Genomic DNA, 72,089 nt, shown 5'->3' on the forward strand with positions numbered 1-72,089 from the left:
TAGATTAAAATAATAATCATGCTGCTGATGGGCCCGGCAACTGTACTTGCTGTGCGCGCATCCCTAACCAAACCTGGGATTGCAAGTTCCAAGTGTAGTAGGGTTTACTAGGTTATCTAAACCTAGGGACGACTGTGGGAGCCCAACCCAATGGATATCTAATCCAGTACAGTGCCACTGCTGAAAATAAAATACTGATTTCATAGCTAATTTCTTTTGCTTTAACTAGGTTGTCTGAACCTAGAACTAGGTTATCTGAACCTAGAGGCGATCGTGGAGCCCACCCATTGGACCGTAGTCCCATATAAGTCAAGCAAGACTAAATAAGTTTTTTCAAATTCTACTGCATTTACTGAGCTATTAAAATGCCTACTGTAGCATTATATTGAGCTAAGCATTTTATCAAGCACTTGGTGTGCACTAGAACACACCCTACGTACTGAAAATTTGTATAAAAAGCTTAACATAAATCTGCATGCAAAGCCTAACAAAAATCTGCATATTATGCTAATAAAAAATTCTGTACTATAAGCTTAATAAAAATCTATTCTAAAACTGAAATTCTGCATGCAATACTTATCAAAATCTGCAAGCCATACTAAACTGAAGTGCCTAAAAATAACATGGTACAACACTTAAAACCTCATACCAAAACTGAAAACACATATAACAGAACTTAATGGATCTACTCATGTTGATTTGTTTCTAACCGAGCATAGCCTAAAGGAAAATTACTACTGCTATCAAAGTTAACACAAGTTACACTAAAGCATGCTCTCAACAGGTTTGCAAATTCTGACTCGTTTCCAGTTAATTGCATATAAACTAAAATCTGTAAAGCTTACATAAAATGAACCACTTAAACACATGTTGTTCATGTCATTCTAATGGTAAAGAGGACTGGTAATGCTTATTAAATGGCACAGAAAAATCTAGAACTACATGCTCAAGATGAAGAGTTGTTTAGGTTCATGAAAGCAGCCTAAATTCAGAAATTGCATGCTCTAAAATAAAACTGCTCATACACATTGGATAGCATGGAATTAATTAAGTCTGCATACTAAGCTTGACACTATAAAAACAATCTGCACTTAATAAAAAAAAACTGTGTAAAACCTGTTCAAAGCTATACTTTTACATAGCAATTGGGATCTTTAAGCATGCTACAGCAGAAACAAACTAAGGAACGAGTAATTTGGATTCCTTAAACATGCTTCAACATAAATAAGTCAAAGAAACAAGAAATCTGGATTCCTTAAACATGCTTTAACAGAAATAAGGCAAAGAAACAAGAAATCTGGATTCCTTAAACATGCTTCAACAGAAATAAGGCAGAGGAAACAATTCTTGGGAATTACTCTTAATCTTCCAGTCATCAATTCCTAAAGCATGCTACTGCCACATTAAAAAGAAATAAGCGAATCTCATATAGAACTCTCTAAGCATGCTATAGAATGCTACGGCAGAAATAACAGGGAGAAGACAAATCTCGGAAATTTCCCTTAATCCCTAAAATTCTGCACACATGATCCAAACAAAAGAAACTATATCCCTAGCACAATAATTTCGGCACAACACAATCCGAAACAAAAAGACATGCTGTGGATGATAAGGAATGAAATCAAATTCCGAAATCAAAAGGAAAAGAAGATCAATGTCGCGGAACTACTCCTACTGCAGGTGAGAAGCAACTCACCTAGCGTTCTTGGACTTACAACCAAACGCAAGGAGGACTTCTAGGTCTCGGAGCTCTAATCGGAAGACTCGAAATCGCGGCTCCTCCTCGTGCTCCAGATTTCTCCTCGTCAAGAGGAGCTCGGCGGTGTGAAGAATCCATAGAACCTTGCCTTGGCCGGCCGCCGGAGTGAAGCCCTAAGCCCTCTTTTGTGTTTTCGTTCGAGCAGAGAACGGCGTCAGGAGAGAAAGAAGAGATAGGGTTTTTTGGTCCCGAGTAATCAAGCCCTAAGTTCTCACTTTATAACTCCAATATTTCTATTAACTACTATTGCTTATATATTTTTCGCTTCCCTTCTTATTAATAAAGCTCGCTGGCCCAGTTGGTTGGTTGCATTCTGCTTCGGGCGCGACTCGCGGGTTCGAATCCCAGCTGCAACCATTTTATTTCCTATTATTCTCTGTTTCCTAACTACTGCTTAAATAGAATTTTTCTCCATCTATAATAACAAATGACTGCTAGCACACTTGGTTAACTCAGTTTTAACCAAATCCCAGGTCGCAGCTTCGATTCCTCATCCGCGCACTTTTATTTTCAATTTATTTAAACATTCCTAAATACTGCTTATATATATTTCGCTCCATATAAGGTTAACAAAAATCGTGTAGCTCAGCTGGTCGGCTGCATCCGGTTAAAACCTGGTTTGGGTCCGAGGTCTTGGGTTCAAAACCCGACTTTAACATATATATATTTTTTATTATTATTATTTTTTTTAAACTTCTTCCTCTTGGTAAAAATATCAAACGAACTCCAAAAATAGCATAAAAATACTCTAAAAATTTCTAAAAATCTCTAGAATTTTTCTATAGCATTTCTAAATATTTTTGAATTATTTTTGGGGCTCAAAATGAGGAAATTTGGGTCGTTACAAATTGATCTTGACCAAATATTTTTGTGATTCTTAGGATTTAAATGTTTGTCAATTCCCTAGTTGTTATACTATAGAAAAGACTTAGTAGTCCAAATTGTAATGATTGGAAATAGGACTTGGACATTAAGGTAGTCTGTCTTCTTAGAACTAAGAACAATATAGGTGTATTTAATTCATTAGTTGAAACATGTTTAGTGGTGTTATCTACCAGAACCTGAAGTGTAGATACAGATGCCATTAATCATGTCCGCAATTCATTGCACAGGAAACCCGACAACTAAATGAAAATAAAAACACCGTCCACATGGGCATTGCTATAAAAATGGCAACTGTTGCAGTGGGAGATGTTTATCCTTTGATAAGAATAAAATATGGATTTTTAAGTAATTGTCTTTACATACTAAGTTTATAAAGAACTAGTTTTCAGTTTCTAAACTATTCAAATAACTTGATATTCTGTCTCTTTTAATAACAAAGTTGTTATTAAGAAAAAGAGGGAAGTTATTTGTTCTGGGACGTTGGTTGACAATTTATAAATTCAATAACTCCCACGATGCAACAAATGGAAATTAGTAACACATCTTCTAACTTTAAGAGTAAGCAACCTTCATAAATGAACCATTTATATCTTTGGCATCTAAGGCTAGGTTATATTAACTTGAGTAGGATTCATTGGTAGCTGATGAACTTTTGGGTTCATTGGTAGTGGAAATCTTTCCAACCTACGAGTCTTACTTGGAAGGAAAAATAACCAAGAAACTTTTAAGTCTAAGGGGTATGAAGCCAAAGATATGTTGGAATTGGTTCATTCTGATTTGTGTGATCCTATGACTATCCAGACAAGAGGTAATATCGAATATTTCATCTATTTTATAGACAACTATTCAAGATACAAATACATTTACTTAATGTGCCGCAAGACTAAGTGCTTTGATTAGTTCAAATAGTACAAGGCTGTTGCGGAGAAACGTCAAAGTAAAAGTATCAAGACACTACGGTGAGATCGTAGTGGCAAGTACCTCTTGGGAGAATTTAGGAGTCACTTATCAAAAGTAGGGATTCAATCCCAACTAACTGCACCTTGTACACCCCTACAGAATAGTGTAGAAAAAGGAAGGTATAGGACTCTTATGAAAATAAGTAGATTGATGATGAGTTATTTTGAAAATTACCAAATTCATTTTAAGGATATACTCTGGAAACGGAAGTGAACATAGTACCTTCCAAAGTCAGAACTCTCTACTCATATAGAATTTCTAAATAGGCATAAACCTATTTTGAAGCATATTCGGATTCGGGTAGTCCAGCACATATGCTGAAGAGAGACAATGATAAGTTGGATAGGAATTCACTTGTTTGTAAGTTATCCTAGAGAAATGAAAGTAGGTTTATAGTCTTAAAAATCATAAGGTCATTGTTAGCATCAATGATCGATTTTTAGAAAAGGACTATGTAATAAATCACAAGCCCATAAGTAAATTTGTTCTTAAAGAAATTATAAAGGACATGTCTAATCTAGTACCTACTGTACAAGATGAAATATCACAAGAAACTGCAACACGTATCACAATTGATACACAATAGACAGTACATCATCGTAGTGGGAGGGTTATCAAGCAAACCTAAAAGATTCATGTTTTGGGAGAGTTTTTGGACTTGTTACCAAATGAACATGAGTCTGATCCCGAACATATGATGAAGCACTCCAAGATAAAGATGCAGGATCTTGGCAAAGAGCAATGAATACAGAATTAGAATATATGTATTCTAATAAAATCTGGAAGCTTGTAGAACCACCAGATGGTGTAAAAGCCATTAGGTAAAAATAGGTCTACAATAGGAAAAGATGGATAGACAGGAAGGTGGAAACTTTCAAAGCGAGGCTTAATGAAAAAGAAAACTTTTTCACTGGTAGTCATGCTTAAGTCTATCTGGATTCTTTTATCTATTTGGCAAGTGGATGTCAAGACAACATTCCTTAATGGAAGTCTTGAAGAAAGCATCCATATAAAGTTACTAGAAGAGTTCATTGCAAAGGGCAAAGAGCATCTTGTGTGCAAGCTCAATCAGTCTATGGACTGAGGTAAAACATCCGGTTTATCAAAATAATCCAGACCTATGGATTTATTTAGTAACCGGATAAGTCTTGTGTATACAAAAAGTGTGATGGAAACGTGGTGGTATTTCTTGTACTATACGTAGATAACATTTTTGGTAGTTGGAAACAATATCAAAATGTTGTCAGAAGTAAGGGTATGGTTGTCCAAACAATTTGATATGAAGGACTTGAGAGAATGTATATATTCTTGGGATCAAAGTAATAAGGGATCGCAAGAAAAAAATATTTTACTTATCTCAAGCTTCATATATCGAAAAAATCCTTGCTCGTTTTAAGCATGCAATACTCCAAGAAAGGTTTCTTACCTTTTTAGCATGGAGTAACTTTATCTAAAGAAATGTCTCTATAGACATCAAAGGAGATAGAGGAAATGAAGGCGGTTCTTTATGCTTCGGCTGTTGGAAGCCTAATGTATGCTATGCACGAGATCAGAAATCTGTTTTGCCAAGGGCATAGTTAGCAGATATCAAAGTAACCCTGGACAAGGACATTGGACTACAGTAAAGCATATATTGAAGTACCTTAGAGGCACTAGAGATTATATGCTAGCTTACAAGGCAGTTAATTTGGACCCTATGGGTTGCACGGATTTTGACTTCCAGTCGAATAGGGACAATAGTAAGTCAACCTTGGAGTTTTGTGTTTACTTTAGGAGGTAAAGTCATAACTATGGAAGAGTGATAAGCATAGGTGTTTTTCTGGACTCCACCATAGAAGCTGAGTATATAGCAAACCTCTGAGGTAGCCATAAAAGCTGAATGACTCAATAACCTCAAGATAGACTTAGATATGATTTCTGGTTTGTCCAAAGATTATTACAATTTATTGTAATAATATTGGTGCAGTAGCAAACTCGAAGAAACCATAAGTCTATAAGGCAAGTAAACACAATAGAGTGCAAGTACCACCCAATACGAGAAATCGTATAAACGAGGAGAAGTTGTTGCTGCCTAGATTACATTAGATGATAACCTATAGATCTTTTCACTGAGGCCTTTAAGGCAAGAGCTTTTGATGGGCATGTTGAAGAGTTGAGAATCAGATGTATGGCAGCAGATATAACAGCTTAGTCTTTTAGTATAAGTGGGAGATTGTTAAGATGTATACTAAAAGCCTAGCTTTTGGTATAAACATTTATCTAGAAATTAGAATCATATTGGTCAAATGTCTACATTTATAATAAATGTAATTGTTCAATTAATTTATATTGTAAATAACATGGTGTGTGGTGTCACACACAGAAGATCATGTTATCGGTTCCTTATAAATTATAAACAGTAGCTCATGACCAAGATGGAAAGGAACAAACCATTGGAAGGTCGTAGTGTAATTAGGTATTAGTTTATCTTAACTATATAATTACACTAGTACACTTAGAGTGTATTGAGTAGGATCATTTGAGGTCGTTTCTTTTATACTGACTTTATAAAGGAACAAAGAGCTCAGTTATTATGGAAGTGTGTGCTCTTAATCCTAATATAATAACAAGCACATATATTTGATATTTATTTCTTTAATTTATCAATGGGTGAGATTTAGTTCGATAAATCATTAAGCCTGATAAGTTGGGAAATGATATCACTTATAGTGTGTGTTGTTGATTATAGAAGGAAACTGTGTCCTGGTAATCTAGGTTGAGAATGTCCTCAAGAGGAACTCATAAGGATTGTCATGTTAAACCCTGCAGGTGGACTTAGTCCGACATGACGATGAAGTTGAGTGGTACTACTCTTGGAGCTAGATATTAATTAAATGAGTTGTCAGTAACTTACTTAATTAGTGGACATTTGTTATCTTAAACACAGGGAGACTAACACACTCATAATAAGAAGGAGCCCAAAATGTAATTTGGAATTGGTGCGGTAGTTTAATAATAGTTCTCTAGTGGAATGAATTATTATTGATAAAATTAGGTTATGTGTTCGGGGCGAACACGAAATGCTTAATTTTATCGGGAGACCAAAACCAATTCCTCCTCTCGGTCCCTATCGTAGCCTATTAATTATAGAGTACTATACCCACCTATACCCACCTTCTTACCCATCCCATAGGAGCCGGCCAAGCTAGCTTGGAGACCAAGCTTGGGCCGGCCAAAGTTTGGTTCATGGGTGCTTCAAGGTGGCCGGCTCTAGCTTGGGTTCAAGCTTGGTGTGGCCGGCCCAAATTAAAATAAAAGGATTTTTATTTTTAAAATTTTTCTTATGTGGATAACATGATATAAAATAGAGTTTAAAAATTTAAATTTTTCCTTTTATAAGATTCTACAAAAGATTAAGAGAAGAGCTAAATCTATTTCCTTATTGGTAGATTAAAAGGTTGATTTTGATTTTGGTAAAAACTTTCCTTTTAACCATGTTCATGATTTAAAAGAAAGTTTAAAAATTAATAATTCTCTTTTATTAGTTTCTACAAAAGATTAAGAAAAGATTTGATATCTTTCCTTATTTGTAGATTGAAAGGAGATTTTAATTTTTGAGATAACTTTCCGGAAATTATCCACATGTTTAAAGAAAGATTTATTTTATAAAAATTTCCTTTTAACCAATCATGAAGGGATAAAATTATTGGAGAAATTTTTTATAAAATTTCCGGAAGCAAATAAGGAAGTTTTAATTTGTGTTTAAAATTTTTATTTGCTTGGATATTTGGTGTGGCCGGCCATTATAATAATGAGAAGAAAAATTATTTTTAATTAAATAAAATTTTCCTTTTCATGGAAAAGGAATTAAGAACGTTTTTATTAAAATTTCCTTATTTGCCAAGACCAAGAATTATAAAAGAGGAGGTCGAGAAGCCTTCATGGGTGAACAACCTCTATTCTTTTCCTCCCTCTCTTCCTTGGTTTTGGTGGCCGGCCCTATGTCTCTCCTCTTCTCTTGTTGGTCGAAACCTATCTTCTTGGTGGAGCTCTTGTTTGCGGCCGGATCAAGGAAGGAGAAGAAGAAGAGAAAGCAAGCCTCATCTCTAGAATCCCTTGGAGCATTGGTGGTGGCCGAAATTCTTCATCCTTGAAGAAATTTATTGTGGCCGAAATCTAGAAGAAAGAAGGAAGGTGGAAAGGTGGTTCTCATCTCGGAAGATCGTTGTCCACACAACGTCCGAGGTTAGAAGAGGAATACGGTAGAAGATCAAGAGGTCTTTGTCTTCAAAAGAAAGGTATAACTAGTAATGTTTTTCCACATCATGCTAGTTTTATTTCTTTGTAAAAATACCAAATACAAGAGGCATGCGATTCTAGTATTTCAAATTTATTTTCGATGTTGTGTTCTTTTGTTTTTCTTTTTCCTTGTGATTTGATTGTTCTTTTCGGTTGACCTAAAGTTATTTAAGGAAATTAAATATTAGTTTTCCTTAAAAGGCTTTGTCTAGTCGGTGGTGGTTGCTCCCATATCCAAGAAGGCCATGTGCCTCACCACGTCAGTACTAGAAGCTAATTTTGGAAATTAATATTTAATAGAATTAATAACCTAGGTGATTTGGATCGAAAGTGTTAAGTTCCGCAAGAGATCCAAGTCTAAACCTAAAAGAACAAATAAATTAAACTTTGGATCAAACGTGTTAAGTTCCGCAGACGATCCAAGTTTAATTTAAAAGAACACATGGTAGCTAGGAAAAGGTTCAGACCTTTGTACAAAATTTTTGTACAGTGGAACAATTAGGCTTTCCGAGTAGCAACAAACAATTAGTATCAGAGCTAGGGTTTTGCCTCTGTGTATTTGGTATTAGTTTAATTATGCACATACCATACATAATTTAGGCAGGTTAATAGTAGGATGTGCTAACTTTGTGGATGTAGGATCCAACTATTATGGCTTATAGTTATTATGTGTGTGATTGGACCCTTGGACATGTCAAGGGCATTTTATTGTGTGTGCATGATTGTATTATAAAATATAGCAGAAGCTGTATTTAGTTTTATTAGGATTTTATTTTTTTAATCTAGTTACATGTACATTCCTTTTATGGAATATAGGATCGATGGATGTAAATTTTATTTTATGTTCGATCTAATTTACATGTACATTCCTTTGAGGAATATAGGATCGAAAAATGTAAAATTCTATTTATGTCACGGATCGAATCTTGCAAGGCGTGGAACCTTTTGAGGACCAGAGGCGCAGCGGAACAAGGAGCAAGATAGATGCGACAACAAGACCCAGTGACGGTGGCCAAAAATGACAGCAGCTAGGGTTGGCGACACACGGAGTACAGCAATAGATAAAAGCCATAATAGTTGAAAATTAGTTTTTCTATTTATTGCCTTTTATGTTGTGTTGTGTGTGCTTGTTAGTATGCATGTTAAGTAGGCTAGCATAGTCAAAATTCCTCACTTTAAATAACGAAGTGGGAGAGGGATTTATTTTTAAATAAATTCCACGGTCTCCATTACTGGTTTATAAGTGATGCAACAAGCTTGCGCGTTGGCTCTGAGTGCCTTCCTCCATATCGGATGAGCTTGTTTGCGGATCACTAGATTAAACTTCCATTTTGGATGACTATAGGAAGTTAATTAAGAGCGTGTGATTTTCCCCATCGGAAGGGGCACAATCTTATTAATGGACTTAGTGTCAAGTAATGGTATACACTTAGGCACGTCTAATAGTATCCTCCCCATCGGAGTCACTGCTATTATTTGTGTGACCGAAGAAAACCAACTATTAATTTGTCAAATAAATAGGTTGACAAGATAATAAAATAAAAAACCCCTCTTACAAATGTTTGATTTTGTATACGTCCACACTATCGTGGCATACAAAATTCACGGTGTTTGAGGTAATTTTATTTGTCATAAAGATCTATTGACAAGATAATTAATGGGTAAACCCCTCCTCTTACAAATGTTTAATTTTGTATACATCCACACTATCGTGGCATGCAAAATTCACGGTGTTTGAGGTGTTGATAAATTTAATTAATATTGTTTGAGGAATCAATGTTATTTTAAATTCAAAAGTTTTGACCAAATATTTGATCAAAGAAAGATCAACTATTAATTTTATTCGTCATAAAGTAAAGTTGACGAGATAATAAAATTAATGGATAAAATCTCTTCTTTGATTTTGTATACGTCCACACTATCGTGGCATACAAAATTCATGGGGATTTTAAGGAATTTATCTTGACAAAATATTTTTGTGATTCTTAGGATTTAAAATGTTTGTCAATTCCCTAGTTGTTATACTATAGAAAAGACTTAGTAGTCCAAATTGTAATGATTGGAAATAGGACTTGGACATTAAGGTAGTCTGTCTTCTTAGTACTAAGAACAATATAGGTGTATTTAATTCATTAGTTGAAACATGTTTAGTGGTGTTATCTACTAGAACCTGGAGTGTAGATACAGATGCCATTAATCATGTCCACAATTCATTGCACAAGAAACCCGACAACTAAATGAAAATAAAAACACCGTCCACATGGGCATTGCTATAAAAATGGCAGCTGTTGCAATGGGAGATGTTTATCCTTTGATAAGAATAAAATATGGATTTTAAGTAATTATCTTTACGTACCAAGTTTAGAAAGAACTAGTTTTCAGTTTCTAAACTATTCAAAGAACTTGATATTCTGCCTCTTTTAATAACAAAGTTGTTATTAAGAAAAAGAGGGAAGTTATTTGTTCTGGCACGTTGGTTGGCAATTTATAAATCCAATAACTCCCACGATGTAACAAATGGAAATTAGTAACACATCTTCTAACTTTAAGAGAAAGCAACCTTCGGAAATGAATCAATTATATCTTTGGCATCTAAGACTAGGTTATATTAACTTGAGTAGGATTCATTGGTAGCTGATGAACTTTTGGGTTCATTGGTAGTGGAAATCTTTCCAACCTGCGAGTCTTACTTGGAAGAAAAAATAACCAAGAAGCTTTTAAGTCTAAGGGGTATGGAGCCAAAGATATGTTGGAATTGGTTCATTCTGATTTGTGTGATCCTATGACTATCCAGACAAGAGGTAGTATCGAATATTTCATCTATTTTATAGATAACTATTCAAGATACAAATACATTTACTTAATGTTCCACAAGACTAAGTGCTTTGATTAGTTCAAAGAGTACAAGGCTGATACGGAGAAACGTCAAAGTAAAAGTATCAAGACACTACGGTGAGATCGTAGTGGTAAGTACCTCTTGGGAGAATTTAGGAGTCACTTATCAAAAGTGAATGGTGTAGAAAAAGGAAGGTATAGGACTCTTATGGAAATAAGTAGATTGATGATGAGTTATTTGGAAAATTACCAAATTCATTTTAAGGATATACTTTGGAAACGGAAGTGAACATAGTACCTTCCAAAGTCAGAATTCTCTACTCATATAGAATTGCTAAATAGGCATAAGCCTATTTTGAAGCATATTCGGATTCGGGTAGTCCAGCACATATGCTGAAGAGAGACAATGATAAGTTGGACAGGAATTCACTTGTTTGTAAGTTATCCTAGAGAAATGAAAGTAGGTTTATAGTCTTAAAAATCAGAAGGTCATTGTTAGCATCAATGATCGATTTTTAGAAAAGGACTATGTAATAAACCACAAGCCCATAAATAAATTTGTTCTTAAAGAAATTATAAAGGACATGTCTAATCTAGTACCAACTGTACAAGATGAAATATCACAAGAAACTGCAACACATATCACAGTTGATACACAATAGACAATACATCATCGTAATGGGAGGGTTGTCAAGCAAACCTAAAAGATTCATGTTTTGGGAGAGTTTTTGGACTTGTTCCCAAATGAACATGAGTCTGATCCCGGACATATGATGAAGCACTCCAAGATAAAGATGCAGGATCTTGGCAAAGAGCAATGAATACAGAATTAGAATATATGTATTCTAATAAAATCTGGAAGCTTGTAGAACCACCAGATGGTGTAAAAGCCATTAGGTAAAAATAGGTCTACAATAGGAAAAGATGGATAGACAGGAAGGTGGAAACTTTCAAAGCGAGGCTTAATGAAAATGGAAACTTTTTCACTGGTAGTCATGCTTAAGTCTATCTGGATTCTTTTATCTATTTGACAAGTGGATGTCAAGACAACATTCCTTAATGGAAGTCTTGAAGAAAGCATCCATATAAAGTTACTAGAAGAGTTCATTGCAAAGGGCAAAGAGCATCTTGTGTGCAAGCTCAATCAGTCTATGGACTGAGTAAAAGCTTCAAACATCCGGTTTATCAAAATAATCCAGACCTATGGATTTATTTAGTAACCGGATAAGTCTTGTGTATACAAAAAGTGTGATGGAAACGTGGTGGTATTTCTTGTACTATACGTAGATAACATTTTTGGTAGTTGGAAACAATATCAAAATATTGTCAGAAGTAAGGGTATGGTTGTCCAAACAATTCGATATGAAGGACTTGGGAGAATGTATATATTCTTGGGATCAAAGTAATAAGGGATCGCAAAAAAAGAATATTTTACTTATCTCAAGCTTCATATATCGAAAAAATCTTTGCTCGTTTTAAGCATGCAACACTCCAAGAAAGGTTTCTTACCTTTTTAGCATGGAGTAACTTTATCTAAAGAAATGTCTCTGTAGACATCAAAGGAGATAGAGGAAATGAAGGCGGTTCTTTATACTTCGGCTGTTGGAAGCCTAATGTATGCTATGAACGAGATCAGAAATCTGTTTTGCAAAGGGCATAGTTAGCAGATATCAAAGTAACCCTGGACAAGGACATTGGACTGCAGTAAAGCATATATTGAAGTACCTTAGAGGCACTAGAGATTATATGCTAGCTTACAAGGCAGTTAATTTGGACCCTATGGGTTGCACGGATTTTGACTTCCAGTCGAATAGGGACAATAGTAAGTCAACCTTGGGGATTTGTGTTTACTTTAGGAGGTAAAGTCATAACTATGGAAGAGTGATAAGCATAGGTGTTTTTCTGGACTCCACCATAGAAGTTGAGTATACGGCAAACCTCTGAGGTAGCCATAAAAGCTGAATGACTCAATAACCTCAAGATAGACTTAGATATGATTTCTGGTTTGTCCAAAGATAATTACAATTTATTGTAATAATATTGGTGCAGTAGCAAACTCGAAGAAACCATAAGTCTATAAGGCAAGTAAACACAATAGAGCGCAAGTACCACCCAATACGAAAAATCGTATAAACGAGGAGAAGTTGTTGCTGCCTAGATTACATTAGATGATAACCTATAGATCTTTTCACTGAGGCCTTTAAGACAAGAGCTTTTGATGGGCATGTTGAAGAGTTGGGAATCAGATGTATGGCAGCAGATATAGCAGCTTAGTCTTTTAGTATAAGTGGGAGATTGTTAGGATGTATACTAAAAGCCTAGCTTTTGGTATAAACATTTATCTAGAAATTAGAATCACATTGGTCAAATGTCTACATTTATAATAAATGTAATTGTTCAATTAATTTATATTGTAAATAACATGGTGTGTGGTGTCACACACAGAAGATCATGTTATCGGTTCCTTATAAATTATAAACAGTAGCTCACGACCAAGATGGAAAGGAACAAACCATTAGAAGGTCGTAGTGTAATTAGGTATTAGTTTATCTTAACTATATAATTACACTAGTACACTTAGAGTGTATTGAGTAGGATCATTTGAGGTCGTTTCTTTTATACTGACTTTATAAAGGAACAAAGAGCTCAGTTATTATGGAAGTGTGTGCCCTAGCTTGGGTTCAAGCTTGGTGTGGCCGGCCCAAATTAAAATAAAAGGATTTTTATTTTTAAAATTTTTCTTATGTGGATAACATGATTTAAAATAGAGTTTAAAAATTTAAAATTTTCCTTTTATAAGATTCTACAAAAGATTAAGAGAAGAGCTAAATCTCTTTCCTTTTTTGTAGATTAAAATATTGATTTTAATTTTGGTAAAAACTTTCCTTTTAACCATGTTCATGATTTATAAGAAAGTTTAAAAATTAATAATTCTCTTTTATTAGTTTCTACAAAAGATTAAGAAAAGATTTGATATCTTTCCTTATTTGTAAATTGAAAGGAGATTTTAATTTTTGAGATAACTTTCCGGAAATTATCCACATGTTTAAAGAAAGATTTAATTTATAAAAATTTCCTTTTAACCAATCATGAAGGGATAAAATTATTGGAGAAATTTTTTATAAAATTTCCGGAAGCAAATAAGGAAGTTTTAATTTGTGTTTAAAATTTTTATTTGCTTGGAGATTTGGTGTGACCGGCCATTATAATAATGAGAAGAAAAATTATTTTTAATTAAATAAAATTTTCTTTTTCATGGCAAAGGAATTAAGGAAGTTTTTATTAAAATTTCCTTATTTGTCAAGACCAAGGATTATAAAAGAGGAGGTAGAGAAGCCTTCATGGGTGAACAACCTCTATTCTTTTCCTCCCTCTCTTCCTTGGTTTTGGTGGCCGGCCCTATTTCTCTCCTCTCCTCTTGTTGGCTGAAACCTATCTTCTTGGTGGAGCTCTTGTTTGTGGCCGGATCAAGGAAGGAGAAGAAGAAGAGAAAGCAAGCCTCGTCTCTAGCATCCCTTGGAGCATTGGTGGTGGCCGAAATTCTTCATCCTTGAAGAAATTTATTGTGGCCGAAATCTAGAAGAAAGAAGGAAGGTGGAAAGGTGGTTCTCATCTCGGAAGATCGTTGCCCACACAACGTCCGAGGTTAGAAGAGGAATACGGTAGAAGATCAAGAGGTCTTTGTCTTCAAAAGAAATGTATAACTAGTAATGTTTTTCCGCATCATGCTAGTTTTATTTCTTTGTAAAAATACCAAATACAAGAGGCATGCGATTCTAGTATTTCAAATTTATTTTCGATGTTGTGTTCTTTTGTTTTTCTTTTTCCTTGTGATTTGATTGTTCTTTTCGGTTGACCTAAAGTTATTTAAGGAAATTAAATATTAGTTTTCCTTAAAAGGCTTTGTCTAGTCGGTGGTGGTTGCTCCCATATCCAAGAAGGTCATGTGCCTCGCCACGTCAGTACTGGAAGCCAATTTTGGAAATTAATATTTAATAGAATTAATAACCTAGGTGATTTGGATCGAAAGTGTTAAGTTCCGCAAGAGATCCAAGTCTAAACCTAAAAGAACAAATAAATTAAACTTTGGATCAAACGTGTTAAGTTCCACAGACGATCCAAGTTTAACTTAAAAGAACACATGGTAGCTAGGAAAAGGTTCAGACCTTTGTACAAAATTTTTGTACAGTGGAACCATTAGGCTTTCCGAGTAGCAACCAATACTATTGTGGTTCTTGACTAGGCATCGTATTAGTGTTTATTGGAGTCTCTTAAACTTCATTAAGTTTGACCATACTTCCACTTTCTTCCTGCAAGATAAATTCTTTCTCTAGGAAGGTAGCATGCCTTGAAATAAGTACCTTTTGTTCAAGGGGTGACAACATTGGTAACCTTTAGTTTCCTTTGGGTATCCAATAAATAAACATTTATCAAACTTAGTGTCTAACTTATCTAATATAGTCCTCTTCACATAAGCATGATATCATCATATCTTCAAATAAGATATGAGAGATTTCTTGCTAGTCCATACCTCATATGGACTAGTTGAGATTGCCTTCGTCTGGACTATGTTTAGCAAGTAAACAATTATCATGAGTGCATAACCCCAAAAGTTTTTTGGAAAATTTACACGATCCAGCATTGACCTAACCATGTCTAACAAGGTTCAGTTATACCTCTCAAATACACCATTATGTTGTAGCGTATAAGGCGGAGTCCATTGAGACAATATATCATTTTCTCTTAGATAGTCTTGAAACTCTTTGCTTAAATATTCTTCACCTTGATCGGATTGAAGTATCTTAATACTTGTATTAAGTTGTTTCTCTACTTCATTTTTGAATTCTCTAAACTTTTCAAAGTCTTCAAACTTATATTTCATTAAATACACATGCCCATAACGAGAGTGATCATTAATGAAAGTAATGAAGTAGTTGTAACCTCCTAGTGCATGAGTTGACATTGGTCCACATACATCAGTATGTATGAGCCCAAGTAACAAAAATTATTACTAAAAGTCAAATGAAAACCTTTTCTATTTAAGTAAGAAATAGAAACAATGTTCTTTATTAATGCAGAAACGAAATAACAATTATCTAGTTCTAAGACAAGTCCACTAGGAAGCTTTAACAAGTATGTTCCGATGGCGACTGCAACAACCATTGCTCCATTCCCAACCCGCAGACTTGATTCTCCCTTGATCAGTCTTCTACTATTCCTTAGCCCTGTACATCATTACATATATGTGAGCCATACCCAGTATCGAATATCCATGTGTCTGAGGAAATAGCATGATAATCAATAACGAAAATACTTGAAGAGGATGGGGCATCTGATGCCTTATTCTTCTTCACAGACTCAAAATAGATCTTGCAGTTTCTTCACCAGTGTCCCATCTTGCCATAATGATGGCATGAGCCCTTTTGTGTCGGTTCTACTATCTTGGCCTTTTTGTTCTTCCCCTTAGTCTAATTTATTTGCTTCCTTTTAGAACCTTTCTTGGAGGAGTCTACTAATATCACAGTTTTCTATTCACCTTTAATAGAAGGCTCCACAATCTTAAGTATGTTTATCATCTCGGGGATGGTCGATTCCAAATTGTTCATCCAATAGTTTATCACAAATCATGAATGACTTTCAGTAAACTATGTAGAATTAATGCAATACTTAACTCATGATCCATCGTAAAATTGAGTGACGCTAAATGTTCTATGTAGTCGTTTATCTTTAGTACATATTGTACTACAGACAAACCCTCCTATATCTTTGAGAAAAATAAAAGCTTAGAGACCTCAAACCTTTCGGATCTAGCTTGCTCATCAAACAACTCACGAAGATGATAGATAATATCATAAGCATCCAAATACTCATGTTGTTTTTGTAATTTAGGAGTTATAGCAACTAACATGAAGAAACTAGCAAGTATATAATCATCGTTATATTTTTGATAGGTCAACAGTTGGTCCGTAGTTGCATCGGCATCAAGACTTGTGGAAAGAGGCTATTCAAGGACATAAGCTAGCTTCTCAACTTTGAGAACAATTCTCAAACTTTGAAACCAGTCTAAGAAATTCAGCCCAATCAGTTTGTTCGAGTCCAAAATAAAATGTAGATTAATCGAAGTCATAATTAAATGATTAACCTAGAAATATAAAAATGAGAATATATGAGAGACATAATTTTATTTATGTAAATACTTTACATGTAATAAAAGCTCGTTTATTTATCAAATTCAAATACTCTTATTTTGAATTCGAGAGATGGTAGGTTTTCTTCAAGTGGGTTGATATCAACCATAGATAAGAATAACTTAACTTTGGCCAACAAGTCATTTTTAGCTATAGCGGTAGGTAACAAGTTTATCGATTACATATCATTTATATGCAACTATCATATTATGCTAGCAACTAATTGATTTTCGCATAAACATCGGGTTGTTGGCACATTAATAAGTATACATTAAATGCATATCACCCAACTTCACCTCTATCCACATTGATCATGATTTTGGCACAACAAACTACATAACATTACACACATGACATAAATGATGACATGACACGTCGCACGTATGACATAGTATGACACATCACATGTATGACATAATCTAATCACATCACATGCATAGTAAAAATGCAATTATATAACATATAATTGACATTAGATAAATACCTAATTTTATTTCTATCATTATTTTATTTAAATATATAAAATATGTGTAAAGATTTAATTTCATAAATCATGATCCATTAATTACAGATTTTTATAAAACATATCTTTTAAAGATTTAATTTAATAAATAAAAAAACTTTAATTATAAATTATAAAATTTTTATAAAAGATTTGATTTTATAAAATAAAATCTTTTAATTTTAGATTTGGAAATAAATTTTTAAAACTAATCACATATTTTCTTTTAGAGAAATAATTCCTAATTAAACAAGTCTAAATTAGGAAATAAATTTCCAAATCATAATTTTAGGAAATAAATTCTATAAATATAATTTTAGGAATAAATTCCCTAATTATAATTTCCTAATAGATTTGGAAATAATTAGAATTATTTTAATTAACTCGAAATTACCAAAATTAGAATTTCCCAATTTACTATTTCGGAAACAATAGCTAGATCGATCGGCTGATCGATCCAAGGCATCTAGATCAATCGACTAATCGATCCAGAAGCTCTCTATTGAAAAATTACAGCCTGAATCGATTGGCTGATTTATTCAGAGCATCTAGATTAATCGACTGATCAATCTAGAAGCAAACAAAGATGGAGAATATTTTCTCCAACATTGGATCGATTCATCCTCCTTCAATCGATCGGTCGATCGATCCAGCTCATTTTTATTTGCAAATTTACTTTTTAAATCGATCAGTGAATCAATTCAAGGTGGGAAATTTGACTCGATTCAAGCTGAATCGATCAGTGATCAATCAAAACAATTTTGATCGATCGATTGAAATTGGTTCTGTTCTGTTTTCCAATTTCATACCAGAAAATAATTTTTTCAATCCATTTTTTCCTAATCATCCAAAACAAATAAAACTATTACTACAAATATTCATAAACTATTTAAATTTATGATCATGTCGAAGCACGATCAGACTCTGATACCACTGTTAGGACATGTCTGATGAAGTGTGTGCTAAAACACATTTCGTAAACATACACAAGGAAATACTGAAATGTAAATAAATCTAATTTATTACAACACACACACCATAGCATGCAATGCAGGATATAATCACACTGGACAAGATCATAAAATAAAATAAAAATGAATAATAATTATTCTAGGTATACCTTATGGATGACCTGTAACGAGAAGGACATCAACCTTAGAGACGTCGTCGAACCTCACATCTATTCGTATCTACGCCGAGCTCATTAAGACAACTCTGTGAGTACAAGTCTCTCATTTGAAAGTTACTAGCCACAAGCGGAGAAGAGGGATCAAGAGGAGGAGGAAGTAAAACAAGGAAGAAGCCTTGTCCTTCCTTGGTGGTCACGACAACAAGGAGAGATTTCTCCTTATTGGCAGCGGCGACAACAAAGAGAGGGGAGAGAGAGAGAAGAAAAATTGGGTTAAGATTTTCAAAACTTTATCAAGCCAATTAATGATCTCTTGTGTATATTTCTCTCTTAACCATATCTTTATCTAGCTCTTATTAATGAGTTGGATTAGAAAGTCCAAATCCAACCCATTATCCCTTAACAAAAAAATTAGTCTATTAACCTCTTGGTTTGGTTCACAACTAAAGCAAGTTGGTTCATGACTAATCCAAATAGGGTCTAACTCTTCCATAAGAGATGTGACCTATTCGTGCTTCTGATTTGATAAATATTTCCATATTTGTCTTATGTATGGTCTAATCAAATATTTATCTCTTGATCTAAGAATCCTATTATTTAACTTGTTTTATGTCTTTTAGAGACTTGTAGTATGTGTGATCCAATAGATTTATGGTTTATCTTGGTCCTCCATAATTTACTACTCAATTATAGAATGATCATGAGTGACACATAATAGTGCATCATGATCCTCAATTAGCCAGAAAATCATAGTTGATTTAAGAACTAATTCCAAACCCTTCAGCAGCTATAATGGGTCGTGCATCATTCCTTTCACTCGTCTTATACCCACTTGATTCAGGACATGATCTATGTGTCAGTCCCCACTAGGCTAACTACGTCACACCTAGCCCAATTAATACTTTCTTATTATGCGGATTAAAATTACTCGTTCATGTGTATAAGAGTCTCATACTCTTAACATGTGATACTTTGGCCAAAGACTATGAGTAATAATCCTAACGAGTGGTCATAGGATATACATCTCCTCGCAAGGAACAGTGAATCCTCTGTGGGTTATCCAAACACCTTCGAGCACTTCAACTTATACCCAATCATCTCGGGTCCACACCTCGATGAGATGCTTGCTTAAGATGTCAAAGTATAAGTCTCTATGACCAAGATGACTTGTATATCTCAAGTCGAAGGAAACTTGCACTCGAGTTGCAGTAAGAGCTTCACAGACATATCTATATATATAAATAATCATATGAAGTCTTACAATAAGTCACTCCAATGAACCAGTTACCATGACTAGCATCCACGTTTAACTCTCAACATCCCAATATCTCCGGCTAGTGATAAAACAGCAACTTGGCAAACTAAGGAGTATAACCCGTGCTAATCTTATAGAATTAATGATGTTTGAATGCATCAATTCGATGACTAGGAAAATTCTAATACGTTCATAATTGCACATGTAAACATAATCACAAGTTGTGATTCAATCACAAATTCTCTTATGCTATGAATTATATTACGGACATTCAATAAATGAGTTTAAGACTATCTAACATATAATATGCACTCAAATATATATATTTATCAAATAAATAGTAAAAATCATAAGGCGATTATCTTAGGACATCCCTCAAAATCTAACAATGAAGAGGGGAAGAGGGATAGGTTGGCAACAGGATGAAGAGAGGGGGAAATCGAGAATGGTCGGTAATGAAGAGGGGAGAAGGGTGAGGTTGGGTGAGGAAATTAAGGGTTGGAGAAGCTTTTATACCGATTTAATTTGATTAAACCCTAGTTAATTCTTCAATCAACTCCGACTTAAATGGTTATTCCAAATAGACCTTCTTTTAGCCTAATTAATCCATCCCTTAAAACATCTCATTCAAGCTCGGAATAAATCCATTTTTTTAAAAAAAAATCTATTAAATTATATAAGGTTATTTCTCAAATAACACATATCATTTAATTGTTGTATCTCATATACCCATGTCTCTTGCCTAAATCCTGAACTGATCAAGTGTGTTGTGGCAGCTACGAAACCATAGCTTTTACAATATGGGAAAAAAATTTAAGACTAAAATTGTTCGGAGCCCGAAAAAGGATTTAAATAATATTTTTTGAGCCTATTGGGCCATTATGAAGTCCACCTCATAAGCAGTTATAGATTTCTAAATGAGTTTTGATTTGCTATACTATACGTCTCATGGTTCAAACTAAGTCAAAAGCTATGATTTCTCAAAGTTTAGGATTTAACATTCATGTTATAGTAACTATGAAAATGTAGTTATTATAACTGTGTGGTAGTAGCTCGAGATCGTAATTGTTACAACTGCATAATAGCTCAGTTGTAGTAGCTACGAAACTATAGTTGCTGCACAGTTGTAGCAGCTTTGGTTTCGTAGTTGCTGTTAAATGATAAACTTTGAGAGACCATATCTTTTGACTCAGTTTGAACCACGAGATACATAATATATCAAATCGAAGGTCATTTAGAGATCTATAACTGGTTATGAGGTGAAACTCATAATAGTCCAATTTTAGGCTAAAAAATGTCATTTTCATCATTTTTGAAGGCTTCGAATAATTTTAGTCTTAAATGTTTTTCATGTTGTAGCAACTATGAAACTGTAACTGTTTAACAACTATGAAATTGTAACTGCTATAACTATGTGACAACTTAGTTATAGTAACTACAAAATCGTAGCTGCTCCAATTGGGTAACGACTACAGCTTCGTAGATGTTACAACGTAACAAACTCGACCAGTTTAGAATTTAGGTAGGAGAGGAACAGTATTAAAGGATAGTTATGTCATTGTATAAGGATGTCCTTTTGATAAAAAATAAAAATAGGACGCCTTTTAACGATTTAAAAAAAATGCCATTTTGACTTTTGCCCATATTTTTATTTATATTCACTACTAATTTGTTTTGAAACCTTGCTGGGATCGTAGCCAAAGGAAAGAAAATTTGTTATCTAGAGACATGCTATTCACAACTTCCCCTCTAACACTCACATTCACCTCCTCACAATCACCATTTGGATCGGACCAACAGGAGACTCCTTGAGATTCACAATCTCACAATCTTCGTTTGAGTAAACGAGGATAGGATCACATAGGTTTGGTATGCTGACCTAGAGTAGAATAAGTCCTTTAGGGTATCAGCCCTTATGCATCGACCTAATTATGATTTAGTTCAGTTTACATCAAGTTCAATTATGCATCTAAATTTTCGCATGAATTCTCGATAAAGATGAATTATTTTTTATTGTATTAATTAATATTTTATTTAGTCTCTTTTTCTCCCATAAATAGTTCAACTCTTAGAAAATTATTAATCCACTTTGAAATTTATTGGTCTGCGTTGAACATCACATTATAATATATGCCCTCATAAAAAAATTACACACTTATAAAATAATATCTATAATAGTGGCTGCAGAACTTTACCATGCCATATTAAGATGATATTTTGTTACATAATTGAAAAAAATATTGTAATATTTCACCTGTTCATGATACTCATGTTATATTAATGCAAATTATTGCTAGCATGAAATTGTTAAATAATTTGATTATGTTATTTCTTTCATTTTTTCTATACTCTGGAAAATGTTTCATCTTTCATGGTGATTACTCTTATAGAATCTCAATTTAATGATCACAGAGCTATATTTAAAATAAAAGAAGGTTGTTTGAATAGAAAAGATACGGATTGCTGCCCGTTCAATGTTGTTTGGACAAGCAAACACATAGCTTGATAACCTCCCGATAACTACGCTCAACCGGCAGGCAGTAATCTTGCAACAAAACCAACCTTGTGGATTGCTAATATATATTACTCTCAAGATGATGAGAGGAAAGCCTTTTTCTTCCTTTTCCCATCAGTGACCATTTCATCAGCCTCAAGCCATTCTTTGTCTAAGTTCATGTGTGTTTATGTTCAACATTGGAGAAGCATAAGCTTCTTTATGACAAAAGAAGCCTATACTGAGAAGGAAAGTGACCACAATATTAGAAAGGGATACTCAAGATAATGCTTAATCGATCATCAACCCTGCAAAGGAAGAGATCAAATAGCACCAACGTCCTTAGAAGGACCTTCTCCATGAGAAGGTCCGCCTCTATAAGGGATGCCAGATATATGAGGATCGAACATGACATTGCTCGGGACAATGAAGATCAGATAGAAATGGATCATTATGATGATGATGATCATGACCGAGATGAAGAGCAACACCCAGACATATCTAAGAAGAAGAAGGGAAAGTTTAAAAAGGCATGCAAAAAGCTCTTTGGACTCTCATAATATGCTTCATATATAAATTTTAGTTTTTATAGAAATTTAAAATTTTAATGCACCCGAGTGGAATATGATGTTCGGGTCTTCATATTTCAGTTGTTGTGCATACACAATGCATTTCAAGGGATTGGTAATATTTTCTCACTACGCATTGTTAAATTATCTAATATCTCCATAATATTTTTTTATTATAATAAATTCAGTTTCATTAAAATTTCATGATTTTTTTTTAGTTTGAAAGACAAGACCTTTAAACAAAAAAAGAGGATCAATCCAAAAACTATACAAAATGCAAATTCAGATTCAAAATAAAAATTAATATTTTAAAAGTTCCAACAATTAACATGGGAATCAGAATTTAGATGTGTGGCACTCATCAATAAGAGAATTAAAATCCAATTTGATCAATGAATTCACCTATGGAGTAGTGATGTAATAGTTAGATCTTCTAATGAAAAATTAAGAAATTTAAAATTATCATAAGCAGGACAAACTACACCAAGAGTAACATCAACAATAGGAATAACAATAACATCCAAAGATAACTAAATTTGTTTCTTCAAATGCTTTCTTCATGACTTCATTCAGTTTGTTTTGAGTTGTAATAAAATTTTCACACTTGATTTGTAAGTTGTATATCCCATTGCTTCACACATCTCACAATATGATTGTTGTGACCTTTGAAAGTAATTAGGAAGGATTTTCTATTTTTACTGGTATATTCCATATGGATCAAAAATCATTGGGCAATCATTTTTATCATACCAATCTACACCACAAAGCTGATAATAGAGATTAGGAAATTTTACCGTATTAAATTGATTGAACCATTGATTTTGAATATCTATTTTGCTTAATCAGAGAAAGAAAATAAAATGCAGCAAAAGAAAATATGAAAAAGAAATATAAATTAACTAAATTGCTATCCAACTAATATTGATTGACATAGTCCCCAATAACAGTATCAAAAACTTGATGTGTGCAAATTCACAAGTGTATGAAAAATATCATCAATTAATAAAAGATCGAATCCACATAGACTGTGAATCAATTACTACTTAGAATGAAAAAATAGATTATCTAAAGAATTAAGAATACTTAAAATTATGAAGAAAATAGGGAGAACTGAGAGAGAAAGAAGGATGTGGCCAACTAGATGGAAAGAAATTAGAGAGAAGTAATGAGTTGTGAGGAGACTTAATGTTAATCAACAAAAGTGTAAAGGTAAGCATGAGAAGATCTTCTCATGCAGATACAAGCTAGCAACATCCATGGTCAATCACCTAATGTAGATTGACCATGCTAAAGAAGCGGGTGAACCTGTGCTGCAGTGCCGCCAGCACAAAAATGGCCGGAGAGGGATCCTTGTCGTGCATCCTTGCAGCGTGGCAGGGGCGCGTAGCATGGCCATCCCTGCCACGTCGTGTGGCCAAGCGCGACAGGTCGGTGTTGCACGACCATCCCTGCAACGCGGCCGGCGGGGAGATTGGGACAGTCAAGGCAGATGGGAAAGATTGGAAACATTATATTAGGGCAGAAGGGAAAGATTGCAACAAAGGAATGGAGAAATTGCAGTGAGCGAAGTGAAAGAAAAATAAAATAATTTTACAATCGAACAATAAAATCAGCTACTAATATTAACTTAACGGTCGATTTTTTAATTATTTATTAATTTATGGTAAAAAGTTTAATCGATGGCTAATTTAAAATTTAAAATTAGTAGTTAGTTTTGTTTCATCGTTAATGGTTGACAAAAAGTTTTGTAATTCAGTATTATTTAATGACCAAATTTTAATCCGATGGTAGAGTTTTCTTGTCGTGAAATGACCCGTTTGGGTTTTTTTCTTATCAACTAAATGTTTGATCCATTTAGCCATTTGGACTTTTTATTACCAATCCATTTTTCTATTTTCTCCTACAACTCCTGCTGGCTGCTGCTCTTTCCAATTGCTCATGTAATATTCATGTCAAGTTTATTTTTGTACCCCCATACTTTACACATATTTTAGATTACAAAATAATTAACTTTAAAACCTTTGTAATATATTAAAATACTGATTTAATCACTTACTGTCTATTTGCACTAATAATATTATTGATTTCAAATTTGGAGTCTTAATATAAAATAAAACCTAATTATAAAATTATAAAATATTTTTGTTTTCTATTTTAATAGCTTCGAACTGCTTTGTCCAAGGTTATTTATTTAACTTTCTATTTTTTAAATTTTTTTTCTTTCCATTAACTATTATTTTTTTTAAAATTTTTTATTAAGATTCTCTTCTTATATATATATATTTTATTAAAAATCTAAATTTTAAAATAAAAATATGTATATATTTAGAAGATTTATTTTTTAAGACCACTAATAAATTACTTATTTTTTAAAAAATATGGAAAGATTATCAAGGTCCCAATAATATTAATTTAATATAACTTTCAAGTTTTTTTTCTTTCTTATTTTTTTTCTTAATTTTAATTAGCTAATAAAATATAAAATTAAAAATTAAATAAATAAATTTAGGTTTTTTTTATGGATAAATTATCCTAAACTCCATGTATGCAAACTCGAATTTATGCTTAGTCTCTACCTTAAAAAAAAATATATTCTCACCTTAGATTTTTCTTTGCTTCAACTCCCTTTCAATTCCTTGATGCACACTAATTTAACTAATTATCTTTAATTTGTTAGGTAAAAAAAATTTAAATTAGATATAATTATTTTAAATTCAGCATATTTAAATTAGAATTTAATATATTTTACATTAAATTGAGCATGACTCTTTTTCGGTCTAACAATCAATTGATATATTCGATTCTAGTTAAATGATATTGAATTTAGGTAAAAAGTGGTATAATTCTTTTTAAATTAAATACTATTTAACTAGAATTGAGTATATCAATCGATTAGTCAAGTAAAAAAAGAGTCATATTCAATTTGATAGAAATTATATTAAATTCTAATTTAAATATGTTATATTTAAGAGGAATTATACTTCATTTGAATTTTTTTATAAAAAAATAACAATAATTGGATAAATCGATGTGTGGAGTTGGAAGGGAGTTAAAGTAAAGAAAGTTTTTCTAAAATAGAAATCGAACCCAAAGTTAAATTTGTTATTAGAGATTTTAGGATAATTTATAGTTTTTTTTTATTGATATTAACATCGCTTAGAAGTATAATGATATAAATTTAAAATATGTTTAAGCTCTTCAAGATTTTGGTTAAGACTTGTTAATTTTAAAAATTTTAAAATTTTAAAAAATAAATAGATTTAGGGATGGTTCAATTTAATTCGGTTGACGTCACAAAAATTTATTTTTTACTTTATTTTGGAGCTGGAATGGACAGAATGGTATGTTGAGGTTTTTTTAAAAATAAAATATTTAATTTATTTTTTTTAAAAAGATTTAAGTGTGCGTTTTGGTAAATTACAAATTCAAAAATTCTAGAAAAAGTTTCACCTAGTTAGGGTTTTACAAGGAGATCGGAGATGGAAGTGGAGGTATGTTGATGGCGGCCAAGAGCAAGCAGGAGCTGGGGTTGGAGGGGCAGAGGCACCTCGAAGAGACTATCAATGCTGCGTTTCAAATCCTTTCCTCCATGAACGATGAGCTCTGCAACCCCGCCCTCTGGTCTGCGAACTCTAACGGCCACTCTACCGCCGCATTGGATGGTACTGGAGACGCATCGGTCGATTCCTCATCGCACTCGTCAGAAGGAGCTGGAGGCGGAAGCGGCGGTGGTGCCCTTGACGAGGCACGGCTGCGTTACAGGTCTGCTGTCGCTTCCCTTCGTGCTTGTATCGCTGCTATTCCCAGCTCCACCCAGGTATAGATCGTGCTTAACTAAATCTTCTGCTTTTTTACTATACAGAAGTTCGGTTCCTGTATTTGCTATAATATTATCCATATGTGAGATTGATGGTAGTTTTTGGGAATGAACGAGTAGTTTGGGATAATATTGAAGTGCCTGATTTCATACCTTAGTTTAAACTATTTTCCTGAGTGTTCGTACCGTTGAAGATTGCGATTGATTGTTCTCACTTTCTGTTAACTTCTAGTATTGATCTTGACCTGTTCTCTGAATGGATTATCTAGGTAACTACTCTGTCTATTATCATTTCATATTCTCAAAAAGATCTACCTAAGGATCTTGTTGGATCACTGCATTGCTTAAACGCCGCGCCATCTTTGGCAGAGGAAGGCAAGCACTGGAACATAAACAATAACACTACCAAGTTTTAGTTACCGTATTCACAATGATATATTGCCTCTTGGCCTCCAAAGCAATATGCTATACACAATCTTATTGTTTGTATGCATTTTCTATGCTGAGGATACACAGTTAGAGCTACTTACCAACTACTTGGTTGCTTGTACAGGAGGCAAGTGTGTTAGATGTGAAAATGGATGAAGATGAAATTGAGAGATTGGAAGAGCAGGCCTCTTCTCTGAGAAAGGTACCATTATGTTAATTTATGTTGATTTTAGTAAAAGTTCTATGTTGCAAATAGCTGCAATTTTAAGTATTCTATATGGTTCCTCTACTAATTTAATTTTTATGCTCTTTACCAGTTAGTGTTTCTTTTCTATTTACTTTTTTTCTGTCTCTTGCTCATTTTCCGTCTTATCTGAAACTATTAGGTAGGTTGGTATTATTTGAAGATTGTCGAGTTATTCAATGTATGTTTGTGTGTGTGTTTTTCTTCTGATGATACAAAAAGATTTTACTTTTTAACTATTTAGTTGGCCTATATTTCTTTGTAATTAAAGTGTTTTTTGGAGATTCCTCTTGCAACATGTTTATCTACAAAGCTGATTCATTTTAGGGGATTGGAATTTGCAAGCAAACTGACTGGGCAAGTTGTGCTTTTCATAGTCAAATTTACAAGCTCTTTTTCTCTTTGCCTTACCTTATTCATTTCTCTCATCCTCTTTGTGGGTTTCAAAACATCATGAACTGGAGAAAGTTTGTCAAATCAGTTCAAGTTTGACCAATTCTACTTCAGTCAAAGTTTCTTCTATCTGTAAAGCTAATTACTCAATTGAAATAACTTATTTAGGGGAAACATTTATAATTATACAATTTGTCTATAGATGTATAATGAGGTTTCTATTCGATTTTCTCATGTACATGCTTGAAAAAATTTCAAACAGGGTCTTAGAAATTGGTAAAACATGTCAACTAGTGATCTACTTCCCAACCTAAGATTTCATAGATTTTATCAAAAGTCAGTTAGAACCTTTGGGTCGGGAAATTCATTCTGGTCATTGAGAAAGTCAGAATCATTCTGGCCAGACACTCACATTTTAAAGTATTCCTGTTTAAACTTATAACCATTCAAGATTTCAAATCTAGTTATGCACTTTTCCTTTGCTGAAATTCAATTTAAAATGTCACAAGCAAACAAGTGGGCATCCCTATAAGTTCTAGGGAAAATTGGAACTAAATGTGTATCATACATAATAATTCTTTCTTTCAATAATTCCATTAGATTATAGGGAATAATACTTGATGAACTATCTCATGCTTTTCATAGAATAGAAAAAAAATTGTTCAAGATATAATTTATCAAATTTAAAGATATTTATCTTTCTTGAAGTTGATTTTCAAGTTTCATCTTGAGCTTTAAATGTTTTAGATCATCGATAGATTTTAAAAGACAGGTATAACAATACTTGGAGTGATCATACATCACAAAGTATTTCTATGTACTCTTGTGGTGTTTTATTAAAATCACTGACATCTGTATTAATCTTAATAGTTGTGTCCTTAAAAGGAAAGCGTTCAAAAGGGTTTTATGTTGTCTTGATCATGTACAAAGTTTACATTTTCAATCAAAATCATATAAGAGTTTAGTGATCAAATCAAGATTGGTCATTCTCAACATAGATTTATATTAATGTGTCCTATTCTACTATGCTTGACATTATAATTTAAAATTCTACTAGACATTAGTATCAAAAGAATCTCCATAGATGATGATTTAAAATATCGAGAAGAAACAGCTTGCATAATTGAATTTTATTATTTCGCCAACCAATTGGCATGCGAAACCTTGCAATTCTCATGATCCTAAATCTATATGAAGTGAAGGGGAAAATTAAAATCACATAAATATTGAAAAAGTATAATATACCATTAATTTTAAAAGTTAAATATTACATAAACATGATACATATTTGATAGACTTGGTCCTATACAAATTAGAAAATAAATAATCCAAATTAGGAAAACACACTAAATCATAGTAGGAATACAATTATCTTGATTATACAAAAGAGAAAATTTGACAACCCTAAATTACCAAATGATAAATATTAAATTTAAAATTGAATTGCAAATGTTTCAATTTTGAATTATTTCCTAATTGTTTCTCTAATTCAAGATGTGCCAAGTTTTAATTGTTTTCTAATTTAATTATAGGTAAGTGTTGTGTTGGGCGCGTGAGAGTACATGGGGTGCCCCATGTGCACTTAGGCACCCACACTGGGCACCCACGAGGGTGTGCAATGTATCACCCTCCTTTAATTATAATTTATTTTTTTATTTGCATTATTCTATCCTATTGAGAGAAAACTCCGAAAGACACGTTTAAGATAATAGAGACATGTACTTAGACAACTAATAAATGCTCCAGTTAGGTGATGTGAAACTATTAGAAATACGCCCATCAAACGTGGAAGAGGTAGATAAAAAAAAGACTTGGTTAGCAACAATAAAACAAGATAAAATTTATTTATGTATAGATGATATAGTAAGGGATATAATCCAATGGCGTAAAAGGATTCATATAGCCGACCCTATCTAGTGGGATAAGACTTAGTTGTTGTTGTTGTATTATTCTATCCTATTGAGGAGAACTTGACTCTAGGCGAATTATTAGCTTCTCTTAGAGAACAATTGTTTCACTAGCTTTTGTTAGCTATATTTTTTATTATTCTTTTCCTTTAAATTTCCGTTCAATAAGGAAGAGATTGACACACCTTGCTCCGTTGTTTGCACATTAACTTTGTTTTGTTCCTTTTCACTCGCTCTTTCCAACGATAAGGTGAAAAATGTTGTCCAAACCTTTATGGAATTCATGGGTCATGAAGGGTGTAATGGTGAGAATGAATCTGCATATTTGTGATAAACTCAACATGCAAATAGAGACACTTGAGTTTTTCATGCAAATTAGCATATTCCCTGATTTAAAAATTAAACTTGTGTTAAGTGAATTGGAAAGGTAAATAAAGAAGAATTAATTAGTCTCTTTCCCAATATAGTCAAATAAAGCAAATATAAATTCACAAAGTAGTCAAATAAAGTAAATATAAAGGATATTAATACTCCTAAAGTAGATGTTATGAGAAAATTCATATTTGAAATTGAAAGTCATAAATAACTAGGATGGAATTTGATTTGCAAATTTAAAGTTGTTGTCTTGCATTACTAGTTCATGTTGGTTCCTCTAACATGAATGAGCTATAATGCGATATGATAAAGAGGGCAAGTCTATAGGAGGATCTCTTGAGATTGTATCATTAAAGGGCCAAATCCAATTTAAGTTGTTATTGAAGGTTTTCTCTAAAATATTGATAGAGAACTTTCTTAGGATTAAGTTATTGTTGGTTTTTTCTTTGTACAACTCATTCGTTAGCTAAAAGTTCATAGATTGTAGGAGAACTAGGATCTGTGCAAGAATTGTGCATGTTTTTTTTAGTTTACTAAAGAAACATTGTTTCATGTTTACATACCTTTTAGATAGACCTTTAAAATTTAATGAGATATATTTTTTTTGTCAATTGCCTTTTCATTTTGTTGATTCCATGCTGATTGATCCTTGTTCATCTTAGTCTCTAATAGTCTAGGCAAATTATCTGTAAGGAATCAATTGTGTGAATTTAGTAAATTGTACTCATCTAGTGGACATGTTATCTTGGTTCTTAGATTTATTCTTCAACTAATAAATATTTTTTCCTTGCAAGATCATTGGGTGAGTCTTAATTAAGTGAAATTTAGCACAAGAATTGAGTAGTTTAGCACAAAAGTTAAATACACCAAAGGAAAATCTTGACTTTCAAATCTGACCAAGATGTCTATAGTAAAAACAGCGAGTTTGCTTGAATAATCATAATTAAGATGTTGGTAGTTCATAGTAAAACCAAGCTTTGAGTTATTAGGCATGTCTATATTCCAACAACATACCTAAGATCCTGAATGGAGATTAAGGATGGGCATTGCCTCTTGAGACCCTTAACTTTGATAGTCGTCTCACAGAAGCATTCATTGAGTGGGTCATTGAGCTAAAATATTATTTCAACCAATAGTGTATGACCCATGCTAAATGAGCGTGATTTGCAAAAATCAAAATCATGGTTAAAGAGTGTTTATTTGTTGTTATAAAAGCTGAACCTGTCTTAAATTAGATAGAAATGAAGAGAAAGTCAATAGAAAAGTACGTTTAAATGCATTTTAAGAATCAACAGTACACACCATATGGATCATCTAGAAACAATCGTTCCTAAATGTAATTAAATATCAAAATAAGAGTATTTGCACATATGTTGAAATCTTAAATTATACTCTAGGAAGGTCTTTTCCACTTTGACTTCTGCTTGAAATTTCAATAATGGATCTTGTTGTTCCAAATTTCAATAATGGATCTTGTTGTTCCCTAACATAGTATCAATAGAAAGAAAATATATACAATTCCTAGAATTAAATGATGAAAGTTAAAGGATGGGAAGCAAAATATATTTAAGGAGAAGGTAGAAGTACAAGCATTAGGTGAAATATACGATGACTCCAATACAACATGGGATAAGATGATATCAAAGTTGAAAATAGTAGCTAAGAGTATACTCGGTGAGTCAAAGGGACATGCACCACTAAGTAAGGAATCTTGATGGTGGAATGAGAAAGTACCAGAGAAAGTGAAGGAAAAACGAATAGCTTATAAGGAATTATATATTTGTAAGAATGAGGAAAACTTAGCCAAGAAAGAAGCTAAGAAAGTAGTGAGTGAAGCAAAAAATAAAACTTTTGAACGATTTTATCAAAAATTGGATACAAAAGAAGAGGAAAGAGATATTATAGAATAGCTAAAGTGAGAGAAAGGAAAACAAGAGATCTTAGTCAAATAAAATGTATTAAAGATGAAAATAATAGGGTATTAGTAAACGATGGAGAAATAAAAGAGCAGTGGAAGAGGTATTTTCATCAACTTTTTAATGAAGGTTTAGGTGACCAATTTAACTTAGGTAATTTTAGTAGGTCAAATGAGCATAGAAATTTTAATTTTTATCATAGGATTCAAACTTCAGAAGTAAAACAAACTTTAAATGAGATGCATAATGGAAAAGCCGTTGGACCAGATGATATTCTGATAGAGGTATGGAGGTGCCTTGGGAAATAAGGTATTGAATGACTTAAAAAATTATTTAACACGATATTGAAAACGAAAAAAATGCTTGATTAATGGAGGATAAGTACTCTAGTTCCCTTATATAAGAACAAGGGGGACGTACAAAATTGTGCAAACTATAGGGGTATTAAACTAGAGTCATACTATGAAACTTTGGGAAAAAGTAATAGAAAAAGGATTAAGGAAGGAGACCATAGCGACCGAAAATCAATTTGGGTTCATGCTTGGAAGGTCGACAATAGAAGCTATACATCTTCTTAGACAATTAATTGAAAAATATCAAGAGCAAAAACAAGATCTACACATGGTATTCATTGACTTAGAAAAAACTTATGATAGAGTCTTAAGAGAAATTATATGGAGAATTCTAGAAAAGAGAGGTGTTAGCGTAACATATATTGACCTAATTAAGGATATGTACGAGGATGTAACGACCATAGTAAAGACTTCAGGCGGAGTAACTGAAGCATTTCCAATAAAGATAGAGTTACATCAAGGATCAACTCTAAGTCCCTATCTTTTTACAATAATTATGGACGAACTCACAGCGCACATTCAAGACACAGTACCGTGGTGCATGTTATTTGCAGATGATATTATTTTGGTAGATGAAACACGTGAAGGAGTAAATGCTAAACTAGAATATTGGCGAGAAACACTAGAAGCGAAAGGTTTTAAGCTTAGTAGATTAAAGGTAGAATATATAGAATTTAAGTTTAACAATATTAGAAGTAATTAGACAATTGTTAAGATAGGAGAGGATGAGTTGCCCGGAACTGAGAGGTTTAAATATTTAGGTGAGAATAATGAAAACCGGAAAAAAGTAAAGAAAGAGCTTAAGGTGAGATGAAGAGCAATTGCTTCACAATCCAACAAATGTTGTCAACAGAGATATGAAAATTACAAAAAGCAATTGCTCACTCTTATGTACGAGGTCTCTACTTTTGGTGCCACCAAGAAGGAGAAACATAGTGGACCTTGGTTGATGCGGGATATTGATCAAAATGTAAATAGAGACTTTGGGAGTTCATCTAGAGATAACGAAAATGACAAAAAGCAATTGCTCATCTCCTAGGATAGAAATCCCACCTTGAGCTCTTGCTTTGTCGAGGAGATATATGCTTTTGTAAGAGGTTTCTTCACCTTCAGTGTTACCGAGAAGGGAAAAATAATGGACCTTCGAACCGTGATCCACCCATAAGGTCATAGGTTGTGGAGTAAAAGTTCTCCCATGAGATTGTCCAACCACGTAAAGTATGTTGTTGCTGGTTTGTTTTCTTTTGTGCTATGTTTATCTACGTTTACATATCTATTTTCCTTATGCTTACTAACTTGTAGACAATGAACAACAAATGAAATCGAGAAGTGGTTGAGCCTTTCATCCCCCCTTAATTTATCTTCACAGCAAACATATTTCTGTTACTTCTGTTGAACTGTAGTCGAGTGCTCAACAAGATCCTATTGATTCTGTCGTTTGCTTTTGTTTGACTGCTCAATAAAATCCTATTGACTATTAATAGAAGTAATTCTATTTCTTGCTTCTATTTGCTTCACAATCGAATGCACAGTCAAGTATTCATATCATTAGTCGATTGTTTAACACAATTCTCGATTGTTCAATAGAGATGTATCCTATGCATTGTTCTACTTGAATGCAAGTTGATTGATGTGTCCATGCAATAGACTATTTGATAGAGACATATTATACATTTAACTCTTCATATCTTGTGACAAAAAATTCCACCTTGAGCTCTTCCTTTCCTTTGTTGTTTTTCTAATTTCATTATTCACATCTTGTCTCATTATGTGTTTCATCTACATTATTTATGGAAAGGGGAGATTATTGCTACTGTAAGAGGTGTCTCTGATTTTGGCGCTATCGAAAAGAAGAAAGATATTGCACCTTTGAGGAATGATCCGCTTAAAGGATTATAGGCCGTGGAGCAGAAGTCTTAGGGATTGTCGAACCATGTATTATTGTGTTTTCTTTTGTGTAGTGTTTTTCTACTTTTGCAAATCTATTTTTTTTGTTGCGCTTACTAACTTGTAGAGGATGAGCAACAAACAAAGTTGATAAATGGTCGAGCCTATTCAACTCTGGTTTCTCTTCACGATCCAACAATTGATATTTGAGTCCAGTTGCTTCAAAGGACTAATAACCAAAGGAGCACTTCTTTAAACAAAAATGGCTATGCAAAAATGATACAACACCATGAGACCCTAACACTTTGATGGAGCTAATATCACGTATTAGAAAGGTAGGATGGAAAACTACCTTATGACATAAATTGACAATTGCTCTATTGTGAGGAAAGGATTCACAATGCCAATGAATAAAGATGGATCAATTATGAATGACAGTGGACTGCTAAAATGAAGAAGGCTTAATCAAATGCCAAAACCACATTAATTCTACAGTGTGGTCTAGCCCCAAAGAAGCTGAATAGAGTCGGTCCTTTTCGGAGTGCTAAGGAGTTTTTGGATCATGACTGTTTTGATGTGTTGTCAAGTTAGATCTTGAGTCACTAACTTACGTGTCTAAGTGCGCAAGGACTTAGGAAAACATACAGATACTCGATGGCTCAAGAAGCAACGGAGACGGTGAACCTTGGCAGAAGACGCAACGAGCGAGAAGGATGAAAGGGAGTTGACGGGCTCGATGCATCTAGGGACGAGGAGCTTCGGAAGATTATTTCGGCATCTAAGGGATGAGAAGCCGGAAGGAAGCATGCACAAGGCGTAGTCGACTAAACCGAGAGTTTCGGGTGACTTCCAGTCTATCGAACCAGCAGATTGGTTGATCGGATGCCACATCAGCAAACGGTCAAGCGAATATCATTGAGTGAATCAGCTATGTCAGCTTGCCACGTCAACAAACGACCGTTGAGTGGATGAGTCTTATCAGTCGAACTTTGAGTGGATGAACCTTATCAGCCATGTCAGCCAACGACCGTCGAGTGGATTAGCCTTATCAGCCATGCCATGTTAGCAAACAATTGTTGAGTGGATGAGCCCTATCTGCCACATCACCAGATCTGGTTGACCGAATAGCTCGATCGATCGAACGTGCCACGTCGGCACTTTGAATAGTGACTATAAAAGGATACGAATTCAGTTGAAAGACAACACTTGTATATTTTCTATTATGATCTTTCATTATTTGTGCTAAATTGCGGTAAGAGGCTTCTTTGCGTTTGGGTCATTTCCGAATGAGGATAGTGCTTTTATAGTTCTTGGATTAGCAACTAGTGGGTTGCAAACCAAGTAAAATCTATTCTCTTCTTTCTTTTATGCATTACTTATTTTCTAATTAATGTGTGTCTTTGCTAAGCCGTTAGCGAGAGAAATATCATTTTTAAATTGCAGCTATGCTATTCACCTCTTCCTTCTAGCAGTCCGAACCGTTTCTGCCACACCAACAATTGATATCAGAGTCGGACTGCTCAGAAGGATTAATTGTCGACTAAGCAACTATATTGGGAGGTATGGTGTGTTCAAGCATTCATCTATCAAAATTTGAAGGCGACTTTACCACGTGGAAGAAGAAAGTGGAAGTATTCTTTAAACCTGACTTTGAAATTATGATTTTTTATAGAATATGATTTTGAACGACTCAAGCACGAAGACGGAGAACTCGAGGAAATAATTGAAGCAAAAAGCGACGAGAGGAATTCAGGGCAAATGGTAAGGTCGAATTTCGTCTATTAAGCGTATTACCAGTGCATGAATTAAATAGGATCGACATCTGTCACTTCGCTAAAGAACACTGGGAAAATTCCTAGAGCTCCACGAAGACACCTCAGAGGCAAAACTGGTCAAACATGACCTATTAAAAAGCCAATTCAACACCCTCCGATTAGAAAGGGAGAAAAGGTAGCACAGTTACATGCTAGGCTTAAAGAGATTTTATCAAATCTCTAAAATCTTGAGGAAATAGAATTGGGACAGTATGCTTTAAATACTTTTCCACACACTCAATAATAGATGTCTATGGTAGATTCCTACTACATTTCAAAGAATCTTGAGGTAAGTAGTTTAGAAGATTTCTTTTCAACTATGGCATTACATGAAACTAGATGCGCAAGCTTGAAAGAAACAGGTACAATGATCCACAACATAGCTATACAAGCCAAGCAAGGCGAGTCAGATTTTGAATCATCGATGTTTGCAGATGAGGAAGCCCACTTGGTAAGGAAAATTAAGAAATATTTTAAATCCAATAACTTTGACAAGGAACAATATGTGAAGCTGTAAAGCAGAAAAGGAAGGTAAGATATTTCAATTGTGATGAGGATGGTCACATCAAGGAAAATTGTCCCAAGCTCAAGAAAAACATCAAAGAGATGGCCAAAGACAAGGAGGCTATAAAATTCAAGTACAAGAATCTAAAAGTAACTTGGGTAAATCCTTAGAATATTCGGGATTAGAACAAAAGACGGGACTTACATTTATTGTGCGACTTGAAATCCTTGTAAGCGACATATGCTAATAGCATTCAAACAACTAAGACGAGCTATAGGTGTGTAGGTTTCATTATAATCCAATCTCTTTGAGTTATAAGTCTTGCCTCGTTTCTAACCATGATTTCTTTGTTGTCTAATTTGCTCCTAAAATCTCATTTACTATCAATGATTGAACTAGGTTTGGGTCTATGATCTAAATCCCACACTTGATTGCTTTTGAATAGATCCAAATGGCCAAAAGCCAAATCGGGTCAAGTAATGTATCATCTATGGTCTTTGGCTTAATTTGGAAGATGAAGGCAATTTAATTTTCCTTATTATTGAAGTGTGATTTAGTTCTCACCCCTTGGAAATGTCTCCCACAATTTGATCAAGGGGATGATTGCCATTTAGGGTTGTAAATGAATTAAACTTTTGTGAGCAAAAGCTTGATGTTCAATTTGATAAGAGCTTATTGATATTGATTCAATAAGGTCAATAAATGAATAATCTTGAACAACTCATTATAATTAATGAACAAAATTTACATGTTCAGATTGTTAATGTCTATGAATAGAGATTGTGAACTATTCGTGATTGATGTTCACGAACAAGGTTTATGAATCATGTTCATCAATAAAACTAATGAACTGACAAATTCCTAGTGGAATTAGGCATCTGAAGTCTTGATTGAGAGTTAGACAAGAGCTAAGTCTTGGTTGGAGACCAAGCAATAAATTCTTAGCTAGAGGTTAGGTGAATCAAGTTCAAGTGGTTAAGGCTTGAAAACTAAATTCGTAGATGAATGAAGGCTAGTTGAATCATCCGAGTGGTTAAGGCTTGACTGACAAATTTCCAATTGCTTGGTGAATCAAGTTCAGGTGGAGTTAGCTAGGAGCTGAAGGCTTAACAAGCAAGTCCAAGTGGAAGTAGTTGGGACTTGTGGTTTTGTACCTCAGTCTAGATGAGTCAGCTATAGGTTGAACGTTTAGACTCAATGTAAGTGCGAGTAACTTTACATTCTGTATCCTATTTATTATGTGTAACGACTGTTGGGAAGCATGTTCGACGATTCCAAGCAATCAAATGGAGTCTGGCAGTGACTGGCTGGTGATAACTCTTGACGAAGGGATTTTAGAGGGTCCAGACAATCGTATACGGGCAACTGGAGAATACGTGCAACCAGAGCAGCTTTCAAGCGACCCGAAGATGACATTATTAGTAATTCGAGCAATCGGGTCAAGATGAGATTTGATCCTTGTCTAGGTGACCAGTCGATCGGAGAGCTCTGCCTCACGGATAAATGTTGTAGCTACATGAATACTGATACAGGCGATCGGGAAGGATCTAGGCAACTGAAGGAGTACTATAAAAGGAGCTTCGAGGCAGAGCTTGTACAACACCCCATCTACATAGAATTCACTCTTGTTCTAATATTTTAGTGCTCTTTCACTTTTTGTTCTACGAAACGCGTGCTTCGTTTCTAATCGGTAACACCTAGAGTACATTCATTTTTGTTGTGTTGCCTAATTTTGTTATTGTTTAATTTTTAGATTTTTTTCAATAAGGTTTCTCCACCTAGGATAAGTTTAGAAATAAGAATCATATTATTATTATTATTGCCACATATGTCTACTTTTGGTTTGATTGTTCAATTGCTTGCATGCTTAAACTGTTAGCTAAATCTATTGCATGCTGATCAAGGTTTAAAATCTCGACCCGTGCCGAGGTTTCGGTCCTAGACCGGAACGATACAGTTTCGGTATCGTATCGTGTCGTGCCGATACGGTTTCGATACGATATATATATATATATATATATATATATATATATATATATATATATATATATATATATAAAAGTTGTTTTATTAACTTTATGTAACATGATAGCATATATTTATCAAAACTTCCGAAATAAAGCATACATAATTTAAAGTATTTTCTTTAATATTTATGGTTTTAAATATTTTATTTTAAGATAAAAATATATATATTATCTATAATAATTATACAAATTAATAGAAAAATTCTAATTTATATATACTAATTATATAAAATTTTAATTTATTTAATTATTAATTTATATAATATATATATTTATATAATTATAGTTTATAAATATTGTAAATAATCTATATTAAATATTTTATATAGAGAGAATTGTTAACTTGTGCTGTATTCTAAAATCAAATTTATTTAAAAAAATTATATATTATTTATTTTTTTAACAATTAAAATTTTATAATTATTTATAGACTTTTAAAAGTATTTATCAATTTTTAAAATTATTTTAAATACTTTTATAACATTTTAATCTATTTTTAATTTATAAAAATAATTTAAAGTTTGATTCTAAAATTATTTTAAATTATATAACTATATATATATAAATTATCTATTTTTTCACTTTATTTTTTATAGTTTTAATAAAAAAAACAAAATAAAATAAAATTATATATTATAATTATATTAATTAATTAACCATTTATTTAATTAATTAATAATATATATAATATATATAATAATTAATTTGAAATTATATATATATATATATATATATATATATATATATATATAATAATAATAATAATAATGATTTTAAATTCTAATTATAAGTTTTTAAAAACCCTACTTTTTCTTCTCATCATGCGCGATTCGCCGCCTCCCTTCGCACGGGGCTCGCTGTCCCCTCGCCTCCGTCGCCGCCTACCGGTCTTTCACCAGTGGCCTCACCGAGGCAGATGTTCCAGGTAAGTGATCCGAAAACTATCCCAAAGATGCATTCTTTCTTCTTCCTCCTCCTTCCTTCTGTCGCACGAGCACGCACGATTCCTTTTGTCTCGCGACGGCGAGCGCACATGATTCCTTCTGTCGCGTGACGCCGAAATCATTGCTCTTCTGATGTCGGTTTCGGTGCTCGGGCGGAACGGTAAGTTTCGTTCGTTTCGCCCGGCACGGAACGAAACCCTAAACCCTGATGCTGATATTGCCTTATCTTATTTGATTGAATCAATCTAAATAATTTGTATTTCCGCGGAGCTACTATGATTGATTCAACTATTTTATTTACTATCTGTTGATTTTTAAAATTCGTAATAATATTCACCCCCCTCTAATGTCGAATTTGATCCTTACAAATTATATCAAGGAAATGATCCTCTTATTATGATCTCATAGAATATCCAAGTTTAGTTTTTTTAAGGAAATCAAGAAAGTCTATAATGCGAAGAGTAGTTCTTACTGATAGAAGTTAGCAGAAATTTTCCAGTCATTTATCAAATTCATTATTCATGCAGCATCACTATTTCTTAGGTTGTATGCGGATTGAGAATTAATACTACTAGCAATGACTTGATTGGATGCTACTTGCTCTAATAAAAGGGAAGCCCGGTGTAGGAAGCTCCCGCCAGCGGGATCCCGGGGAAGGATCCATTGTACGCAGCCTTACCCTGCTTTTTGCAAGAGGTTGTTTTTAGGATTTGAACCCATGACTTTTTGGTCACATGACAATAATTTTACCGTTGTGCCAAGACTCCCTTTCATGCTACTTGCTGTAACATTGGGTCAAAATTAAAAGGATGCCTTTTTTTTTATTGGAATTGTCAAAAGGGCCTCCTTTTTCATTTATCATCACAACAATGCTTTATTTTGCTTCAACCCATTTTTGTTTTCAAAAATACCCTTGTTTGTAGCAGCTTTTGGTTGATAACTGCTGCAACATAGACATTTTAACTCTGGTTAACACTAGTAACACCATGTTGTAGCAGTTAAAGTTCACTTTATCTTTGATCAATATTAGTCAATATTATATTATAGCAATTATGAATTGTATTTGCTACAACATATATGCTTTATTTCTAGTCAACATGACAACATCGGCCAACATTATATTGTAGCAGCTACGAGATCATAATTGCTACATAGTAGTAGCAATTATGATCTCATAGCTGCTACAATTATATAACAATTGTGATCCTATAACTCCTACAATAATACCAAAAATAAGGATATTTTTGCAAATAAAAATGGACTGAAGTGGGATAGGGCGCTATTTTGATTATACATGAAAAAGGATGTCTTTTTGGCCATTTCAATAAAAAAGGGTGCTCTTTTATTTTTGCCCTATAACATTTCTTCTAAGTAGACCAGATGTCATTTTCACTATTCAACTGTATTCTTCCTCCAAAATGATAACTGGCTTTACATCATTTGCTTAAGTCAAGTCTGTTTTCCAAATTTTTATATCATAGGTTTGTCTGGTAGTGTTTTTATATATTTTTTTTCAAGACGAAGTGGAATTTAATCACATATGGATTCTTGTTTATTGATGAATTGAGTTAAAATATCAGCAATTTTTTGAGCATGGATTGACCAGGCAAGTTTAATCCCTGTCTTTTTATGGATGCAGGAGCTAGAAAGCAAGAACAAGCATCTCAAGTTACTTATCGATCAGCTCAGATATCTGATCACTGATATAGCAATGTGGCAGAGTCCTTGTTCTGCCTAATATCCGTTCTCTTTCCATGAGTTCAACCTTGGAAGGTGTTACATTTATTGCAAACTATTCTGTGTCTACATTAAAGAACGAAAACAAAATAAAAAGGAAAATACAGCTTGGCTTCCAACATTGTCACTCTAATTGCTAAGTAGTAGGATGATCGAAGATTTAGCTATTGTTACACGTAATTTACCACTGCCTATCCTTTTAAACATTTATTAGGCTTTGTTGACATTTTCTTTCTTGTCACGGTAATTTGACCTCTCATAATTGCATCACTTTAAGTAGATTTGATCGGATAAATTTGTAAATGATTGTTCGGTTTTTCATAAATTATAGGTGATGGAGGGTTTTGTACACCCCCTCAGGTTTACTGGCGATTGGAGTAAAGATTGAGTGGTGGTGAGGAGTTCACACAAGCTCTGCTCTTGTACTAGGATTTGATGTGATGTGCCTCGATAAGGAGGGGTAAAGTCTTGACTGTTGTGGGTGATAAAGGAGTTGTATTAATGTTATGCCCTTTTATTCTCGTGCCTCCGCTTCTTTTCTTGTCTTCTACTGTTTTTTCGGAGGCAAATCTTCTCTCTTTCTACAATATTTTATTAAACCGTGTATATAGATTTTTTGTATTATCCATTTTCCGTACCTAAGTTTCATAATTTCAAAAACACGTAGCACATTCTCAGTATGCCCCTGCTTAATTAGCAATTGATTGGTCATTAACTAGCAAGCTATAGACAGGTGTAGTTGAGTACCACCCTTGATTTCTAAATTTACTGTATTATATTTGTGATCAACAATTGATTGTTCATAACTTGTTGCTCATAACTTATTAGTAGAGTGTGAAATTTTCTGTACTCTTGTAGAATTTATGTATGAGGATATGGTTACACTCAGAATGATGTAAGAAGTGGAATGAACTTAATTTGAAATGTTTCTGAGGTGTGTAAGGCTACAACAATTTTTTATCAAAATTTGCTGATAGTGTTTCTTTAAACCAGCACTATTATACTCCTGGCAGGTAGGTCACTCAATTTAAATTGTGGAACACTTAGAAGACTCGAGTGTAATGATTTAATTTGAAATGATTCTGAGATACCTAAGGTAATTGAGTTTTGATTAAAATAGATGACCCTTGTAATGTCCAGAATTTTAAAATCTTGATATGATTTGAACTATGAGAGTTCTAAGAACCTGTAAGTAGTATTGGTGAGTAACTATGATGGGTCTAAGCCCTTTAATAAGCTTATGTCAAATTGTTTTAAGTTGGTGATGATTTTAAAAATTCATATATCACAATTTAGATTGTGAAATCTACGAAGACATAATTACACTAAAGAGGCTTTCAAAAGTGTAATAGACTAATAGTTTTATCTTGAAGTCATCAGTAAGTTTTGGTTAAAATTGATTGATGACTTTATAGTGTTTAAAATTTTAAAATCTTGACATGGTCTGAATCATGGAAGTCTTAGGAACATTTTAGCAGTGTTGGTAAGTATGACTAAGTCTAGATCCTTTAATGAGTTTGTGTCAAATTGTCTTAAGGTGGTGAAGATTTCAAAATCTCACATTTCTCAATTTAGGGTATGGAATGTATGTTTGAGGGCATGATTATACTCATGAGTAATATTCTTGATTTGAAGTGATTCTATGGATTTTAAGGTCATCAATGAGTTTTGATTAAAATTTGTTGATGACCCTATATTGTTTAAAATTTCAAAATCTTGATATGGTCTAAACTAGGGGTAGAGTTGTCAATTTGGCTATTGTTTGTCCTAGGGGTGCAAATGAGCTGAGCCGCTCGCGAGCGGCTCGGTCAAAGCTTGACTTGAGCTCGAATTTGACCGAGCTCGAGCCGAGCTCGAGTCGGCTCGTTTAACATTCGAGCCGAGCTCGAGCTCATTTAACACTGGCTCGAGGGCTCGTCGAGCCTTATCGAGCCAGGTTAATTTAATATTTTAATAATTAAAATTATTATTACTTTTAAAATAAAGAATAAGTTAAGGAAGAGTTTGTGGCTAGAGCATATCGTGTGGTGTATTTGAGGTCTACGGTTCAAATTTCCATTGGGATAGATTTTTAATTTATTTTTCCAAGTCAAGCTCGAGCCGACTCAAGCTCGACTTGAGCTCGACTCGAGCTCGAGCTCGAGCTTAAACTCACAAGCTCGATCAAGCTTGAGCCGAGCTCGAGCCTATGCAGTTTTCTCGAGCTCGAGCTGGCATGAGCTCGAGCTCGGCTCGACTCGATTACAACCCTAGTACTCTATCTTGTTAAATAATTTAAGCGAATTATATTAAAATTTTACCAATCCATTTTAAGGAGAGTCCAAGCGGGCGGACTCGCTTAGGTTCGCGGCCTGCGTGGGTCGTCTCCTAGTGGGCTCGGGTTAGCTCGCAGGTTGAGATTTTTTTTTTTAAAATTTAAAATTAACGTGGAAAACTCATATATATAAACAAGCTCGTGGACTAGTCTGCTTAATCCGCAACCCGCTTTGGGTTGGAGGTTTTCTAACCAGTCACAATCGTGGACCAGCCCGCCTTGTTCCGTCATATGACAAGTTTTTGCCAGGTTGGCTTATCTCGCCACGGGTTGGCCTGTTTGACAATACTAACTAGGGGATTTTTGGATCCCTTTAGTGGTGTTGATGAGCAAATATGACAAGCCTAGGCCTTTTAATGACTTTGTGTAAAATTATTTTGAAGTTGTGAATATTTACTCATATCTCTCAATTTAGAAAGTGGAATCTATGTTTGATAACATGGTTACACTCTAGAGGCGCACATCACCTTTTCTGGAACTTCCCTAAAGGAATCACCAAAAGCCTCTTTGTTTTCTAAGGCATAGTTTTTACACTCTAGAGGCGCACATCACCTTCTCATATCTCTCAATCGTAATTTTTATCTTCATCATCATCAGTCAACTATTTGCACACTATCAATTGACCGATGTGCTTATTATGATTGATATCATAGGAAATGCCAAGCCTGCATATTTGGCATCCTCATTATTCACTCCACGAAATAACTATTAGTCGACTTCTGGTGGTCCATCAATCAATTGTGCTTTGTAGAGTTGACTGTTAAACATTTTGTTCATTTTAAAAAAATATCAGTTGATTTTAGTAGTATACTGAATAACCTTTTGTTCTATCCCTAAATTCATTAGTCGATTATCCGAGTCGACTGAATAACCTTCTATTAGGTCCCAAAATTTATCAGTCGACTACTTGAGTTAATTAAATAACTTTGTATTCTTCTATTTTCAGACTAATAATACTGTTTATACTGAAAATATTATTTATACTAGAAACGCTTTTTATTTGTTAGGATCATTGATGTTGCTAGAAGAGGAATGAATAACAATTTTTATTTTTTGTTTGATGATTGTATGCTCATCTACAAAACAATTAGTATGCAGAGAAAACAAAACATATAACAAAATACAAGTACAAGAACACCTCTATTTTATGTGGTTTGGAATCCCCATTCCTACTTCACGACTTAGAGTGCTAGCAGTAGCACCACTATTCTTTCTCCTTGTCGGAGATCTTTTGGAGGCTGAGAAATTTTTTATAAACCTCTTCTTATAAGCAATACAAGCAAGAATCCAAAGAAATAATAGAAAATAGATATAATGAAAATGAAACAACTTTACAAGAATGAATCTATGCTTTGTAACGGCTTTTGACAGCCTTTTGAAGGTTTGGAATGCAATAACATATTCTGATAAACCTTCCAAGAAGTGGCCTTTTGATAGACACTTGACAGTTGGAAGTTTAACAAAAAGTTGTCAAGTGGAGAAGTCCAAATGAGGTATGGTTGACTGAACACTTGGCAGTTAGAAGTTTAACAAGGATGGTGTTAGCAGTTGACTGTTTCATTTGAGTGGTGAACTCGACTGATGACATTATGGAGCGAACATAAAGTTTGGATCTTGACTACTCAACTCGACTGATCATCATTAGTCGATTGATGGAGAAGAGCATTTTATTCGATCAAACAAAAAAGTTCAGAGCTCAACTGCAGGACTTGACTGTTTGTGCATTTATTGATTAATGTGAATGAGCAGTCGATTGTTCTAGTTAAAGTTGAGCTAAAAAGAGTCATTCTGCAGGTGAAACAGTCGAATTAAGCGAAGCTATCGACTGATAGGTGTAAATCAACCATGACCTGAAGGCTATAAAATAAGGCTTCTTGGAAGATTTCATAGTTGGTTCCGGTCGATGTTTCATTTTCAAACCTTCTATAGACAATCCAAAACAATTACAAAGTGAGCAAAACAAGATTTATTTGTAAAGTTGTTTCATTTGCATTGTATTCATTTACATTTGTATTATTTATTTTCTTGTTTGTGTTGCTTGTAAAAAAATGGCCTTGTAAGAGGTTTCTCTGACTTTGGAAGGTCTCCGATAAGATAAAGATAATGGTGCTACCGTTGGGACTCTAGGCCGTAGAGTAGGAACTAGGGATTATCCTAACTAAGTAAGATCTCGTATTCTTGTGCTTATGTTTTGTTCTTGTGTTTATTTCCGTTGCGTATTAATCTTTTGTAGACGAACACATAAACGATCAATCAAATTTGAATTGAAGGTAATCGCTATTCACCCCAATAGCGATGTGTGGTCCCAAGTGGTATCAAAGTTGGGCGTCTAAAGAACTCACAATCGATGAAGCATAGTGTTATAGGAAGAAAGTGTGATTTTGAGCCCTATAATACCCAACAAGTGGTTTTATAGAGCCCGGTTGACTCGTGACTGGACTGGCCACTGAAGTGCCCAGTGCTAGAGGGAGAAAGAAAGAGCTACGAATTTAAGTTCTTTATTACAGAATAAGTGGTATCAGAATAATGTCGTTTTTAATCAAACTAACCATTCGGAATGGAAAATTTTGAATATTCGGAGTCATGGATGGACCATTTTATTATGATGGACATCGATAGTTGGTTCATCTTGATGGACGAATTTGATGTTTCAAAGGATAATAAAGGAAGATTTCTCAAGAAGAAGAAATGGATCGAAGAGTAAATTTAAAAATATGAGACAAACGATAAGATAATTAAGATTTTGATTAATTTGCAACTTTGATGACATGTTGTGTAAATTAGGTAATTACAATAATGCAAATGACTTATGGAGAAATTTGACCAAGCTTCATAAAAATTCATTATCAGCATAAGATGAGGATTACCCCAAAGAGGAAGGCTTGTTGACATAAGAGGATTTGGATGTTGAGAGCTGGTCAACATCAGAAATGGAAAAAGAATGAACATCCACCTCAAGGACTGAGGGGGACTATAGGTTATTGACTCGGAACGAGAGGGACCCTTTATATCCGGAGCTGATGAAGCAGTTAGTGTCACCTCGACGAGTATAGAAAGGCCAACTCATGAAAGTATAACAATTTTAATTGTTAAAAATAAAAATCATATCATACTTTTTGAATGTAGGGAGAATGAACACTATAAGAGCGAATGTTTATAATTGACAAAGAAAAAGTCTCATGTGACAATAAGGCTAAGGAAAAACTAAAAAAATTTGAATCCTTGATGCAAATGGATAAGGACATAGTATGTTTCTTGTGCAATCAATAAGGGCACTATCAGAACTAATGTCCAAGGAGGAAGAACTTGAATAAGGACAAGGGAGGAAATTTGAACCTAAGGGAGTCCCTAAGGTAAAATCCAAGTTATCATTGTATAAGGAAATGCCTTTATTTCATAATAAGAAGTATGTTAGAAATAATGTTATAATTTAAGTGCTCATTTTCATAAAAATAGAAAGAATGATAAATCTAAGGGCAATTATAGATTATATCATGTTAGAACTATTTTACTTAAGGATAAGAAGGTAGAGAGAGATCTAGACAAAAATCCCAAAAATAGAAGACATATACTTAGGAAGAACAATGACTAAGGTAGATATGAGCAATCAAGAATTAATGCCTTGGCAAAGAAAAATCAAGTCTCAAAGGTAATGACTCAACAATTTAGACACTTAAAGAAAAACTAAGATTATGAAATCATAACAAATCCAAAGACAAAGAAGGTTCGGATCGCAAGTCTAATGCCAAGCAGAGTGCACCATCACACCATAGACTTTTATAACTATGGAATAAACTATATATTTAGGAGTCAAATCAAGGTTGAAAAGGGAGGTCATCCCTAGTATTGATCTTGATGAGACTAACATGACTAAGACTTTTAAAAAGTCTAGAAGAGTCACTATGAAGATATTTAGAGAAGTTATCCTTGATGAATACCTAGTATATCTAAAAAGTTTTGATAGATATTGAGTTTCTAAGAGTGTGATCCCTTCACATTATATGGGTATTGGGTGTGCCGATCTAAAATGGAAGAATAGTTAATCCGACCATGATAAAATTGATATTTTATGATATTTTCAAGGTATAATTATATATTGAGAATGAAATTTTAAATTTTATCTTAGAGGATTTTAGTGCGCGCTAATAATAAATTGAATATTTAAGTTGATAAAAAATTTACACAATAGGATAGAGTCCAAAAGTATATTAAGTTTGGGGTTTTAGCACGTATTCATTTATCTCAAATTTTGGATCAGAGATTTAAGCATGAGAAGAAAAGGTACAAAATTGTTAAGTAAATCTCAGGATAGATCTGCTATTAATAATAGAAGTGGCTTAATGTCTCTTCATTGTGTTTGCTACTAACCTTGTGCTGATTTTTTTTGTACTGTAGTAAGAAGGGTATGCGCCTCGCTCTTCCTTGTACAAAAAAGGTACAAAGTCACGGAGATTTTTAAGCATGGGAAGAAAGGTATAAAATCATTCAGTAAATCTCAAGATAGATCTGCTATTAACCATAGAAGTGACTTAATGTCTCTTCATTTTGTCTGCTATTAACTTTGTGCTGATTTTTTATAATCTGTAGTAGCAAGGGTATGTGCCTCGCTCTTCCTTGTACATCATGCCCTGCAAGAGCCATGCAAGGTCATGGCTTGCTCCTATCAAGGACAAACCTGTAATGGGTCGGGCTTTCTGCCTTTTGGGGATTAAATGTTTGCTATTCGTTCACCCCTAATATCTCAGTCAATCTATCTTTAGATCAATATAGAAGAGATAAATCATAAATGATTATTAGGTTATTAATATAGTTGTCAAGACATGGGAAAAATATGTTCAGACATGTTGAGTTTTGACCCCATGATTTAATCTGATAATATCCCATACCTTAACTACCACATCTTCTGCTAACTCTTCAGAGAGGGAGCAAATCTCCTGATCCTCTTTTTTTGGATGGTCCCCCCCCCTCTCTTTTTTTTTTTTGCCACCGGCGGTGAACAAGTGGTCAGGTTGCTAGACGCCGAGCGAAGGTGGCCTCCGGACGATCTTCGACCATCCTCTCCGAACCAAACTATAACTTGGAGGGGACGGTAAATCTAGGAAAGGATTATAATCAATTACGACAATGATTCAATCATAATTATGAATGATCTATAGACTGATCTATAGAAAAGGGATCAGGAGATCTCCTCTACTTCAAAAAGGCACAAATTAGTCGGGAAGCTGAACCTTGGGAAGTTTAAGGGGCATTTAGGAGCTTGGGATGTTGAGCGTTGAGTTGAGGAGACGTAAACTCAAGAGGCCGATCCCTTTGGTAGTAGAAGTGGGGCTTAGGGCGCTCGGGATGCCGAGCATTTAGAAGAGGAAAGGGACACTTGGGATGCCCAAAGAACAATATAAATTTAATTACAGTGCTTTCCTTGCTCTACAATTAACTTCGGTTGTCCCAAATGAAAGCACTGCAATCTGCACACAGGATTATTGCCTAATAGAGACTTAAAAACATTGCGATCAAAGAAATTAAGTATGACAACCAAAAGTCCATTATGATATTAATATTATAGCCATGTAATCAAATTGTGGTTTTAGCGTGGTGACTAGCTAGCAATGGGACGATGTATGGATGAGCTAGGCGCGCGGTGATGATCAGCATCTCCAGGCGGAAGCGGCGATGATGGGGCGGTCCTGCCACCCCAACAGCAAGCATCCCTTGTCCTCCGTCAGCCTGTACCCATCACAGGGGTACAACCCCAGCAAGATCTTGCTCTGGTTCACCGCGTTCCCACTCAGCGCCACCCCCTTGAACCCCCTCCCCTCCATCATCCGCCGCCACCTCTCCAATCTCTCGTGCCGCACCACCCTCTCGCTCCCCTCGCACGCCACGATGTTGCATATCTCCGGTGCCAGCAGCAGCTGCTCCACCTTCGCCCGAGCAGCCGACTCCGCCGGGAACGTCGCGTCCAGCGAGTCGAAGATGGCCGAGTAGTAGTGTAGCGCCTCCAAAAAACGCCCCAGGAAGTAGGGCCCGTTGTGGCTCGCTTCCTGCTCCACCAACGTCAAAATCTTCGGCGCCTGGTCCCGGATCATGGCCAGCAGCGGGCCAATGTGGGCCCCCGGCACCAGATGGAGCCGGTCCACCGAGTTCACCGCCAGCGCCTCCCCCACCCGGCGGTGGAGCATGCTGGGCCGGAGATCCTCCAGCTGCTCTACTGCGGCTGCGTGAAACTCGAAGGGCACGCGGAGGGAGTGGGCCAGCTCGGCAAGATGGCGCCCGGTTTCGCGGACGGCCTCGGCCGGATGCCCCACGCCGGTGATGCGGAGAGCGGGCGCGCCGCCGGGACGGGCGGCAAGGGCCTGCAGAAAGGCCGGCCACTGGTACCCCTGTAGGATGTCCAGGTCGATCACATGGACGCAGTCCTCCGACTCGAACGCCTCGAAGATGGCCTGGTTGGCGGTGAAGTGGGCGAACTTGATGTAGGGGCACGCCTGGTATATAATCTGATATATCTTTAGCACTTCGACGGGGTGCGGTGGCTTAATGCACCGGCCGCCGTAGCCTGATGGTGATGGTAAGGAGGAGGAGGTCGGGGAGAGTCTGGCGGCAAGGGCGTCGGTGAAACAAGAGGCCACGCGCTGCATGGAGTCGCCGAGCGGCGAGACGACGCGCTTGAGGTGGTGGAGGTAACGCCGCCCGCTCACTAAGTCGTCCTTGGCGATCGCCTCCGCGCACGCCAACAGCAGATGTACCAGTTGCAACCCACTGTCGTGCTCCTACCAAATTTTAACAAAACAAATTATACTGCTTCAACAATTCAATAAAACAGGAGGAAGGAAGGAATAATCAAGTGACCTTAATTACCTGTCCATGCTCTGAGGAAACGATCGACGACATGGTATCACCAACGATTCCATGATACAGAGCAGCCGAAGTATTGGTGTCAGAGCTGACAATACTTGTAGATCCTACAGAGTTCACAAATCCATGTCCCATCTCTGCTTTCTGCTGTGGTTCCTCGTACTGAGTTTGCGCCACCGCTGGGCCGCCGCCATAATGCTGGTATGCTGCATCCTCTTCCGCGCAGAAATTAATCCCTGCCGCCATCATCTGGCCACCGTATCTCGACTCCATCACGAAGCAATCAAGAAGGGACGGCAGTGCCGCGGCCGTCGGCGTTGGCGGTAACGCCGCCCCTGTGTAGGACGTCGCCTCCGACGAGAACTGATCGGCGTCGCACCTCACGCTGTGCATGTCGTACCCTTCTCTGCCGTAGTCCTCAAGGTACGCGTCGACGGCCGGCAGCGCCAGGCTCTCCCCGTGGAGGAAGTCCGTGACAGGGGAGGAATAGGGAGGAGCATAAATGGAACAGTTGGAGACCTTCTGAAGCGGGCTCTGCGACTTCGAATTGTTGGAGTAATTGTAGTGGATGAGCGAGGGAGGCACCGCCTCGAGCCCGGTGGTTCTCCTAGGCGACAAGACCATGTACTCTCGCTTTGGGGAGGACATCATGAAGTCTCTTCGGGGGGAGGAAATCATGTAGTCCCTCTTGGGGGAGGAAATGAGCATGAAGTCTCTGCGCGGGGAGCAGATCATGTAATCCTGCCGCGGGGAGGAGATCATGAAGTCGGCGGTGAAGTCGAGGTGGTCGGCTAGAAAGGACTCGAGGAGGCCGCGGTCAGGGGACTGCACCTCTACCTCGTTGTCAGCCTCGAATTTAGGCCCTTTGAGAGAGCACTCGTCTCTTTCCTCTGTTACGGTGGCAGTGAGCACGTTAGACTCCTCCGCAGAGGTCGTCGGCGACGGAGGCCGGACGGTGGCCTGCTTCGAGTTGGAGCCGTCAGTGGTGGTGGTCTTCAGGATCGCCAAGGTTGCGGAGGAGCGGTTGTTAACCATCTTTGTTATTTCTTCCGAGTGATACTAAAATTGATCGAAGAGGAGGAGAAGAGAAGAGGAAGAGAGGGGAAGCGGAGCGTGTGAATTGGAGAAGTGGAGAGCTGTTGGCGTGAACTCTTACGCGGACGCGATGCAAGGATATATATCTATATATAATATATATATTAATTGTGGTCTATTTCAATTTAGCCCCTGGAGTTTTTCTTTTAATGCCTACGCTTTTTTCAAGAACATAAAAGAGTCAGGTGCCTTCTAAAATATTAGACAAATGCCCCACTAATCTCATCTATACACCCGAATAAACTCATATTAACTCACACATTTGAACAAACTCCTAAATCACACATCTAAATAAGCTTATATATTAATTTTATTTAAAATGAATATTAATAAGATGAATAAGGTGGTGTCTCATATCGGGACGAAGTCAAGAAAGTCAGTTAATGTGTCAACCAAAGTTAAAAAGGAGTCAACACTCGGGGTTAGCAGGATCATTTGGTTCGGCTGAGTGGTTTAGCCGATTGGGTCATTGGGCCGATCGGATCCCGAGTCCCTTAGAGTTGACGAAATCTCAAGCTGTATCAATGACATTCAGAGATGATTCAAGTTTCTTCGCCGAGTGTTATCTCTGATTGGATCAGAGGTCCGATTGGACATGTTGGTCACTTGATCCAATCGGATCAGACTCTTTACACAAGTATAATGGCCGAGCGAAGATCGAGCCTTCGAGAAGGTTGCCATTCTTTAGTCGACCCAATCCCATCCATGAGTCGAGGCCGATCATACTACAAAGGGGGACTCGGTCAGTCGGTAGGCTCACCATGTCGAAGACCCATCAATCTAATGACCTAATATCCCCTTTTGACATTTTGTGTAACTGTTGTTAGAGAATCAAGGAAATATTCCCTGTACTATTTGTGCGAGGAAGCTTCTTCTCTGTAAAACACAAAAATAGTGGACCCATTTTAAAAAGTTGTCAGAGTGTCAGAATGGTCAGTCCTTTTTTGGCAATGCTTCGAGATTCATGTAGAGAGTAAAATTAGCATTATAAAAGGGGGTCTCTATATACAGGTGCAGGTACGTTAATACTAACACAAACACTACGCTACACAACCTAAGGCACCCAGATTCCATTGCTCTTTACTACTGTTCATTGTATTTCCTCTCAGACACCTGTTTGACTTGAGCATTAGAATGCCTGAACCGGGGACCTCTCCTTGGCCTGATTATTGATATTTTTTTCCTCTACTTTCTATTTTTGACACACAGGATCATACGACATCTTTAGTTTCCAACGTAGAGTCTTTTCACAGTCAATATCAGAGTCACGTTGTAGTGTTTCATCTCTATCAATTTCACACAGGATCAAATTTTGCATCGTCTGTGGGAATCTTCTACTGAATCTGAAATGTAGAGATGGAAAAGACTGGACGACTTACTATAGTTACTTTATCACAAGAAGACTTAGAGATGCTAATAGCTACCCGAGCGCAGAGATTGGTACAACAACAACAAGCAATAGTCGAGCATCTTTTGCAGAATGACCCCGCTATATTAATGACGGGTCCTCACATTGAGCGAGGGACTCGAGTGGAAGGGCAACTAGGTTCCAAACCATTCCTCCTCCTCCTCCGGTGGGCTTCGTGCAAGTACTTACTATTGGTGCAATTGACCTCTAGGGTTTCAATATTTGACAATGCACCCAAGTCTGGTTAGTTTGACCAAGGGTTAATCCAACCAGGACTTGATGTTTGGAAAAGAGTAGTCTAGTCAGGACTAGATGACTAGCAAGGAGAAGTCCTAACTGGAGGTTAGGCAAAGTGAAAGTCCTGGTGAGTAAAGCTAGACCTTAGTGAGTGAAGCTAGGTAATGGAAGTCCTGGTGAGTGAAGCCGGGCTCTAATGAGTGAAGCTAGGTGGTGGAAGTCCTGGCGAGTGAAGCCAGACCCTAATGAGTGAAGCTAGGTAGTGGAAGTTCTGGTGAGTGAAGCCAGACCCTAGTGAGTGAAGCTAGGTAGTGAAAGTCCTGGTGAGTGAAGCTGGGTCCTAGTAAGTGAAACTACGTGAAGGAAGTCCTGGTGAGTGAAGCCAGGCAATGGAAGTCCTAGTGAGTAGAGCTAGGCAACCCTAGGGGGAAATAACCCTAGGTTATATGTGGCCGATTGGTTTCCGGTCGATCGCGCGCGGTCAACCGAGTGATCGACCGAACCAGCGAATCTTGAATTCTGTTAACACCATTTTACCTTATCATTTTATCTATTGTGCTAACTCAATGTTACAAGGAAGTTCAGCTAAGTCGACGGGTCGACCGGGTAGCTGACACGAAGTCTAGACTGGTCGACGGGCTGACCGAATGTTTGACACAAGGTAAGTAAAGGTAAGTCATTGGAGGAGAGTGACTGTGAGGACGCGCCCCAATTGAGGAACAGTAGGCGTCAGTCCAGTTTAGGTCCATTTGAGATCCTTGAACTGAGACCTTGACTAGTTCCTGGTCCTAGGACGACATGAACTAACTACTCTATTTTTATATTGTGCTAACACTTGTCTTGTAGTGTATTTTGGACTAAGACATTTGTTGCAGGGTAAGAAAGTAAGCAAAGAAGCAAAGCTGTCTTTGGGTGAACAATACCCGAAGGCACCTTCCATGGCTATGAAAGACGCCTCTATACTGTTCATAGAAGGCACCTTTCATGGCTATGGAAGGTGCTTTCCACTGGATGAAATTTGGCCGAAGTCTTGGATAAGCACCGATCATTTTGGGATAGATTCTATCACATTGGAGGTACCTTCAAGGCCCTTGGAAGGCGTCTTCCAAGCCCTTTATAAGGCAGTCTCTAGGAGGCTTTGGGACAACAACTACATACGAGCTACTGCGCACATATTTGAGCCTCCGACTATTTGCAATTGTTGCTACGACTCTACTACGAAGCTGCTGAGCCTGACAACTGGTCCGAAGAGTTCCGATCATGCTCGACAGACAAACATTAACACAAAGCGCCTTGGTTTGATTCCTATGAAGTGTTGGTAAAATTTTGTTATTGAACTTACCTACTATTAAAGGACAAGTGCAGGCTGTTGCACTTACCCTAATTGTTTGTACTCGATTCTCTCTTCCGGGGGTACCGGAAGAGATTTTTAGTGGATTGCCCATCGATAGGTCCGCGAGACCTGGGCCTTGGAGTAGGAGTCACCGAAGGCTTCGAATCAAGTAAAAACCGCTTGTGTTTTTTCTGGTGTTGCTTTCGTATTCGCTTTTTGTTGCTTACTCGATAACGATTTTCAACGAATGCTATTCACCCTCCTCTAGCGTTTTCACGATCCAACACTTACGCAGTCAATCAACTTGCCACTTGTGTCACCCTTCTCGGTCGTGTATCACAGGACATTGTTTCGCACGCCACTCTATTATATGGGATGAGCGGAAAGGCCCCAAGTACCATCCTCTAGAGACACGCCTGCTCGGGATCTTCAAAAGGGGAAAGACCCAATGTTCAATAGTCCCTCGGAATGGATCAGTATGTCGTTCTTTCGAGAAATTTTGGAGGACAAACTGCCAAGCCACTTTCGACCCTTAATAATAGGAGAGTATGGAGAAGCGACCAACCTAGAGGATCATCTATTGAAATTTGAAAATGCAATCATCCTTTATCAATACACGGATGATTTTAAGTTCTGAGTGTTTCTTATAATTCTTTTAGTCTCTGCACAAAGATGGTTCAATCGACTTTCGACTGAGTTCATTAGCTGCTTCAAGGATTTCTGTAAAGCATTTCTCCACCACTTTGTCAATAGCTGCTGCTACACAAAATCATATTGAGTCTATTTTCCCTCAATAGGGGCTGAAGGAGGCGCTGAGGGCATACATAAAAAGATTAAACCAGGTGGTTATGGATGTCCCTTCAGCCACCCCATAAATCTAAGTGAGTGCCTTCTCTCAAGGGCTCACTGATGGGAATTAGATAAAAAAAAAACCCCAGAGACTTCGATTATCTGCTCAAAAGGGAAACTAAATATATCAATGTAGAGGAGGTAGAGTCTGCTCAGAAGAAGGAGGTTGCCATGCTTGCTCCTATCTCTGCCCTTGAGTGCTAAGCCCCTCTCCCGCCTTGGCCGCACAAAGGTCCCCGATCGAGACCCCAACTACACCACCATGAGCAAAAGCCTAATGTTGTATAGCATGTGGAGGCCGAATAGACACAATTCCTCAAGCTCCTCGATGTTCTACACCTACCATCGTTCAGAAACACACAACACTGAAGAGGGTTATCAGTAAAAGCATGAGATGTGCCGAGCAGCCAACTAAGAGTTTCGTCGGCGCTCACCATCTCCCAACAATCGATGCTACTAGCGGCCGAACGGACCACTTAGAAGAGACCACTGAGATGTCGGGCAGCGCTAGCAAGCACCCTAACAGCAAGAGAATAGGGCCTAGACTCTGGCTCGAATCAAACAGGAGTGTCCCCCGGCTTGGCAAGAAGAAAACCACAACAATGCTACTCGGGGAGATATCAGTATGATAGCAGGCGGGCCAATTGATGGAGAATCCAATCGAGCATGAAAGTCACACGCTTACCGACTGAAAATTCATGCGGTCGGATGCAGCCAAGAGCAAGCATAGGGGCTCGAAATCAACTCCAGTCCCAAGGATTTGGAGGGGGTGGAAGTACTCCATGATGATGCTCTAATCATTAAAGCTGTTGATCCTGTCCGAATGCCGAATCAACGGACGCTGGGCACGTGACGCTTCCGGCTGCTTGCGTGGATCTTCGACTGGTAACACAGCTCCGGCGAACCTGCACAGAAGTCGGGCCGGGAAGGGGTTCTCGGCGGCGACCCTCCGACGCTCAAGTCAGGCGAAGCTCAAGAGAGAAAAAGTGGCTCCAGAATTCGTAGCAAAAACGTACCTCCGGCCAAGAATGAGGGCCTTTATATAGGGCAGTGAAAAAGTGAGGGTACACCTACCGAGGTGCACACGTGTCCATGGCCCATACCCAGTAAGGGCTTGTCAGTGAGCTTCCCTAACCCATACCGCTACAATCTCAGCATGTCCTTCATGGGACATCGGAATCCCCTGTCACAAGATTTGGAGCATGGCCTACACGTGAAACACACCTGTTGTCAGAAAAAGACCTCCTTTGTCCTTTTCCCCTTTGCTCCAGATCTAGCGTCCGGGCGGATAGCTCCCTCAACATCCGGCCGGACATACGCGATGGTTTACTTGGGGAGATCCTCCATCACGTGCTTTACGGGGACTATTAGCAGTGTTACCTTATGACTTTGGCCGAGCGTGAGGTTCGCTCGGCCCACGACCTTTTCCACTGAGCGCCGGAACCCTGATTTCGACAGGGCGCCTTTAACCATCAGCCGTATATCGTCCAGTCGGCAAGCCGATCGGACCCATCCCCCTCCGGGCGTTCGATTCCGTCGGCCGGCCGGACGTCCGGTCGGACCCTGCCCTCTCCGGATGGACGACTGCCACTGTGGCTTCCACGTGGCGTTGACTTCACAGGGCGGGGCCCCCTGCTCTTACTATCGGATCACTTGCCTCCCCTTCAAGTCTAGTCGAAGGAGGCGAATAGTCCGACTAACTGGACTAAGAATCTGGCCGAGCGGTTCCTCCGTGCTTGTATCGTCCGCTCGGCCAACCATAGAGATAGCCTTTAGCGAATCAACAATAGTCTTCACCGGATCTCCTCGTATTCTGCGCCAATCTTCTACATTAAGGTTGAGCATGCTTTCATTAAATGCTCCAAATGATTGAATGCCACGTGGAGCACTGCCATCGGCGTACGGCGGCGGTGGCGTGATGTTTTGATGTGATTGAAGCGATTCGAAATGGACGGCTCGATGCATGCTTTGATTCCCGTGACCTGGATCCAACGGTGGAGGCCGCCCGGCTCTCACCCTATAAATTCTTCGTTTTTCCTTCTCTTCCTCATTTGCCTCCGCGATTCCAACCATTGCCCCCTGCACTTTGGAGCTCCGGCGATCCTGTTTCTGCTCTCCGATGCTCTCCAGCGCCTTTTTCGCGATCCCTTTCCCCGCAGTAAGGTTTTATAGCTTTCCTTCCTCCTTTCCGGTGTTTCCTCCGCATTTCTTCCTCAGTTTCGATCCTTGAAACCTCCTTTCGTTTGCTGTTGTTCTTCTCCTGCCTTTTTGCCTTTTGATTCCTTCCGATCGGTCCATGGCTAGTTCTTCCCATCCTGCGGATCAGTCGCTCAGCCCATGGTACACCACCATGCAGTCCCGGTTCGAACAGTGGGACTTCGATATTTTGACAGACAATTTTGAAATCCTAGAGGATTTCGAAATTCGCTTAGCTGGTCCCTCCGTTCGGCCTCACAGGCCGCCGCGCGGAGCTTTCTGTGTCTTCCGAGACCAGTTTACCGCCAGTCTTCATTTTCCTGTGCACCCCTTTATTATAGATGTCTGTAATTTTTTCGGTGTGCCGCTCGGCAGTTTAGTACCCAATACCTTCCGTCTCCTATGCGGTGTTGTCATTTTATTTAAGATTCACAACATCCCCCTCCGACCGGAGGTCTTCTTTTATTTCTATTACCCCAAGCAAGCCGAGCCGGGCACCTTCATGTTCCAAGCTCGGCCCGGCTTGGTCTTTTTCAACAAACTTCCTACTTCCAATAAACATTGGAAGGATTATTTTTTCTACATCCGTATGCCCAATCAGGCAAACTTCCCGACCTAGTGGCAGGTCAGTCTGCCCCCCACTCCCGAGTTGAAGAAGTTCAAGACCCGACCGGACTACCTCCATGCTGCAAATATACTGGCCGGTCTGCGACTTGACATCAACAAACTTCTCCACGAGGGAGTGATGTACATCTTCGGGCTGAGTCCTATACGGACCCCTCTTCCGGCCGACTTCGGTAAGAACTTTGGTTGGGCATTTTCTTTGATTGCTAACTGATTTCTTTTCCTTTCTTTGCAGCGGACATCGTTATGGATTCGGTCATGGCCGGTGTTTTGAAGAGGAAGGCGGCCGATCTGGAAGCCGCGGCGGCCAAAGAAATGGAAGCTTTGGGTATCCAGCCGGTCGGATCCCACGAAGGAGAGAGCGGGACTCAAGCTGAGTCGACCGCTCCCGCTTCTCAGCAAAACGTGGCCAGCGGAGCCACTCCTTCTGGAGAACCAACTGCCCCTGAGGAAGGTTCCGCTCGGGAGGAGGAGCAGCCCTTACAAAAGAGGCGTCGAGTGGAGACTCCCCTGCGGTCGGCAACCTCCGCGGTCCAACCATCCGAGCGGGTCACTGCAACTGCTCGGGGCAAGGCGCCAGTGGCCGAAACCATCTCGTCCGACCGGACTCCTTCGGATTGGGACGAGCCAGCTGCTCCAGTGGAGGCTGTTCCAATCAGCACCCTTCCGCCCGCTCGCCATTCAGCCCAGTGCTCGACCATTCATTCCCAGTTTTCTACGCTGGCTTCTGATCCCCTTCCGACTGCCGGTCAGACAACCCCCGGTCATGGCCGCACGATTCGGGTCACTCTTCATCTTCCGACTGAAGAGCTGATTCCAGAGGCCGACCGTCCATCTGCGCCCGAGCACACCATCACCTTGAAAGGGCCCCTAGCTGAGATGTGGGCCGATGCTCGGGCCCGCACTGCGCTGATACCCCTCAAAAATTTGGCTAACAGCCATATGCAACAGGCCACAGGGGTAAGTTTGTAATCTACAAACTTTGGTGTTCATTCTTTCCTATCGGCCGCTAATAGCTATAATTTTCTTTTGCCAGAGATGGGTGGAGGAAATTGCGGTTTCCAACCGCTTGGCCTTGGTGGATGAGGAGCTACGGCAACTGAAGGCCGCAGTTGGTCCGTCCGGCCTTTAGGGCCCTTCCTATTCTGAGCTGCAAAAGGAGCTGAAGAAAGCTCAAACTCTGCTGGCGGCCGAGCAGAAGAAGACAGCCGACCAGGCCCACGCCTTGGCCGAGTCCGAGCGACAAGTCAAGTCGCTTGACACAAAAATAACCCTGGCCACCACTCGGAAGAATACAGCTATCTCCGATCTGGAGAAGAAGAACGTTGAGGCTCGGGGCCTGGAGCTGAAGATAAAAGAGTTGACGGAGCAGCTCGTTAGGGAGAAGGCGGGCCGCTCGGCCGACGCGGAAAAGCTTAAGAATCTGAACGAGGCCCTCACAGGCTCCCAGGCGGCTTTCAAAGAATATCAAGATGCCGAGCCGAGCCGAGTCGCCGCTCTGCGACAGAGCTACATCCGATCGCCCGAATTCTCGGAGAAAATTTGCGAGCGGATGTACTCAGCCTTCGACTTGGCCATGACTGCCACTATGACCTATCTGAAGTCGAAGGGCCTTCTTCCGGAGTCCACCAATATTCCGGCCGGCGATCAGGTGGCGCTCCTAGATAACATCCCCAAGACCCTCTACGATTATATCGAGTAATTTTTGTAATTTGGCCACTCGGCTAAATATGATCCCTTTTGTACTTAGGCCGCCCGACCTGAGATTTTATTTTTAATGCAATGCTTTCCTTTCGCGCACTCTATCTTTTTGCACTTTGTCCTTTTGCTAATTAATATGTGTGTTGCCCGCTCACCTATTATCACACCTCTGGCATTCGAAAGGCATTCTTGCGAAGTACTTGGCCATGCCCTTCCGCTCGGGCAAATATTCCGGATGCGTAACATTCCGCTTTGCTAGCAAGGATCGCTCGCTATAAGCCAACCTTTGGGCATTGAGCCGAGTGGAACGTAGAGTCGGTCGAACAATATTAGCGGCGAACTTCTCGGAAACTTGCAGTCCTTTTTTTTTTTTTTTCGCTCGGAATAATTATAGATGCCGGCTCGTCTCTCGATATTTAACGTCGGAGCTCGACGGCCTTCCGCTCGGACGTTTATAGACGCCGGCTCGTCTCTCGATATTTAACGTCGGAGCTCGACGACCTTCCGCTCGGACGTTTATAGACGCCGGCTCGTCTCTCGATATTTAGCGTCGGAGCTCGACGGTCTTCCGCTCGGACGTTTATAGACGCCGGCTCGTCTCTCGATATTTAACGTCGGAGCTCGACGGTCTTCCGCTCGGATGTTTATAGACGTCGGCTCGTCTCTCGATATTTAACGTCGGAGCTCGACGGTCTTCCGCTCGGACGTTTATAGACGCCGGCTCGTCTCTCGATATTTAACGTCGGAGCTCGACGGTCTTCCGCTTGGGGTTTATAGACGCCGACTCGTCTCGATATTTAAGCGTCGGAGCTCGGCGGTCTTCCGCCGGAGCGTTTATAGACGCCTCGTCTCTCGATATTTAACGCCGAAGCTCGGCGGTCTTCCGCTGGAGCGTTTATAGACGCCGACTCGTCTCGATATTTAACGCCGGAGCTCGGCGGTCTTCCGCTTCGGTGATTACAGACGCCAGCTCGTCTCTCGATATTTAACGTCGGAGCTCGACGGTCTTCCGCTCAGAGGTTTATAGACGCCGGCTCGTCTCTCGATATTTAACGTCGGAGCTCAACGGTCTTCCGCTCGGAGGTTTATAGACGCCGGCTCGTCTCTCGATATTTAACGTCGGAGCTCGACGGTCTTCAAGGTTAATTTTGACGCTGCCGATTGGAGAATCCATTGGCCATCCTTTGCATTAATTTTGCTTCCTGCATTACAAGGATATGGGCGACTAACATATACAAAAATGATTTACATTCGTGCACCTTTCACCCCGCTCGATAAGGCTGGAGATGATTCGCACTCCACGGTCGATCCAGCTGTCGCTCGTCTTCATCCTCCAAATAATATGCGCCCGATCGGAGCTTTTCAATAACCTTGAAGGGGCCTGCCCACGGTGCCTCCAGTTTGCCGACGTCGCCGACCGGCTTGACCTTCTTCCAGACAAGATCACCGACCTAGAATGATTTGGGGATTACACGGCGGTTGTAATTTTGCTTCATCCGCTGCCAGTACGCCATTAACCGAACGGACGCCTTGGCTCGCTCCTCGTCGACCAAATCCAGCTCCATGTTCTTCCGTTCGGCGTTGTCATCATCATAGCTCTGGATTCGGACGGACTCGACGCCGACTTCAACCGGTATAACCGCCTCGCCGCCATACACCAAATGGAACGGTGTGACGCCCGTCCCTTCCTTCGGAGTCGTTCGGATGGCCCATAAGACGCCCGGCACTTCATCCGGCCAATTTCCTCCCAAATGGTCGAGCCGAGCGTGCAGAATACGAAGAATTTCCCGATTGGCTACTTCGGCTTGACCGTTGCTTTGGGGATAAGCCACGGACGTGAAGTGTTGCTCGATGCCGTAGCTTTTGCACCAATCCTCTAGCACCTTCCCTGTGAATTGCCGCCCATTGTCGGAAACCAATCGGCGAGGGATGCCGAACCGATAGATGATGTGCTGCCAGATGAATTTTTTGACCATCTGTTTGGTGATCTTTGCTAGCGGCTCGGCCTCCACCCACTTGGAAAAATAATCCACCGCCACTAGCAAAAATTTCCTCTGCCCGGTCGCCATCGGAAATGGACCGACAATATCCATTCCCCATTGATCGAACGGACATGAAACGGTTGATGCCTTCATTTCCTCGGCCGGTCGGTGGGAGAAGTTATGGTACTTCTGGCACGAAAGGCACGTAGATACTGTCCGAGCGGCGTCTGCTTGTAAGGTCGGCCAAAAGTATCCGGCTAGCAGGATCTTCTTAGCTAGTGACCAACCGCCCGGATGTCCTCCGCATGATCCTTGATGTACTTCTTGGAGGATGTAAGCCGAGTCTTCCGAGCTCACGCATTTCAACAGCGGGCGTGAGAAAGCCTTTTTGTAAAGCTGATCGTCGATGAGTGTGAACCGACCGGCTCTTCTCCTTAGCAGCTGGGCTTCATTCCGGTCGGACGGTGTGGCTCCCGAGCGGAGGAACTCTATGATGGGTGTCCGCCAGTCGCATGGAAATGTGAGGCCTTCCATCCGGTCGACGTGCGCCACCAACAATACTTTTTCAATTGATTGCTGAATGACGACTGGCGTTATTGAGCTCGCGAGTTTGGCTAACTCATCGGCTGCTTGATTTTCCGCTCTGGGTCTCTTCTGGACAATAACTTCTCTAAAGTCAGCTTTGAGCTTCTCGAAGGCTTCAACGTAGAGCTTGAGCCGAGCACTATTGATTTCGAAGGTACCAGAGAGCTGCTGAGCGGCCAACTGCGAATCCGAGTGAAGTGTTACCCGACCGGCTCCCACATGCCGAGCTGCCTGCAAGCCGGCTATGAGGGCCTCATACTCTGCTTCATTGTTGGTAGCTTTATAATCCAGCCAGACGGATAAGTGCATCTTCTCTTCTTGAGGGGAGAGTAACAAGATTTCAATCCCGCTTCCGAGCCGAGTGGACGACCCATCCACATATATTCTCCACATAGCTTCTGGCTCCGACCTTTCCACCTCAGTCACAAAATCGGCTAAGGATTGCGCTTTGATCGCCGAGCGGGGCTGGTATTGGATATCAAATTCACTTAACTCCGTCGTCCATTTGATGAGCCGTCCGGATGCCTCTGGATTTAGTAGGACATGTCCGAGCGGGCTATTGGTTTTGACAATGATCGTGTGCGCCAGGAAGTATGGACGAAGGCACCGAGTGGCAAGGACCAGAGCGAAAGCCAGCTTCTCGAGCCCAGTGTAGCGAGATTCAGCATCTTTTAAAATATGACTAAGGAAATATACAGGCTCTTCTCCGCTCGACCTCACTAAAGCTGAGCCGATTGCATGCTCGGTTGAAGACAAGTACATATGAAGTGGCTCACCTGCAGTCGGCTTGGCTAATATCGGGAGAGAGTTCAGAAATGCCTTCAAATCTTCAAACGCCCGGTCGCATTCTTCATCCCAGTGAAATTTTGTAGCTTTGCGTAAGATCTTGAAAAAAGGAAGGCTCCGGTCGACGATTTTGGAGATGAATCTGGACAGAGCGGTGATCCGCCCGGTCAAACGCTGCACTTCCCTTGTATTTCTTGGAGGCGGCATATCCTGTAGAGCTTTCACCTTGCTGGGATTTGCTTCAATTCCCCGCTCGGTCACTATGTACCCCAGAAAGCGCCCTCCTTTTGCTCCGAACAGGCACTTCTGGGGATTTAGCTTGACTCCATATTTGCGCAGCGTTCGGAAGGTTTCCTCCATGTCTTTGAAGAGCTCGGCCGCTCGGACCGTCCACATAAACTTCTAGATTCTGCCCGATCTGCTCTCTGAATACTTTATTCATCAAGCGCTGATATGTGGCCCCCGCATTCTTCAATCCGAACGACATTACATTATAGCAATAAGTGCCGTCGGCCATCACGAAGCTGACTTTTTCTTGATCTTCGCGGGCGAGCGGCACTTGGTGATAGCCCTGGTAGGCATCGAGCATACAGATTAATTCACAGCCAGCCGTAGAGTCCACCAGCTGATCTATCCGGGGCAGAGGATAAAATTCTTTCGGGCAAGCTTTGTTGAGATCCCGAAAATCTATGCATACCCTCCACTTGTTGCCCGGCTTGGAGACTAATACTACGTTAGCCAACCAGCTCGGGAACTGCACCTCGCGTATATGGCCGGCCTCCATAAGTTTTTCCACCTCCACTCGGATGATGGAATTTTGCTCGGCGCTGAAGTCCCTTTTTCTTTGCTTGACTGGCCGTGCGTCCGGTCGGACGTGGAGCTCATGCTGCGCAATACTTGGTGAAATTCCGGGCAGCTCATGTGTCGACCAGACAAAGACATCATGGTTTCTTTTGAGGCATTGGATCAGCTCCTCTTTCTGCTTCGCCTCCAGATCGGACGCGATGAAGGTCGTGGCCTCCGATCAGGTTGGGTGTATCTGCACTTCCTCTTTTTCTTCATAAATTAAAGAGGGTGTTTTTTCGGTGATGGCGTTTACCTCGATCCGGGGCGCCTTCCGAGCGGAATTGGCTTCTGCTCGGACCATCTCGATGTAGCATCACCGAGCTGCTAGCTGATCTCCCTGTACTTCTCCCACTTTGTCCTCCACGGGGAACTTGATCTTCTGATGGAAAGTTGAGACGACCGCTCGGAATTCGCTGAGCGCCGGTCATCCTAAAATGACGTTGTAGGACGAGGGAGAGTCGACTACCACGAAGTTTGTTGTCCTTGTCCTACTGAGCGGCTCTTCTCCCAGCGAGGTAGCCAGCCGGATCTGTCCGACCGGCTGAACTTCGTTACCCGTAAACCCGTAGAGCGGAGTTGTCATGGGCAACAGCTCGGCTCGATCAATTTGCAGCTGATCGAACGCCTTCTTGAATATGATGTTGACTGAGCTCCCTGTGTCAACAAATACGCAATGAATAGTGTAATTTGCTATTACCGCTTTGACGAGCAGAGCATCGTCGTGGGGTACTTCAACTCCTTCCAAGTCCCTGGGCCCGAAACTAATTTCGGGTCCTTCTGCTCGCTCTCGGCTACAGCCGACCGCATGAATCTGGAGCTGTCGGGCGCTCGCCTTTCTGGCTCGATTGGAGTCTCCTCCGGTCGGCCCGCCAGCAATAACGTTGATCTCGCCTCGGGAAGTATTGCTTCTATTTTCCTCTTCTCGAGCGGACGGTTGAGACCGTTCTCTGGACGCTCGGCGATTCTCCTGCCTTGGAGAACGATGCCGATCGGGAGTTTGTTGCTGTGGCCTACCATCTCTCGTCCGATCGGCTTCATGAGTTCTCTGTCGCCTGTCGACTGAGGGAGACCGTCGTCCGGCATTCCGGGGCACAGGATGAGTCACGAAGGGAAGACTTCGGCAATCCCTTGTATTGTGCGTGTCCGTCCGGTGGAAGGAGCAGAACATCGGGGTCCATTTCTTTTTTGGCTTGGACCGGGCGGCATCTACCTCTTGCACATAGGACCTGGCGTGGGGGGATCGGATTGCTTCGGCCCTTGGTCCTCTAGGCGGCTGATGAGTGGCGTTCTGTTTCCGCTCGGCCGGAGGAGCCCGCTCGGCTGGATTTTCCTTTTTCCTTGCCGCTTGCGCTTCTTCCACGTTGATGTATTCGTTCGCCCGGTGTAGCATGTGATCATAGTCTCGGGGCGGCTTTCGGATGAGCGATCGGAAGAAATTCCCATCCACTAGGCCTTGTGTGAAGGCATTCATCATGGTTTCCGAGGTGGCCGTTGGAATGTCCATCGCTACTTGGTTGAACCGCTGGATGTAAGCTCGAAGCGATTCACGGGCTTCTTGCTTGATGGCGAACAGGCTCACGCTCGTTTTTTGATAGCGCCGACTGCTTGCAAAATGATGGAGGAAGGCCGTTCAGAAGTCCTTGAAGCTTGTGATGGATCCGTCCGGCAGCCTCCGGAACCACCGTTGAGCCGATCCCGAGAGAGTGGTAAGAAAAACTCGGCACTTTACTCCATCTGTGTATTGATGGAGAGTGGCTGTGTTATCGAACTTACCTAGATGATCGTCTGGGTCGGTTGTCCCATTGTACTCGCCGATCGTCGGAGGCGCGTAGTGCTTTGGCAGAGGGTCTCGTAGAATAACCTCTGAAAATTGGCGATTGATCCGCTCGGGCGATGCGTCCGCTCGGGGGGCTTTCCCCTTTCTGTCATCTCGTCTAGGCATTTCATCCGAAGAAGATCCCCTATCCCTATGAGCTGGTGCGGCTTCAGGGGTGCGGAATAGGGCTCGATGAAATGCAACGGTGGTCGGTGGTGCTTCCGCTCGACCACCAGACGCTGATGTTGCTTGCTGCTCGGGCCGCTTGGCTGTGGCTTTCTATTTTTGCTCCACAAGCTTGGCGGCTCTTATCTCGATCAGAGCGTCGAGTTCCTCGTTCGAAAGCGTCACCACGTGTTGTCGTCCAGCTTCATCCATTGTTTCCGCTCGGATACAGGAACGTTCCAACAGACGGCGCCAAATTGATCCTATCTGAATGCCGAATCAACGGACGCTGGGCACGTGACGCTTCCGGCTGCTTGCACTGCACAGAAGTCGGGCCGGGAAGGGGTTCCCGGCGGCGACCCTCCGACGCTCAAGTCAGGCGAAGCTCAAGAGAGAAAAAGTGGCTCCAGAATTCGTAGCAAAAACGTACCTCCGGCGAAGAATGAGGGCCTTTATATAGGGCAATGAAGAAGTGAGGGTACACCTACCGAGGTGCACACGTGTCCATGGCCCATACCCAGTAAGGGCTTGTCAGTGAGCTTCCCTAACCCATACCGCTACAGTCTCAGCATGTCCTTGATGGGACATCGGAATCCCCTGTCACAAGATTTGGAGCATGGCCTACACGTGAAACACACCTGCTGTCAGAAAAAGACCTCCTTTGTCCTTTTCCCCTTTGCTCCAGATCTAGCGTCCGAGCGGACAGCTCCCTCAACATCCGGCCGGACATACGCGATGGTTTACTTGGGGAGATCCTCCATCACGTGCTTTACGGGGACTATTAGCAGTGTTACCTTATGGCTTTGGCCGAGCGTGAGGTCCGCTCGGCCCACGACCTTTTCCACTGAGCGCCGGAACCCTGATTTCGACAGGGCGCCTTTAACCATCAGCCGTATATCGTCCGGTCGGCAAGCCGATCGGACCCATCCCCCTCCGGGCGTTCGATTCCGTCGGCCGACCGGACGTCCGGTCGGACCCTGCCCTCTCCGGATGGACGGCTGCCACTGTGGCTTCCACGTGGCGTTGACTTCACAGGGCGGGGCCCCCTGCTCTTACTACCGGATCAACTGTTATAGCTAATTATAACATACATTGTACCTTTGTTGACATAGGCAGCTCAGTCAACATTATTTTCAAGAAGCCATTCAAGAAATTGCAAATAGAGAAGAGTGAGCTTCAGCCTATGGTCACACCCTTGTATGGATTTGATGCGGCGATAAGGAAGAGCCTACTTGGCACGAGTCAATTGCCATGGTGTCTGCCAAAGTTAAGGTGGTCAACACCAGGGCTTAAGTAAGGCTCTGCTGCACCCGAGCGAGAAACGGTTCATCGGCCAATCGGAGGGATCCTTGTCCGATCGGCCATCTGAGTAAACAAGTATAGTTAACCTGGTCGATAGGAGAATAAGCTAAGTTGACCGAGAGCCTGAGCCGAGCGGGCCACCCATCTGGCTTGAAGAATGACATTGGCATTATACACATAATGAATCGAATAAAAGAGAAAAAGATGGATAATTAAGAAAGGAAAGAGAAAACTAAATAGAACACTTCATCTATCATTAAATGAGAAGAAGACAAGACAAAGATATCATTAAACAGGGGAAAATGGAAGGTCATCAAAAAAGGTATAAAAAGGACTTGTCAGGATTAATTCCTAATACAGTTAAATAGATATGTATATATACTCTAGACCTTAATACACAAAAAAGGAAATAAATTCCAACATATAGACCTCAATTCCTAACTTGTAAAGAAAGGAAAGGAATCTTAATAAAAAAGAAAAATATCCACAATCCTAAAATCTCTAAAAGGATTGAAAATCCAAAAATAGAAAAAGATAGAAATTACCAAAAGTAACTAAAATTCCAAAAATCCTAAAATTACCAAAAAAATAAAAATTATTAAAAATATTAATAAAAATCTTTGGATCCTCCTACATCAGTGACCTAGGGTTGAAAAAAACTCATCCTTAAGTTTTGAATAGTATAGCTCGGGAGGAAGATCATCTGACATCAAATTGATAAAATCTACTAACAACTACTGGACTTTCACCTCTTTATAAAAATCGATTGAGTCTCCGTAATCTCCTGTGACTAGACAATAGGGTGAATTGACCACATGATCAGAAACAACCACATTCTCCACCTTGTCATCCAACACTTCCTTGACCTTGTAGTGGCCTTTGAATTTCTCCTTCAGCGCTTCCTTAGGAAAGACAAAGTAGGCTACACAATGTTTATTAAGACCAACATATGTGAATGTCAAGACTAGTTTGGGCCTTGTCTCATGGGAACTTCCAAGTTTCATTTCCTTTGATCCATGAATAACTCATACATGTGTCATTGTGTCAATACTATTCTTCAGTACTAGATTTCTATGTTCAAGTCTTTGGTTTTCTCGTGGTTTATGCAACAGAATTTCTTTCAGTACCTGAATATATCAAGACATCTGTACTATCCATGTCATCATTATAGCCTCAAGTTGCAACTGATATACCAACTTTCTTTGTTGCATCTATACCTACTTGAAATGTCCGATGAAGACCAATAATGGATAACTCCACCTTGTACCTGAACTTATCTCCAAAAAGATTAGAAGATAAGACTGCATCAAGATTATCAATTGGAGACTCAACATTATTGGTATTGGGTGCACAACATACAACCCAGAGTTTTGATATAAGATTAAGATTAAAGTTAGGTTAGTTGTGATCTAGCCATTTGTGTCAAGTTTACAGGTGCATGATACTTGACAAGGGACAAAGTTCTATTGAGTGAATCTAGGCAGTGACATAGTCCTAGTGAGTGAAGTTAGGCAGTGAACAAATTCTAGTGAGTGAAGCTAGACAGTGGTTGACAACTGAAGTCTTGGTTGGAGACCATGCAACAAAATTCCTAGCTAGAGGTTAGGTAAATCAAATTCAAATGATTAAGGCTTAGTAGATAAAATTCCTAGCTGGAGGTTAGGTGACTCAAGTCCAAGTGATTAGGGCTTGATAGATAAAATTCCTAGATGGATGTTAAGTGAATCAAGTCTAAGTACGTAGAATCAATTGGAAGCTGATTGCTTGGTAAAAATTCCAAGTGTGTGGAATCAGCTAGAAGTTGATTGCTTGATAAAATAGAACTAGACGGTTAAATTTAGTCGAGCAAGTATAAGTAACTTCGCATTCTATATCATACTCATTATGTATAATAACTACAGGATAGTATGTTCCATGGTTCTAGGAAATTGAATGGAATTAAGGGGCAACTGGCTAATGATAACTCTCAACGAAGGGATTTTAGAAGGTCTAAGCATAGCTGTGTCAAGATGATTGGAACATATGGGCAACCGGAGTATCTTCCAGGCAACTAGGCGATGACATTATCAACACCTTGAACAAGGTGGTTAAGATAAAGTTTGACCAGGTCGGAGGGTGCACGTACGACTAGATAGATAGAAGTTGCAGGCATGTCAGCACCTCTACAGGTGACCAGGAAGGCTTTATGCGATTGGAGGAGTCCTATATAAGGAGTTTTGATGCAAATCTTGAACATCACTTATCTACACAGAATTCACTCTTGTTCCTGTGTTCTAAGTGCTCCTTCACCTTCTATCCTGTGACACACTGCAACACACGCTTCATTTCTGATCGATGTTATCTAGAGTAACATTTTTATTTTAGTATTTCCTTAATTTGTTTTATTGTGCTTAAACTTTTTAGATACTTTTTTGGTAAGAGTTTCTCCACCTAGGAGAAATTAGAAATAAGAATCACATTTTATATCTACTATGTGTTTATACTTCTAGTTTGATTGATTAACTTGCATGCTTAAACTGTTAGCTAAACACATCTGTATACTTTTATTGCCTTTGTCTTACTTAGCTTGATTGAATCAATCTAAGTCTAATTTATTTCTGCTATGCTTACTCTGATTGATTCAATTGTTTTAAATTATTATTTGCTCATTTTAAAATTTTTAACGCTATTCAATCCCCTCTAGCATCAATTTCAGTCCTATAATTTGGTATCAGAGCATCTTGAGCTAATAAAAACTAGAAAAGCTTGGCTAGTTGCTTGTCTAGGCTGGGTTTTCCTACTTGGTGCATCTAGTCATAGCATAAGTTATCTCACCTTATTCTAAGGCTAGTTAAACCAAAGCATTGTATTAATGTTGGTTTAGCTCCTATTTATTAAAAAAACTTTATCTAAGGAAGTGACCATTGTTTTGATACTCAAGAAGACCGTTGTGTCTCACTAAGACCTAGAAGCTGATTTTAAAAACTCTTGCTAAATTTACCCATAGAAAAACCTAAATCTAATATAGGATGAACTTTGTGCTCTGAATCAGGGATAAACAATCAATTGATTAATAATCCAAGCCTAGCCCATACCTAAATCCAAATCCAAAGAACAACCATACTAAACCCAAACCAAACTTATGTCTTGTCTTAAGCCTTAATACAACTTGAACAAATATTGAGAACGTTCAGAATGCGATTGACGCGTTCTGGTCAAACTTCCTGGTCCGCGCGTCCGGAAGGGTTCCGGGCGCCCCGGGCTGGTCCGGGAGCCCCGGACTGTTCCAAGCGCCCCGGATCCCAAGTCAACAGATGTTGACTTTTCTCCGTCGGGACCTTTGCTCCGGTTCGGTCCGCCTCGGTCCGGGTCTTCTACTCCGGATCCGCTCACTTGGGTGATTTCTGCTATCCGGAAAAGGGCTCACCCGAACTCAACTTCTGGTCTTCTCGAGCAGCCTTCCGCCCCAGGTTCTCGTCCCTCGGAATCGCTGCGTGTTTCCTTCTCGTCCACCAGCGTACTCATCCGCAGTCTTCGCCCCTTGGTTGCACCCCGTGCCGACCTTCTCGCTAGCTGCATCTTTCGCTCCCCGAGTAATCTTTCGCTCCGGCTTTCGTCCCTCGGAACCACCGCACGCTTTCCTTCTTGTCTGCCAGTGTACTCTTCCGCAGCATCTCGTCCCTCGGACGCACCGCGTGCCGTCCTTCTCATTAGCTGCGTCTTCCGCTCGAGTACCTGTGCTCCTAAGCTCCTGCACACTTAGACACAAGGTTAAAAACACACAGGACCTAACTTAACTTGTTGATCACACCAAAACAATCTTGCGATTCCAACAAATACAACTTGAACAAATATTGAGAAATGACTTTGCAAGAAGGTTTTAGCACAACCCACCCTCTTCTTTTCTATAACAAAAGTTTTGCCAATTTTGGAGGAAAAAGATGGAAGACATTCTTCAGACCAACTCAGAATGTAGGAGAAAGATGTAAGTAATGGAATCAACTTGCCAAGAGACACAAAAGGTGAGTTATACAAGTTTGAATCATGGACAAGCAACATGAAGGAGGCAGCCCAATTAAATACAAAAACAACTACTATAATTCTTTGTGGTCTAACTCAAGTTCAACTTGAGAAAGTTGGACCATTTAAAGATGTAAAAGTACTTTAGAAAAACCTAAGTGCAGAAAATGAAGAAGCAAAATCAGAACAAATAAATTGCACTATTCTTATGGACGAATCAGAGGACTTAACCAATGAAACTCAACCTGAGTCAGAATCTGAATTTGAGTTAAAATCTGAGCCCGAATAAGAATTTGAACCAAACTAGATGGAAAAGGTAAATAAAGGTAATTGACTTAGGTAACATCCCTTTAAATTTGAATTTATTTATTGAGAAAAATTTGTATGTTGAAAATTCCTTATCTAATTTACTTAGCATGAATAAATTGTGTGCTACTAGCTATAAAGTAAATGTCCTTTAACTAAGTACATTGAAGAATTAAACTTAAACTTATTAGAAATTAAGAAAGATGACATGTTCACACCTAACCTAGCTTATTACTCATACAAGTGTTCTACAATACAACAAGAAGACATTTTTTAGACAAAGTAAGAAATTATGTCATAACCATTTAGGATATAATCCGTATTGGATCCCCAAATATCATGTTCATTATATGGATCAAACTCATATTAACTCGAGTTCAAACCTAGGAAAAGATAGAAACTTTTGGACGAAAAGAAATAAACCTCCAATTTAAGGGGAGCCAACTTGTAGTTTTACTCAGACTAGGATTTAGATCTTGTTAGGTTTA

At 38.6% G+C, this 72,089-nt stretch overlaps 2 protein-coding genes across 3 annotated transcripts; one reads left to right on the top strand and one right to left on the bottom strand.

Moving 5' to 3' along the window:
- The first annotated feature begins 26,281 nt into the window (after positions 1–26,281).
- LOC122042361 (mediator of RNA polymerase II transcription subunit 30-like) lies at positions 26,282–41,882 on the top strand. 2 transcript variants are annotated; one of them, XR_006129204.1, is made up of 4 exons: positions 26,282–26,671; positions 27,225–27,302; positions 41,105–41,378; positions 41,534–41,882. XR_006129204.1 is itself a non-coding variant. In XM_042602424.1 (4 exons), exons 1-3 carry the CDS (start codon positions 26,348–26,350, stop codon positions 41,201–41,203), a joined length of 501 nt encoding a protein of 166 aa, XP_042458358.1. In that variant the 5' UTR covers positions 26,282–26,347; the 3' UTR covers positions 41,204–41,238; positions 41,534–41,882. The 2 variants fall into 2 exon arrangements, 1 of the variants encoding a protein (XP_042458358.1); XM_042602424.1 differs by having other exon boundaries at positions 41,105–41,238.
- Positions 41,883–49,055: 7,173 nt separating this feature from the next.
- LOC122040046 (GRAS family protein RAM1-like) lies at positions 49,056–51,510 on the bottom strand. The gene is made up of 2 exons (XM_042599418.1): positions 50,375–51,510; positions 49,056–50,286 (listed from the first exon to the last, which is right to left on the bottom strand). The coding sequence occupies exons 1-2, from the start codon at positions 51,404–51,406 to the stop codon at positions 49,162–49,164; spliced, it is 2,157 nt and encodes a 718-aa protein (XP_042455352.1). The 5' UTR covers positions 51,407–51,510; the 3' UTR covers positions 49,056–49,161.
- Between the last annotated feature and the right edge of the window lie 20,579 nt (positions 51,511–72,089).

The sequence above is a fragment of the Zingiber officinale genome, chromosome 2A, assembly GCF_018446385.1.
Source record: "Zingiber officinale cultivar Zhangliang chromosome 2A, Zo_v1.1, whole genome shotgun sequence".
Classification (NCBI taxonomy): domain Eukaryota; kingdom Viridiplantae; phylum Streptophyta; class Magnoliopsida; order Zingiberales; family Zingiberaceae; genus Zingiber; species Zingiber officinale.

Coding starts and splice junctions, on each gene's coding strand:
- LOC122042361 (XM_042602424.1), top strand. CDS start 26,348: ATGTTGATGGCGGCCAAGAGCAAGCAGGAGCTGGGGTTGGAGGGGCAG. Junction 26,672..27,224: donor CTATTCCCAGCTCCACCCAG/GTATAGATCGTG, acceptor TTGCTTGTACAG/GAGGCAAGTGTGTTAGATGT. Junction 27,303..41,104: donor AGGCCTCTTCTCTGAGAAAG/GTACCATTATGT, acceptor TTATGGATGCAG/GAGCTAGAAAGCAAGAACAA.
- LOC122040046 (XM_042599418.1), bottom strand. CDS start 51,406: ATGGTTAACAACCGCTCCTCCGCAACCTTGGCGATCCTGAAGACCACC. Junction 50,287..50,374: donor TTTCCTCAGAGCATGGACAG/GTAATTAAGGTC, acceptor AAAATTTGGTAG/GAGCACGACAGTGGGTTGCA.